Source organism: Schistocerca piceifrons, chromosome X (genome assembly GCF_021461385.2).
Source record: "Schistocerca piceifrons isolate TAMUIC-IGC-003096 chromosome X, iqSchPice1.1, whole genome shotgun sequence".
Lineage (NCBI taxonomy): Eukaryota > Metazoa > Arthropoda > Insecta > Orthoptera > Acrididae > Schistocerca > Schistocerca piceifrons.
In genome coordinates, this window is record NC_060149.1 from 734273062 (window position 1) to 734345150 (window position 72089).

Here is a 72089-nt window from a genome sequence, read left to right on the forward strand (position 1 = left end):
CCGGAAATGCCGCTTTCTCGTCGGGCCGCATCAAAGCCCTGCCCCTGGAGGCCACCCTGGCGAGGCCAGCACCTCCTGGGTGCTGCACGTTGTAAAATTCGACTTCCGGGTTAATGTGCTGCTGGATTCACGCCACCAGCTTCCCCATACAATACTTTGCCGGCAAAAATTATTTGCACTTAACGCCATGCAGTACATTCTCGTTACTCATCACTTAGCCACCTCTGTTACCATAGTGCGATGTAACGCAAATTTTTTGACATCAATGCTGCTACTTGTCACTACTGACCTAATTAATTTTTTCAAAAGATTTTCTACCTTGGGTGCCAAATATTGTCCAAATGACGCATTACATCGTCAAACTCCCAAGCTGGTTGGAGGGCCATGCGCATTATGCTCTAAACTTTGTCAACTGGCGAGAGATCTGACGATCTTTTTAGTCAATGTAGGGTTTGTCAAGCACGAAGAAAAGCGCATGGAACTCTCGCCGTGTGTGGACGGGCATTAACTTGCTGAAATGTAAGCCCTGGATGGTCTGCAATGAAGAGCAACAGAGCCTGGCGTAGAATATCGTCAGCTTACCGTTTTGCTATAAGGCTGCTATGGATGATATCCAATGGAGTCCTGCTACGAAAAGAAATGGCACCCCAGAACATCAGTCCTAGTTGTCAAGCTATTTGGCAAGCTACAGACAGGTTGGTATCCCACCATTGTCTGGGGTGTCTCCGCTTTTTGACCTGGAATCCCATTGACAGGAGAAGCACTGTCTTCCGTTACGAGACCCTCTTTGAATAGAGCCCCGAAGATAAGCGAAGATGCGTCTAGAGACGCCCCCGACAGGCGTGGGATACCAACCTATGGGTGTGGTCTGCCATTTCCTTTCATAGTGAGACACCTTTGGCTTTCAACCGTGTCACCCTCAGAGCACAATTGTATATCAACAATATTCAATACACTGTTTTGTTGCCTTTCATGGCAAGCCATCCTGTGCTCGCATTTCAGCAACATAATGGCCACCCACACACAGCAAGAGCTTCTACTGCTTGTCTTTGCGTTTGCCAAACACTACCTTGGCATGTTAGGTCGCTGGATCTACCCAAATTAGAATACTGTGAGCAGTATCCTCCATCCACTCCGAGATTTTGACGATCTATCATGTCAATTGGACAGAATTCTTTCCTGGTGCGTTTTTTTTCTTTTTTTTGTCTCAGTGTGTATGTCGAGGTCACCGATAAGATAAGCCTCTCCCTTATCCCCAGCATATGGCAAGGTTATCGAACCAAAGATGTGGTACTAGGACAGAGGGCAATTGTTTTCTTATGCCAGGGTCACTGGGCCAATGGTGATCAAAGGTCCTTTCCCCTCTTCTTTTTTTTTACTATCCCGGTTGTGTGACTTTCACCATTCATTCCAGTGAAAGGACGACCATGAAACGATAGCAGAGATCGAGTAATAAGAAGAGAGTAATCATTTGTCCATCCCATGTATTAGTATTACGAAAAATTATTAGTATTAGTATCCTATTTGTTAAACTTAACGTTTTCTTTTCTTGCTCCAACAGCGTAACATATCCCTAATGCAGTATTAGCGGAAATACTGGACCAAGACATGCAGGTATTTTTGACTTATTAAAATCTCTGCAACCACACGAATCCAAGAGCGATCTTATGGATTTATATGACAGTAACACCACCAGTTATTAAAATCTCTGCAACCAACCCACCCAAGAGCGATCTTATGGATTTATATGACTATCCATCCCTGTCACAGCCACAGTAACACCACCAGCAGCAGGAGCACCAGCAGCAGCAACCTTCGGAACAAGCTCAGTAAAGCAGTTCCAGAATATGGTTATTCGCCAATATCTACAATTTGACTGCTAGTGGATGTAAAAGGGTGATTGTACAACTAAGAGCTGATAGTGACTTTGACGTATTAGCTGAAGTGGAGAATGTCCAATGGCTCAGTACTAGAATACAGTATATGTTGTAGGAGTGGGACTACCTGTGGAATATGATGGAATACATGGAGAGAAAGATGATGATTGAGTATAGTGCATCACTTGTTCCTACTTATGTCCATATGTTTCGATGAACGGGGTCAATAGTCAATATGAATGGAGAAGCAATGCTAGAAATAAGTTTAGGAGACACACACACATATGCATTAAACACACAAGTGTCGTCAATTTCCATGAACTATACTGTGCATTAGCAATCGCGACAGATGGATTATGTCGCTGGCGCCCATACATCAGAACTGCATACAATTGACTTTATAGACTATTTACGCAATATTACTGTAAATGTGAAGCAGTTAGAACAATGTACAAATTCCTGTATTCCCCCCATGCCAACGACTACAATAGAGACGCAGTAAGTACAGAATCTGTACTGATGTGTATCGTCGGCCCTTAACATCTGAACGAGATTCAGGCTGTATTTAACGCGTATAGAAACCAATAATTTACAACAAAATGTAGAACAGAATGAATGGCATTTATATATACAGGTGAAAATAAAAGAATTTCCTAAAAAAGTGACCTTATTTTCCCCAAATTCATCTAATCAAATGTTTTATAGCTGAGTCTGTCCAAAGAAGGAGCATATTAAAGCAATTATTATACCAAGTGTTATTGTCAGCACTTCTATTGGGCCGTGCCGAGACACACACGCCAAGCATTGGTAGGTATTATTTGCCCTACTACTGCTGCTACTGACATCAACACCTGCAATGTGGTGGCAGGGAGACCACTCCTCCAACCTGCTAACCACTACGTTTACGCCTCTACAGCCTGCTAGCATCCAGTCCTGCATGTACTCTCTAGTACTTCCCGCCGCGGAAGTCGAACACGCGCCAGAACAAATGGACGTGGCCAGCCCACAGAGGGCTCCGCGTCCGCGGCTGTTCTTTCACGCAGCGGCTTTCGCGCAGCGAGGGCGCCACCACTACACCACGTGCAGACCGCGGCCAATAGCCGCTCCCTCCGGTTTCGTATATAGGGACCCGCTAGTCCAGTTAGTCTGGTACTCGCTCTGGATTGCGTCTCTATCTCGGCGGTACTGCGTTCTGGTCGTTGCTCGTTGTTGACATTGGCCTGGCTCTGCTTCCGAGTGGGTTTACTGCTAGTGTTTGGTGTTGTGGTTTCTACAAGCCTCCGTTGTTTATCTCTTCCTTGTTGTGTCTATCATAGTCGGTCGTTGTCGGTTGTCGTTGGTCTGTCGTCCGACTCGTCCTTGTGTTTACCCGGTGGTGCGTGCTTCAACGCCGGCGGCTTCCCCGCCTGGCGGCTCCGATTCCGCAGCCCAAGGCGTTCCCGCGGTTGGTTTTGGTTACTACATATTCCTTTGGATATCGATGGCTGTCAGTCCCAGCCACCACACCACTGCTGTTGCAGCCACCACCGTCGCCGCCGCTGCTGAGGCTGCAGCAGCTGGGAGATTTCCTTCACAACCTCCTTTGTCCACCCTACATTAGCAGTCAGTATTCGAACGTGAAGTAAGATAGAATACATAGTCACTGTAACTGTTTGGATAAGGTGCTTAATTCATAAACAGGATCCTAAGCTGTAACTATTGCACAAAAGAAAAATAAATTGTTAATATACAGTAGTCGACCATTCACTTATCCACATGTGAGAATTCTTGAAGGGTAAGGATGTGGAAACCTACAGCAGGACAGCTTTCATGTGAGGGCACGATGTCCGATTATTTAAGATGACTTACAGGCTTAATAGCAGCACTAGCAAACACATCGTTGTGGGAATAGTGTAGATTGATGAGTTCTATCCAGTGGTGGTCTTTGAAAATCCCCGATATAGTGAACCTAAAGTCACGTTCTCTGCAGATGAGTGCATGCATCTTCCAAGACATCAATGCAAATTGCCACCTTCTTCCAGGTAAATGCTTACTCTCCCCTACTGACTGGATGACCTACAACATCTGCAGGGGACTTTACACAAACAGTTAAGCGGTATAACAAGACAGTGCATCCATCTGTAAGAGGATACTTTTAAAATTGTATTGTACACCAGTTGCACAATTCAGCATGCTCTAGACCGTCAAATAAGCTGGTAGCTATACGTACATCGATTTTACGCGAGAATATGGAGCGATCTGTTGGAGTCAGCACACAAAACTCCTCATCTATCAGAAGAAACCATCGCTTCATATTCATATTGTGTGTCAACACAGGTTAATACGTGCAAAGCAACCATGCCAGACTAGGCACAGAACTACGCTAATGTTTAAGTATGTTCAAACACCCTGCTGTATTTGAAGTGCTCATAAATAAAGAAAAACTGTAAGATCCTCTGTATGCAAAAGTAACCACATAGCCATTCCCATGGCGAAGTGGACAAAACACCCTCGACTCAAGAGCCCCATAACAAGTGACTGGTCTTGCAATGAATCTGAAAAGAAGAAGAAGAATGGGTGTCTACTTCTCAATAATATAGTGCTATAATTATTGGTTCATTGAACAGGGGAAAGAACAATATCGACCTTTCACTGTTAACACATCCTGAGGCGATCCTCTTCGAGTATGTTTATCTATAGTCAAAACCATTATTTCAGCCCGAATACTGGCTGTTACTGTGCACGGCACTGACGGAGTAACATACTAGACTTTCAATGAAAGTGACAACGTTCTATCTCCTGAGAAAGTAAAGCTCAGCAGTGTTTTCACACTTGACGATCAGACACGGAAGTATTTTTGATTCGGATGCCATATGAAAGTCCATATGTTCTACATGAGTCAAATATATCTCAGTACGCTGAGGCAATAGGTGAGGGATAATGCGAACCTAGAATCACACTCAGTATGGATTTCAGGTCATTAACAAAATCAGAAAATTGAATGGCGGCCGATATAGACGGAATTTCGAGGAGATTCTGCTTGAAAGGCTGTGTACTACCGTGTAACAGTCTCCGTGCGCTGGCTAAATTAAGATTGGTGCAATGCACTAATTCCAAGGGGATACTGCATAGTCAAGAACTACTTCTTTATGTTGATAGAAATACTGAAGCAGTCAGCACAAGCTTAATGGAACTGGACACCATTACCAAGGCAGCAGATACAAAAGGCGAGTTGTATGAATCCAAGATGAAACAGCTGAATGACAGAATCCAGCGACATGAGCTATATATCGAGGGAAAAACTGAAGCAGTCAACTGAAATCTCAATTCACGATTAATGCAACAGGACTAGTTCAATATGATACCAATGAAAGTCGAGTTGTACGAATTCATGATGTGGTTTATAAGTGAACAAGTCCATCGACATGAATCTGAGATAGAAGAGACAAAGAGGAGATGAACCCAGCACCATAGCTAGTTTCGCAGTATGTAAATTGTATATCATCTCAGAATCTGTTTTGTATGCCGCAGTATATCGACAAAATTGAAAAACATCAAGGGGTCGAAGGTTATTTGCCAGAAATTACAACTGCTAAAATTGGGATAGTTGGAGCGTGATCATTCTCCCTCTGAAACATTTAAACCAATAACATAAGTACTAAAGAGCTCTCACACATAATTGATGGAGGTGGAAGAGGAAAAGCAGATGTTTAAATGTGTATGAATTCCTAAGGGACAAAACTGCTGAGGTCATCGGTCCCTAGACTTACACACTACTTAAACTAACTTAATCTAAATTATGCTAAGAACAACACACACACCCATGTCCGAGGGAGGACTCGAACCTCCGGCGGGAGGGGACACGCAATTAGTGACATGACGCCTCTAACCACGCGGCCACTCCGTGCGGCAGGAAAAGAAGGAAAAGAAGAAGATCATAGTACTAGCAAATGAGATGTGACATACGAGGTGAGATAGGACCAGCCATATTTGCTTGGACAGAATCCTATATGATTATCCAAACACATAATACATGTTACGGATAGGGAATTTGTACGAATATCTGGTTTAGTGGAACTAATATTCAAAAAAACATCCAGCACTGGCATATACTTCCCCTAAGAGATATAAGCATATGCCCAAATACTGTGTATTACTAATGTATACAGGCGAAACAACACTAAAAATGGATGTACGAAACGCTCAAACAGTAATAAACGAAGTAATTTAATTAGACCTGCATTAATTGATTAACATAGTGGAGGGCAACGCACTGACATTTAGCATTAAAGACTAAATAATCTACCTCTGAAGTACATTTAATATGATGACCCCCAACCAAATCAAAGACCGAGAATGCATGCTGACAGCATTAACTACCACATAGAATACATCTCACGCGAATGAAATAATATCAACAATCTTGAGCCCAGAGAACGATATTTTATTAAATAATAATTATGGAGACAGTGGTCAGGGAGTTACATATACCAGCTTACACAATATTTGCCTTCAGATGTGTCATATTTCATGATTTGGGTGATTTATGGCAGGCTGATCTCGTGGACACGTGAGATTATTCATGATCGAATAAAGGGTTCAAATTTCTGACGGAAAAAAAATCGGAACTCCGAGAAGGAGTTGTGCGACATATACTAAACTAGATAGGCGTTGTTCTAGATGTGAAAGATGATGTATGTTCAAATTTCGAGCCATTCGTATGAGAGTGGCGTTAGTAGCATAACTATGGGGATGCAAATCAGGCTTGATATAATTACATTCTTTGACGGTCGTGAACGTCAGTTACCTTTGAGATTTGAAGTGGTGAGTTGACAATAGTTAAGAATGCCCTCAAGGCGACAAAGACGCCATTATCGACACCGCACAGAGTGTCGACGAGGTCGTGCAACAGGGCTAATAGAAGCTGGATGTTCCTTCTGCGACACTGCAGAAATACTTGATAGGAATGTAGATACTACATGATTGCTGGCAGCAGTGCTCACAAGAATTCATAGTTGAAAGAAGACTGGACATTTGACGGCCACATGGTACTACTGAGAAGAAAGACCGTCGTTTTTGGCGTATGGCTCTGGCACATCATACTGCATCTGCAGCAGCAATTTGAGCAGCAGTTAGCACAGTGACACGTCGAACTGTTACAAATCGGCTACTTCAAGGACAGCTCCGAGCCATATACCCTGTAGCATGCTTTCCACTGACTGCAAACCATCACCGTTTGTGACTTCAGTGGTGTTGAGTGAGAAACATTAGAGGGCAGGATAGAGGTTTCTTGCATTCTCCTATGTAAGGCTGGTTCTGCCTCAGTGCCTGTGATGGGCAGGTATTGGTTAGAAGGTGGCCAGTTAAGGGCCTGCAGCCAATCTGTCTGTGTGCAGACACATTGGATCTGAACCTAGAGTTATGATCTTGGGTCCGATTTTGTATAACAGGAGCACTCTCATGGTTATCCCATGCACCCTGGCCGTAAATCTGTACGCACATCCGGTTATTATACCTGTTGTACTGCCATTCATGACGAGCATTCCAGGATGTATTTTCCAACAGGTTAACGCTCGCCCACATTCCACCTGTAACCCAACATGCTCTACTGGGTGTCGACATGTTGCCTTGGGCAGCTCTATCTGCAATCGAGCACATATGGGAGATCATCAGGCAACAACTCTAGCATCATTTCCATACAGCATTAACCGTCCCTGCATTGATCGACACAAGTGCTACAGGCATGGAACTCCATCCCTCAAACTGACATCCATCACCCTTACAACAAGATACATGCATATCTGCATGCTTACATGCACCAATCTAGCCATTACACTGGTTATTAATGTACCAGAATTTCACTTTTGCAATGGCTTATGTCGCACATACATTAACCTGTGCTCTTGCATTGTTAATCACTTAAATACGCTATCTAGACAAACGTATTCCCGAAATTTCATTACTCTCCATTTATTATTTATTGGTGTTGAGAGTTTTTTTGATCAGTGTGTATTTTAATGATCATAGATACATATGCCAAATTCGCCTGTGCCATGCTCTGAGCCGGCCGCTGTGACCGAGCGGTTCTAGGCGCTTCAGTCCGGAACCGCGCTGCTGCTACGGTCGCAGGTTCTCATCCTGCCTCGGGCGTCGATGTGTGTGATGTCCTAAGGTTAGTTAGGTTTAAGTAGTTCCAAGTTCTAGGGGACTGATGACCTCAGATGTTAAGTCCCATTGTGCTTAGAGCCATTTGAAGCCATCGTCTCAAGGTAATGACTGGGAGGGATCTTGCACAGGTGCTTGAGCAACTGCTGGGCTCAGAGATGAATCAGTGCCCTGATAACCAGCATATCGATCATGTGGGTGAATTTTACAGTAAGTTCTTCAAGTTAGTGATGGAGTGGTACAGAATAACCCAGCACTCAACATCCTCCCACCCGAAAGTGAGGATTGTGGAGGATCTGAATGGAACCTTTAAAACCAGTGTGTGGAAGCAGTTCAATCTCCATGCTTCGTGCACATGGCTAGGCATTCTCCAACAAATTATTGAGGAATTTAATCGAGTTGAGCATCGTTAAGACGCAATCTGTTGATGAACATAAGAATGGACTTCTAAATACAGCATAATATTTCATGAAAACGGTGGATCAAGGTAAGCAGAAGTTTAATGTAGGTGATGTAGTCCATATTTCAAAACAGGAAGCTGCTTTTGAGAAGTCTTACCTTCGTAACTGGTAGATAGAGATGTTTACAGTTTCCAAAACACAGAGGACAATCCCGGGAAGTTACATCTTAAAGGACAGTGTCTGTGAAGAAACTGCAGGGAGCTTTCAACTAGAGGTGTCGTGAGAACAAGTCTTAACTAAAATGGATGGCAAAACGTCTTGTCTCTCATCGAATTTTAACAGAGACGGCCAAGAAAATAGATTGGACATATACGTGGGACAACATACTGTGGCATTCGCAGGTGAGAAAGTGATGCACCCTATACTTAAATTGGCTACAGAGATAAAATTCCGACATGTCGTTGACCCGTCTAGGCATAAACACAGAAGAGAAATCTGTAGAATGTTTAAAATATTACAACCACTCAGCGGTGGCAGCGGCGAAAAGTGCCTTGAAGGAGAAAATAGGAAGAAGAAGAAGATGCGTTATAATGCCTAGGGTCCTATTCACTGCCTGAGACAACTTGTGGAATAATACTGTTGCTAATTCCAGTAATTATGGTCCTATGAGCAACTACTTCATTGGCAGGGGTGGAGGTGGGGGTGGCTGCTATTTTCACTTCAGCATGTGTATCCCACTCAAAATGTTTATGATTCCTTTGAGGATAATACAGGTGTCATTATGAACGTTAAACACGAACTAATACTTATTGAAAGTATTATTGCTAATAAAGTTTACATTCAGGAGGTGGAAGACACGAATAAAATTGTGTTGGATGCATGGGTGTGGAAAGTGTCTCATTGATGTGTGTCAAATGAGGAGCATGTGAATATTTTGTGTGTAATGAATACAGGTGTTCAATGGACATTCAGTATCCATTTATTATGAATTTATGAGCATCCAATTCTACTGAAGGCATCAACACTGAGTTAAGCGATTAAGACCTCATTTCAACGATACGCGGCTTGATTCATTATTCTGGAGCTGCAAACAGACAGGGGAGTGAATGTGAAGAAGTATTTTTTTTTAATTTTGTGCGAGTTTTTCTGTTTAAGGGGTTTAATCTCACGTTCTTGTAAATGTAAATTCACTCAGTCTGTAGAGCAATACTTTCTCACTGAACAGCTAGCTACATAGCTGATTAACGCAATTGCGTCCAGCGGTGACACATCAGGAGGGTAGCAAGCTGCATATTTAGGATTCTGTCTGTTTTTATAGTTTACCTCTTCAGTTAGTCATTTTGGAATGTGTGCATGCTAATTGCGGACGGAGGAGGAGCTGGCCACAATTCGCGAACAGCTGAATGCGCTTTTGGCTATGGTCAATCACCTTGGGGCTGCTGCCTCGGGGTGTGGCGGTGGCGGAGAATCTGGCGCGTCGCTTGGGACACCTCAGGTGTTGTTTGTGTTTCCCACAGGCTCTGCTTCCGAGTTACCTTCTAGTGTACCCGACGTTGTGAACCTGCCCTTACAGCAGGGTGATTGGCGGGTGGTAACGCGTCCGCGTTGCTCGAGGCGGAGGGCCAGCGTGGAGACTGGCAGCCTGGCCTCTCGCATAAATCCTGTGAACGAGTAAGTGGCCGCTCCTTCAGCAGGGTCCGAGCAGGCATACGGGGATAGGGGTTTACTAGTTATCAGGAGCTCTAATGTTAGGTGCGTTATGGGGCCCCTCAGGCAGATAGCGTTCATGACTGGAAAGAAAGTCAATACGCACTCTGTATGTCTGCCGAGGGACCTCATTCGAAATGTGAAGACAGCCTTGCCTGTGGCTATCGAGGGTACTGGGTGCAGTCGTCTACAAGTTGCGGCTCACGTCGCATCGACGACGCCTGTCACATGGGTTTTTTGGTCGTCCTCAGTTCATACTGGTGGCTGGCAGAGGTAGTGAGGGCTGCTGGCCTCAAACGTGGGGTGCAAGCGGAGCTCGCAGTTTACAGTATTGCACCCAGAGTTGATCAGGGTCTTTTTGTTTGAAGCCGAGTCGAGGGTTTCAGCCAAAGGCTTTGTCACCTCTGTGACGGTCTTGCCTGCAAATTTCTAGACTTGTGTTATCGTGTGGAACTCCCCTAGATAAGTCATGGGTGCACTACGCAAAGGAAGCAGCTACTCAGGTAGCAGAGTACTTCTGGCGTGCACATGAGTGTTTCTTAGGCCAGACGGTAGTTTGAGGCTCTCTGATGAATACTAGCCAGTCGATATGCAGCAAGGGAAGTCAGACTGCGTTAAGAGTAAAGACACTTCAACTGTCAAAATTTAATCAGCAAACAGTCGAAGTATTCGTAATAAAGTTCCCGAATATACTGCTTTCCAGGAAAGATCTCGCGCTTAAATCATTCTTGGGAGCGAGAGCTGGCTGAAACCCGAAGTGGAAACCTGTGAGATATTTAGTGCGCCATGGAATGTATATCGAAAGACACATCGGACGCCGCAGGAGGAGGAGTCTTCAATACAGTTGACAAAAATATTGTCTCTGTTGAGGCTACAGTTGAGTGTGACAGTGAAATTATCTGGTCGCGTATATGGAGTGTAGGTGAAAAGAAGTTAATGTTTAATTTTTTTACCAGCAACCCGATTCCACCGTGATAGTTCTAAAGTCATTCCAAGATAGTCTACGGTCAGTAGCACACAAATACCCAGAGTATGCAGTACTAGATGGAGGCGACTTTACCAAACGAGCACAGGCTGGGATGCCTATGAATTCATTGCGAGGGGGGGGGGGGGGGGGTACAGACAGGCAGTCGTGCGAAATACTTCTGAACACGTTTTTTGAGAACTGTCTTGAGCAGCTAGCACGGTAGCCCACACGTAGTGGAAGTATCTTAGACCTTGTAGCTACGAATAGGCCAGTATCAGTACAGAAACTGGGATTAGCGATGATGATGTCATTACAGCAACTATGATTACGAAAGTTAATAAATCAGTCGAGAACGCTAAGTGAGTGTTTGTGCCAGATAGAGCAGATAAGCAGTTGTTAGCATTTCCCTTACACAGTAAACTCACATCACTTAGTTCCAGTAAGACGGACGCGGGGAATTATGGGCAAAGTTTAAGCAGATTCTAAAGCGTGGTCTCTAGAATTATGCGAATAAAATCTTCCTGGTTTTCAAGCCGCGTCAATTTCAATACAATTCTAGAAAGAGTTACGTGCCCGGTAAGTGGATGAGGGATGAAAAAGACCCGCCATGATTTAAACACGAAATTCGATGATGCTGACGGAAAAGAAGCTGTTGAACTCACGCTTCAAAAGAGAACGCACAAATAAGAACAAGCAAAGGTTAGTTGAGCTCCGTGCCTCTGTGAAAAGATCTGTCAGTGAAGCATGCAGCAATTACCACCGCCATGCCTTAGCATAAGACCTGGCAGAGAACCCGAGAAAATTCTGGTCGTATGTAAAATCGCTAAGCGTGTCTAAGGCTTCCATTCAGTCCCTTGTTGACCAGTCTGGTGTGGCAGCTAAAGATAGCAAAACGAAAGAGGAAGTTTTAAATTTCGCATTCCAGAAATCTCTCACGGAGGAGAATCGTACAAACATACAGTCATTTGACCATCGGACGGATTCCCATATGTACAACATGGTAATAGGCACACCGGCTGTAGAGAAACAACTGAGATATTTGGAACCAAATAAATGACCAGTTCCGGATGGAATCCCTATTCCGTTTTCGAAAACGTATTCTACGGCATTGGCCTCTTACCTAACTTGCGTTTATCATGAGTCTCACATCCAACACAAAGTTCCAGGCGACTGGAAAAATAACGCAGGTCACTCTTGCATGTGAGAAGGGTAACAGAACGGACCCACAAAATTACAAACCAATAACCGTAAATTCGGTTTGTTGCACAATACTTTAACATATTCTCACTTCAAATATAAAGAACTTTCTTGAGTCTGAGAAGCTTACGTCCACTAAGAAGCACGGTTTTACAAAGCATCGCTCATGCGAAAATCGGCTTTCCCTATTCTCACACGATATACTGTTTCTATGGATGGAGGGCAACAGGCTGATTCCATATCTTCTATATTTCCGCATAGCATTTGACACGATCCCCCACTGCAGGCTATTAACGGAGATATGAGTGTATGGAATAAGTTCACAGATATGTGAGTGGTTCAAAGACTTCTTACGTAATAGTACCAAGTATGTTGCCCTCTACGGCGAGTGTTCATCAGAGACAAGAGTATCGTCAGGAGTGTCCCAGGGAAGTGTGATAGAACCGCTGTTGTTCTCTATGTACATAGATGATTTGGTGGAATTGGTGGGCAGCAATCAGAGGATGTTGGCTGATGACGCTGTGGCATACGGTAAGGTGTCGAATTTGAGTGACGTAGAAAGATACAAGACGACTTAGACAAAACATGTAGTTGGTGTGATGAATGGCAGCTAGCTCTAAATGTGCAATAATGTAAATTAATGCAGTTTGGTAGGAAGAACAAAGCTGTAACGCTCAGATACAGTGTCAGTAGTTTCCTACTTGACATAGTGAAGTCGTTTAAGTATCTGGGCGTAACGAGCATGTGAGAATTGAGGTACGGAAGGGGAATGGTCGACTTCGGTGTATTGGGACAATTTTAGGAATGTTTTGTTCACATGTAAAGGAGACGGCTTATAGGACGCTGGTGTGACATATTCTTGAGCACTGTTCGAGTGTTTGGGATCCGTACCAGCTCGGATCAAAGGAAGACATCGAAGCAATTCAGAGGCGGGCTGCTAGATATGATACCGGTAGTTTGGAACAAAACTTTATGCGTTACGGAGATGCTTCAGGAACTCAAATCGGAATCTTTGGAGAAAAGGCGACGTTCTTTTTGAGAACCGGCATTTGAAGCTGACTACCGAACGATTCTACTGTCGCCGATGTAAGTTGCGCTTAAGAATCGCGAAGATAACGTACGAGAAATTAGAGCTCATACGGAGGCATATACATTTTTTCCCTTGCTCTATTTGCGAGTGGAACAGGGGAGGGAATGACTAGCAGTGGCACATGGTAGCCTCCGCCACCCACCGTACAAAGGCTTGCGGAGTATCTGTGTGGATGTAGATGTATTCCAGTGTAGTCCACAACTGTAAACTTTCCAATGCAAAAGTGTTCTTGAATTCTGTATGCTAGCCATGTGATGATCTACAACATGATTGGGACAACAGCCATTATCAGTTTACCGTATGATACGTATGTTAGGCACCACTCTTCACAATATAATGATGATCCATTTGGATTCATGGCCGGCCGGGGTGGCCTAGCGGTTCTAGGCGCTACAGTCTGGAACCGCGCTACCGCTACGGCCGCAGGTTCGAAACCTGCCTGTGCATGGATGTGTGTTATGTCCTTAGGTTAGTTAGGTTTATGTAGTTCTAATTTATAGGGACTGATGACCTCAGAAGTTAAGTCCCATAGTGCTCAGAGACATCTGAACCATTTTTTTGGATTCATGTTCAACCAAAAGCAGTTTAAACATTTAGTGCCTCTTGTTGTGATCTACATCTACATCTACAACCATACTCCGCAGGCCACATGACGGCGTGTGGCGGAGGGTACCTTGAGTACCTCTATCGGTTCTCCCTTCTATTCCAGTCTCGTACTGTTCGTGGAGAGAAGGATTGTAGGTACGCCTCTGTGTGAGCTCTAATCTCTCTGATTTTATCCTCATGGTCTCTTCGCGAGGTATACGTAGGAGGGAGAAATATACTGCTTGACTCTTCTGTGAAGGTATTTTATCGAAAATTCAACAAAAGCCCGTACCGAGCTACTGAGCGTCTCTCCTGCAGAGTCTTCCACTGGAGTTTATCTATCATCTCCGTAACGCTTTCGCGATCACTAAATGATCCTGTAACGAAGCGCGCTGCTCTCCGTTAGATCTTCTCTATTCTTCTATCAACCCTATCTGGTACGGATCCCTCACTGCTGAGCAGTATTCAAGCAGTGGGCGAACAAGTGTACTGTAACCTACTTCCTTTGTTTTCGGATTGCATTTCCTTAGGATTCTTCCAATGAATCTCAGTCTGGCATCTGCTTTACCGACGATCAACTTTATATGATTATTCCATTTTGAATCACTCCTAATGCGTACCCCCAGATAATTTATGGGCTTAACTGCTTCCAGTTGCTGGCCCGCTATATTGTAGCTAAATGATAAGGGATATTTCTTTCTATGTATTCGCAACACATTACACCTGTCTACACTGAGATTCAATTGCCATTCCCTGCACCATGCGTCAATTCGCTGCAGATGCTCCTGCATTTCAGTACAATTGTCCTTTGTTACAACCTCTCTATATACCACAGTATCAGCCGCAAAAAGCCTCAGTGAACTTCCGATGTCATCCACAAGGTCATTTGTGTATATTGTGAATAGCAACGGTCCTACGACACTCCCATGCGGCACACCTGAAATCACTCTTACTTCGGAAGACTTCTCTCCATTGTGAATGACATGCTGCGTTCTGTTATCTAGGAACTCTTCAATCCAATCAGACAATTGGTCTGATAGTCCATATGCTCTTACTTTGTTCATTAACAACTGTGGGGAACTGTAGCCAACGCCTTGCGGAAGTCAAGAAACACGGCATCTACCTGGGAACCTGTGTCTATGGCCCTCTGAGTCTCGTGTACGATTAGCGCGAGCTGGGTTTCACCCGATCGTCTTTTCCGAAACCCATGCTGATTCCTAAAGAGTAGATTTCTAGTCTCCATAAAAGTCATTATACTCGAACATAATACGTGTTCCAAAATTCTGCAACTGACCGACGTTAGAGATATAGGTATATAGTTCTGCACATCTGTTCGACGTGCCTTCTTGAAAACGGGGATAACCTGTGCCCTTTTCCAATCCTTTGGAACGCTACGCTCTTCTAGAGACCTACGGTACACCGCCGCAAGAAGGGGGGCGAGTTCCTTCGCGTTCTCTGTGTAAAATCGAAATGGTATCCCATCAGGTCCAGCGGCCTTTCCTCTTTTAAGCGATTTTAATTGCTTCTCTATCCCTCTATCTTCTATTTCGATATCTACCATTTTGTCATGTGTGCGACAATCTAGAGAAGGAACTACAGTGCTGTCTTCCTCTGTGAAACAGCTTTGGAAAAAGACATTTAGTATTTCGGCATCTAGTCTGTCATCCTCTGTTTCAGTACCATTTTGGTCACAGAGTGTCTGGACATTTTGTTTTGATCCACCTACCGCTTTGACATAAGACCAAAATTTCTTAGGATTTTCTGCCAAGTCAGTAGATAGAACGTTACTTTCGAATTCATTGAACGCCTCTCGCATAGCCCTCCTCACACAAATTTTTGTTTGTCTGCAAGGCTTTGGCTATGTTTATGTTTGCTGTGAAGTTCCCTTCGCTTCCGCAGCAGTTTTCTAACTCGATTGTATTACCACGGTGGCTCTTTTCCTTCTCTTACGATCTCGCTTGGCACATTCTCATCTAACGCATATTGTACGATGGTTTTGAACTTTGGCCACTGATCCTCAACACTATCTGTACTTGAGACAAAACTTTTGTGTTGAGCCGTCAGGTACTCTGAAATCTGCTTTTTGTCACTTTTACTAAACAGAAAAATCTTCCTACCTTAGCCGGCCGTTGTGGCCAAGCGGTTCTAGGCACTTCAGACCGGAACCGCGCGACCGCTACGGTGGCAGGTTCGAATCCTTCCTCGGGCATGGATGTGTGTGGTGTCCTTAGGTTAGTTAGGTTTAAGTAGTTCTAAGTTCTAGGCGACTGATGACCACAGATGTTAAGTCCCATAGTGCTCAGAGCCATTTTCTTCCTACCTTTTTTAATATTTCTATTTACGGCTGAAATCATCGATGCAGTAACCGCTTTGTGATCGCTGATTCCCTGTTCAACATTAAGTGTTTTAAATAGTTCGGGTCTGTTTGTCACCAGAAGGTCTAATATGTTATCGCCACGAGTCGGTTCTCTGTTTAACTGATCAAGGTAGTTTTCAGATAAAGCATTTAAAAAAATTCACTGGTTTCTTTGTCCCTGCCACCCGTTATGAACGTTTGAGTCTCCCAGTCTATATCCGGCAAGTTAAAATCTCCACCCAGAACTATAACATAGTGGGGAAATCTACTCGAAATATTTTCCAAATTATCCTTCAGGTGCTCAGCAACAACAGCTGCTGAGTCAGGGGGCCTATAGAGACATCCAGTTACCATGTCTGAGCCTGCTTTAACCGTGACTTTCACCCAAATTATTTCACATTTCAGATTTCCATCAATTTCCTTCGGTACTATTGCACTTCTTATCGCTATAAACACGCCTCCCCCTTCACTGTCCAGCCTGTCTCTGCGGTATACATTCCAATCTGAGTTTAGTATTGCATTACTGTTTACATCTGATTTCAGCCAACTTTCCGTCCCTAGTACTATGTGGGCATGGTGACCGTTTATTAATGAGAGCAGTTCTGGAACCTTTCCATAGACGCCCCTGCAGTTTACTATTAACACATTAATATTGTTATTCCCTGTTGCATTTTGCCTACTCCTACCTTGCCGCGTCTCAAGAGGCGTCTTGTCGGGCCTAGGGAGGGAGTTCTCTAACCTAAAAAACCCCACATGTGCACTCCACACGTACTCCGCTACCCTTGTCGCCGCTTCCGGCGTGTAGTGCACGCCTGACCTATTCAGGGGGACCCTACATTTCTCCACCCGATAGCGGAAGTCGAGAAATTTGCACCCCAGATCCCCGCAGAATCGTCTGAGCCTCTAGTTTGAGCTTTCCACTCGGCTCCAAACCAGAGGACCGCGATAGGTTCTGGGAACGATACTACAAATAGTTAGCTCAGATTCCACCCCGCGAGCGAGGCTTTCCGCCTTCACCAACTCCGCCAACCGCCTGTATGAACTGAGGATGACCTCTGAACCAAGACGGCAGGAGTCATTGGTGCCGACATGAGCAACTATTTGCAGGAGACCCCCGGCAAACAGACAGAGTGAACACTGGCCTCTTTCCCCGACCTTTCCGCTGTTTCACTAAGGGGCTCCATCACCCGCCTAACGTTGGAGCTCCCAATCACTAATAAACCCCTCCCCCGTGTGCCTGCTCGGACCTTGCTGAAGGAGCGGCCACATGTCCACTTACAGGCAGAGCGGGCGATGCCACACGGCCAGCCTGCACATTGACCCTCCACCTCGTGCGCCGCGAACGCCGCTGAACCCGCCACTCCCCTTGGGGAGAGGGTCGCCCAACCGCGCCCAGTACTCGCGAAGATGTCTCGACAGCAGGGACAGTGGGTGAAGCATGTAACACCTGGAGTGTACCATGCGATGCAGCAGACTCCCCACTGCCGCTACACTCCGAGGCAGCAGCCTGAAGACGGCTGACCGCGGCCATCAACACGTTCAGCTGTTCGCGAACAGTGGCCAGCTAGTCCTGCGTCCGTACACAGCAGTCACACATCCTATCCATCCTAAGAAATCAATTTACTGTAAAGAGTCAATCAACTTTTAACTAGACTGCTAATTCGCTAAAGGCGGCTGACAGTTGACTGAACTGTGGTTACTAGACACTACTTGTAGAAAACAATGAAAATAGCACTACCTGTCTCTGGACTATATTCAAAACAAACGCAAGCACTACTTGCACTATGGCTGACTAAAGGGACTCTCTCTGACTGTATTCAAAACAAACACGAAATCTATGGAACACTATTACTAGCACTCGACAATTAAAGCTTCCGAAAAGCAAAAACACACGGAAGAAGAAGTGACAAGTAAGAGGAGGAGGAGGAGGAGATTAGTGTTTAACATCCCGTCGACAACGAGGTCATTAGAGACGGAGCGCAAGCTCGGGTGAGGGAAGGATGTGGAAGGAAATCGGCCGTGCCCTTTCGAAGGAACCATCCCGGCATTTGCCTGAAGCGATTTAGGGAAATCACGGAAAACCTAAATCAGGATGGCCGGAGACAGGATTGAACCGTCGTCCTCCCGAATGCGAGTCCAGTGTGCTAACCACTGCGCCACCTCGCTCGGTCTGACAAGTAAGAAAAATACAGTTAATACTTAAAATAACGTAGCTCGCTGCACAGCAGACGTGAAGCAGACGGCATTTACGACGACACTGACACTACCCATACCCATATGAAAACTAGAGTATTAAATTAGGCGCTGAGGATATTCATATTGAATATGAATCACCAAACAATGCAGGCAGTATTGACAATTTTTTCAGCTCTCGTCACTTCGTCCAGACCATTTAGAACAGTATGTAATGGCAGGACTCGACGGACAGCTGCTGGTTAACACGTTTTCATCATGAAAAATCGTGGGACGATGTTGGAATGGCATACGAAAATATGGCAACATCGCACTGAAACGTTGATCATACAGAGAGAGCTCCGCTTGCGTCAAAATCTGTGGAAAAGCGTCACGGCTTCATGACGTTTTCAATAGTGCGTCAATAAGGAAATCTGAAGACTATAACCGTCCAGACGTTCAAAGACTGAGGAAAAAGTATAGTGGCCAAGTGATTATACATGTGCTTCAAACAACTTGCAAATACTTCGAATTAGGATTATCAATAATTATTGTTATTGCCTTTTTTTCTAAAAAAAGCGTTTTTTATTTATTCACATCGTCCACTTATACCTCTAGCAGGGCTAAAGCAAGCATACATTGTAATCTGCGTATGCTGAGGACTGGAGTTATAATTTTGGTACATTTTCTGGAACGTCACCTGTCCGTAGGGGCCTGTTGCCATGGACCTACCTGCGATGGCCTGTATGTGGCAACGTCCGAATGAATTAATATACTAACTGAGGTACGTACCTCAACATGGGAAGTGTACCATCTTCACGACCGATACTGCTATCTTATAAGTGCCCCTTCGATTCGAAGGACCATTATATCTAATCCAGCCATACAATATACACTGCTGTCATCACCATTAGTGCGCACAGCATCCTCACTATAGCAAGAGACAGTACCGCGTGTGGGAGGTAGCAGGACGGCCTCACCTCCAGGCAAATCTGTGGCGCTTGTTTGCGTAATGATAGAGGCGCGCCCTCTGTTGCGAGGTCAGCCTGTGCTGGCAGCAGACCTCTGTGGCCTGTGTACAGCACAAGGGTGGCTGGAGACGTGACAGACCTGCTGCTTCGTAGGTCCCTATGTCCTACCGCTTTGCGGCACAGATATGCCTGGAGGTGAAGCCGTCCTTCTACCTCCCACACGCGGTACAGTCTCTTGCAATCGTGAGGCATGGATTAGATATAATAGTCCTTCGAATCTTGGGGACACTTACAAGATAGCAGTATCGATTCATCAGTCACCTGCCAAAACCCTACGTCATCATATGGTGACTTAGAACTGAGGCCCCATATGTGGAAGAGAAAAAATAAGATGATTGTATTCTTTCATCAGTGCCGTCACAAACTATGTGGCACTGTGGAAGGAGTGATAAGATGGCAGCCTCATTACCTGTCACTTCAATTCCCAAGTTTGACACCTTGTAGTGTGGTCCATACATAACCAACGTTTTTGTCTGGAGACATCACTTGGTCACAGTCCACACCAAGGTAACATCTTAAAAGACGAAACGTAGTGCCGCAAAGGACTGTGATGTGCCAGACAAGCTTTCCCATTGTCAGGATGTCCCGTTACACTCATTAATCTAAACTGAATGAGAAGAGCTACTACGTCTACTTGGCACATCTCCAGAAACATTAACAGGCGAATTTTGTGAACATCTGTCTTTCGATCGATCTCTCTCTCTCTCTCTCTCTCTCTCTCTCTCTCTCTCTCTTCCCTATTAATTGTGTTTGTGTTTATAATAACAAGAAATATAGTAATAATATGGTTGTTACACACTGTAATGCTTTTGTTTCTTGGAAAGTTCTTCAGTGAGATCGCCGCCATGGGGCTGGAGGATGTACACATAACTTCACCTCCAGAGTGGGTGCATGACACACCAGCTCACAATGAGATCGACATTTATGCCAAGCTGGATGGAATATTAGAATCCATTAGTCCAAATGATGTTCCACTTGCTCACAATGAGGTTGATAATAACACCGAGCTGGATGCAATGCTGTAAGCCATGAAGCGGAATTATACCTTATCCTGTCCCAATGAAATCCATATTGATCATGAACTGGATGCAGTACTGGAAGTCATTACGAAGAATGGTACCACACCCACTCACAATAAGATGGATATTGATACCAACCAGGCTGCAATATTAAAAGTCAATTATATGATCACTGTTGAGTATGATGATGGGCTGAAATACGTATATGGCTACACCATCGTCTAAATGTACTGGAAATTATTACTGACATATGCATATGTCCCTTACATGATACTTATCGATATCACCTCTTCCTTTGTAAAGGCGATGGAAGTTTCTGAAGGAGGGATTGTATCAGCATCACTGCAGTAGTGTGAGAGGTCCCATTTACGATGTATTCACTGTGCCCTACAACGCCACCACCACTGCCACTACCGACAATGCCAGTAATACTAGCAGCCCCGTCATACTGCGTACGTATCGACAACACCAGTAGTGCCTGCAGTCCCATCGACAAGATGATCACCACACCTGTCGATTATGTCACTACGACCAGGTCTGGCAACATCATCATCATCATCACAATGATCCCGGTATGCACTGACGACATCGGCGTGTCTTCTGAAGTGTGTCCCACGCTCCCTGCGCCATGGACCTTCTCGATGCCATCGTCTTAGACCTAGCAGAACAACAAAATCCTGCCCTGTAAATGATCACCTGGTGATTCACATGCCCACATTGGACTATGCTGTGATTTCTGGCACTTCTGAGGAATGTATCTCGCATGCTCGGATAGAAAATTCTAATCCAGGCTACCGGTACCCTAATATTTTCCTTAACACATACCTTCCTGTGTTGGAAAGTGAGGTTCCCAGAATCGCCAACGAACCAAATCATCCATCCGTTAAGTACAGTGCATTTCTAGGCTGTAATCTCACGCGCATTCAGAAAGAAGTTAGTAATGGTGTTGAGGAAAAGTCCATTTTGTACATTGGGGGGATAATGGAGCGTTATTACGGATCGTGTCGACTGCAGATTGGTTCAGAATATTTACCAACACTGTCATACTGGGCCATTTTTCCGGAATACAAGTAAGCAGACACTCGCAAGGGAACATTTCCAACTGTAAAAGAGTGATCTTGACGAAAATTAGTGGGTAGGTAGAGGGGTCTAATTAATGTAATAAATATATATTTGTTTTTGCCCAATTTTTCTTTCAAGGGGTAAAACATACCCTTAAACGTAATTTGGAATATTTATTATAGTTTAGAGGGGATATCTTCGAAATCATGATATATAAAATATGTTTCATATAAAACTTAAAAAGTAAATAACGTTCTTGGAAACTGAATATTCAGCTTCTGTAATAATTTGAAGTTTTGCAAAACATTTAAAATAATTTTTGAAAAATGGGTACTTATGTCACAACATAAATTAAAGAAACTTTCTGGTCACATAAATCAATGTGTAATGAAGCTGATTTGTGAAATCTTATTTTTGAAAAAAAAGCTTTACACAGCCTTGTGTTGGGCCATTCCCAACATACCCAGCTAAAATATTGAAATGTTCATTGTTACTCTAATTATTTATCTCACATATTTTAGTTCTATGTTTTAATTTCTCATTGTAGGTTCTATATTAACGTTTTTCTGCCTTTCAGTTTACATCTTCTCAAGGGTACTTTATTAACTGAAAACGGTAAGTAACTCATTATTACAATAGAATTATTGCAATAATAATAAACCCTAAAGAAATGTTTGAAATATATTTTGTATACCATGCACATAAAATGAACGAAATTTATTCAAGTAATACACATAACTATGATACAAAATAACTATGATACAAAATATAGCGAAATTCTCATATTGTGGCGGATGATACTCCAACATCCTGATCTGTACAAGGCATATTTCAGTACAGTGGGAAACCTTGATGAAGAGAACAGGTTATGTACTAGTGACTGCAGCTTGGTTATATTGTTTCTCAAAACTAGCAAAGTTAGAAATTATTACGAAAGTTGATTATATTTCTTCAAGGATGTTATTTACTTTCAACTTTCACATAAAACACGTTTTTATGTATATCAAGGCTTCGAAGATACTCTCTCTAAACATAATATGACAAATTACTTATTAAGCTGCGTTTTACTCCTTAAAAGCGAAACTGAGCAGAAACGAAAAAAAATATGTATAGCATTATTTTGACGCCTCAACGTACTCATCAAGTTTCATCAAAGCTGTTTATTTGCACTTGGGAAATTCACCTTGTCAGTTGTGTACTCTGAATCGATTTGTACTCACATGCCTTCGATCTAGTACTTGGGAAGGGGGGGGGGATCCATTTTATCCATCTTCCAAAAGATAGTGCCACTAAACAGACATGTATTAATGTCGAAAATACTGCTAAGGGGTAAGTTCCGTTTCACTTGGTCGCTCCTAGCTTGCGATAGAAATTAACCGACATATGCGGAGCGTATGACTACATGCATAACGTCTAATGTCTGTAGGTATTGTAACTTAACTGGTATCTCATTCTTCATTAAACTCGAGGATCTGATAACATCTGAGAGTCTTAATGCAGACTATTCAGTTCATGTTGCTATTCTCTGAGGGCATCACAGAACAGTACGTCTGGATCAAAATCATATCTCCACTATTATTTACCCAAATGAATGAAAACGGTGACAAACGCCATTTTTGGCAAAGATCTCTAAACTTGGGTACTACAAGTGAGTATTTATAATGGTATCTAATTGATTACATTAGCCAGGGACCAATATGTGTGGATACCTGAACTCGCATACTAAGAATGAGTACTTAGAATGGCATCTAATGGGAGTGAGTATTTAGAATGGCATATAATTCCTTGCTAGCCAGAAACCAAGGTGTGTAGACATGCCTTCTGAGGCAAACAAGTATTTAGAGTTTTAGAATGCCCACCAGCAGGAGTACTGCCTTTAATTAGTTTATACAGAGTTCGTGGGCCTACTAGCTCCGACGGTGAGTTGTGAACGTGATCCCACTGCCTCTCATACGACGTTCATAGAACGACTCATACACTATACAGCGAAATATCCAGTTGTACGCTCATGTGACTCCAGTCTTAACCAGCTGGAATCATGCATCAGGGGTAATCCTGTGAGATGGCTGCCTTGTGAGCTCAAATAACTTGCAAAGGGTGTTGATGACACACATATACACTCCTGGAAATTGAAATAAGAACACTGTGAATTCATTGTCCCAGGAAGGGGAAACTTTATTGACACATTCCTGGGGTCAGATACATCACATGATCACACTGACAGAACCACAGGCACATAGACACAGGCAACAGAGCATGCACAATGTCGGCACTAGTACAGTGTATATCCACCTTTCGCAGCAATGCAGGCTGCTATTCTCCCATGGAGACGATCGTAGAGATGCTGGATGTAGTCCTGTGGAACGGCTTGCCATGCCATTTCCACCTGGCGCCTCAGTTGGACCAGCGTTCGTGCTGGACGTGCAGACCGCGTGAGACGACGCTTCATCCAGTCCCAAACATGCTCTATGGGGGACAGATCCGGAGATCTTGCTGGCCAGGGTAGTTGACTTACACCTTCTAGAGCACGTTGGGTGGCACGGGATACATGCGGACGTGCATTGTCCTGTTGGAACAGCAAGTTCCCTTGCCGGTCTAGGAATGGTAGAACGATGGGTTCGATGACGGTTTGGATGTACCGTGCACTATTCAGTGTCCCCTCGACGATCACCAGTGGTGTACGGCCAGTGTAGGAGATCGCTCCCCACACCATGATGCCGGGTGTTGGCCCTGTGTGCCTCGGTCGTATGCAGTCCTGATTGTGGCGCTCACCTGCACGGCGCCAAACACGCATACGACCATCGTTGGCACCAAGGCAGAAGCGACTCTCATCGCTGAAGACGACACGCCTCCATTCGTCCCTCCATTCACGCCTGTCGCGACACCACTGGAGGCGGGCTGCACGATGTTGGGGCGTGAGCGGAAGACGGCCTAACGGTGTGCGGGACCGTAGCCCAGCTTCATGGAGACGGTTGCGAATGGTCCTCGCCGATACCCCAGGAGCAACAGTGTCCCTAATTTGCTGGGAAGTGGCGGTGCGGTCCCCTACGGCTCTGCGTAGGATCCTACGGTCTTGCGTGCGTCGCTGCGGTCCGGTCCCAGGTCGACGGGCACGTGCACCTTCCGCCGACCACTGGCGACAACATCGATGTACTGTGGAGACCTCACGCCCCACGTGTTGAGCAATTCGGCGGTACGTCCACCCGGCCTCCCGCATGCCCACTATACGCCCTCGCTCAAAGTCCGTCAACTGCACATACGGTTCACGTCCACGCTGTCGCGGCATGCTACCAGTGTTAAAGACTGCGTTGGAGCTCCGTATGCCACGGCAAACTGGCTGACACTGACGGCGGCGGTGCACAAATGCTGTGCAGCTAGCGCCATTCGACGGCCAACACCGCGGTTCCTGGTGTGTCCGCTGTGCCGTGCGTGTGATCATTGCTTGTACAGCCCTCTCGCAGTGTCCGGAGCAAGTATGGTGGGTCTGACACACCGGTGTCAATGTGTTCTTTTTTCCATTTCCAGGAGTGTATATAGCAACAACAGTATCATGACCATCTATCAGGCAAACTATGCCTTATACGAAACAAGCAGTTTTATGTCATATCTGTGGGCTGCCATTAGATAGAAAAGCGGAAACATCACACTGAGAGCAGTGTCATCTGTCTGGGAATTCCACGGCACAGTACACACTACATGGAAATTTAGTTACTAACTACCGTGACAAATACCCGTTGTCTTTCACAATGTGAGTTACTATAACTATAGCTTTCTTTTTGAGCACTTGAGTGATTTCGGTTATAGAGGCGGTAAGGTTAGTGCTCTACCTGATAACGTTAAAAAATACATCTCCTTCTCGAAACGAATGATGCTACAAATATCGCTCCTATTCTTGGATTCATTACGTTTCACTCACGCACCTCTTCAGAAAGTTACTGAGACAATGTGTCAGGAGGACATGCACATGGATTGACAGCTCCTCCTGATGACGCAAAATTTCAGCTTGTGATGAAATATATCTGGGTGAGGGGACTCGACAAAACAACATTTCCTTGCATAGCCGCATTCACCACTAAACCTACAGACACTTCCATACTGGATGTGGAGTAAGGCCATGGGGTGAATGTTTGGCAGGAGTTAAACATCCCTACATCAGGAGGTGATGCCCGACTATACAGGGGCACAGAAATGCGAGAACTTTCAGAGTATGTGCATGGACACATACACTCTGGATCCTGCCTTTTATTACATCACTTTCGTGTGACGAAACGTTAAGACAGAGAAATTTCGATATCGAACTGTTGACTCATGTTGGCATTCCGCTTTTTTTCCAACACAGGATTTGCGGGGGGCTTTGCCAGTGTGTGCATAGGTATACCAACTCATATAAAACGTGAATGAGAGAAAAGGAGTGCAAAGATTTGACTCACATCCTCTATGTCTATGGAGACTTCCGATGGTTGTCCTACAAGGCAACTGTCACATCAGGTAAGGCAGAAGATGTGGCTGCGGACTCTGGTCAGAGTTACGTCGTTGCAACAGAATTGGCATGCCCCATCCACTGTCTTGATGCTTACAACGACTTGCCATTGCGTGCGGAGCGACTAGTGCAGTGGTTCTGTCCCCGAGTTGATGACAACACAGGAAACATACAGAGATACATTATGCCCAACAGAAACCTCCAGCTGTGCCTCAATTTGAAAATGGATCTTATTAAAGTTACCCATGCTATCACCTACAAACAGTCATGCTGTCAATACATAAAAGAGGTTTCACACGACATATGATTTAAAAAAGAATTTTATTAAATTAATGAACAGTTCGGTTTCCGGAAAAACTAGAGAATACGTGAGAAAGCGTCGCGAAATTCATTTACTTTACCGTTGGGATGGATGTTACGGCTCTAGGTATTACATTGCCAGGCGCAGTTTCAAGCAGGTCACAATGTTCTATCAATGATTAGTGGGTCTGGAGATGTCTAAGCTTGTTGTGGAGTTCACAGACCCCATCAGCGTGTGTACTGGGCCTTTCCAGACTTCTCATGTATCACTCCCACCATGAGTTTGCGATACCAAATTTTGCCAGTCCAAAGATACTTCATATGGACACAGAGAGTTTGATATATTGGGTGAAATACTACACTCCACATGCAGTATTAAGGTAGCATCCTGAAGCATTTGGCATATCCATATATGCAGCTGATAATCCTCGTAGCATTACATCTCAAAAGAATTGTGGAGTTTGTGGGGCTCAGATCGAAAATGTATGCGTACTGTGTGTGTGTGTGTGTGTGTGTGTGTGTGAGAGAGAGAGAGAGAGAGAGAGAGAGAGAGAGAGAGAGAGAGAGAGAGGACCGTTTGTCATTGATGTGTATACAGGGTGTTACAAAAAGGTACGGCATAACTTTCAGGAAACATTCCTCACACACAAAGAAAGAAAATTTGTTATGTGGACATGTGTCCGGAAACGCTTACTTTCCATGTTAGAGCTCATTTTATTACTTCTCTTCAAATCACATTAACCATGGAATGGAAACACACAGCAACAGAACGTACCAGTGTGACTTCAAACACTTTATTACAGGAAATGTTCAAAATGTCCTCTGTTAGCGAGGATACATGCATCCACCCTCCGTCGCATGGAATCCCTGATGCGCTCATGCAGCCCTGGAGAATGGCGTATTGTATCACAGCCGTCCATAATACGAGCACGAGGAGTCTCTACATTTGGTACCGGGGTTGCGTAGACAAGAGCTTTCAAATGCCCCCATAAATGAACGTCAAGAGGGTTGAGGTCAGGAGAGCGTGGAGGCCATGAAATTGGTCCGCCTCTACCAATCTATCGGTCACCGAATCTGTTGTTGAGAAGCGTACGAACACTTCGACTGAAATGTGCAGCAGCTCCATCGTGCATGAACCACATGTTATGTCGTACTTGTAAAGGCACATGTTCTAGCAGCACAGGTAGAGTATCCCGTATGAAATCATGATAACGTGCTCCATTGAGCGTAGGTGGAACGAAACTAAAATGAGCTCTAACATGGAAATTAAGCGTTTCCGGACACATGTCCACATAACATCTTTTCTTTTTTTGTGTGTGATTTCCTGAAAGTTTGGCCATACCTTTTTGTAACACCCTGTTTATGCATGTGAATACAGTGTGCTGAGAAACTTGTAAGGATATCGCATGGAAGGTTGTGATGGGCAATAATTGTTTTTAGTAAAAAACTGCGCCGTTTTAGATTAATTAGTACTAAAGTTTTTCAGTGAGGCCGTTGCATGTGCAAAATCAAGCAGACCGACAGAGATGGTGTCGGCAAACGTGATCTGTTTTTGGTTTCCTAAAACTGAACAATAGAGCGATACAAAATAGGACATGGGACGGTAGTAACGATCGACCCTAAGTTAAAGGCTGAGCAGTGTCTTGCACTATCGCCTACGCTCCAACACAACTGACGCTAATTGTATCTAGCAGGGCGCCTGAAATTGCATACGAAACGGCCTCACTGGCTAATATCAGAGCTAATTAACTCGGAAACGGCGCACCGTACAGAATTTTTTTCTTAACAGTTATTTCTCAGCGCAATATACCCTGAAACACCCTTACAAAATTTTCAGACTGATTCTGACCAACCCGTATACTGAGAGCTATGTACAGTCGTGGACAAAACGAGCGAGACCCCTAGCCTTTTCGTTATGCTGATCCGCACAGCTTTAAAGTCTGCTACACAACATAACAGGCAAGGCGACGAAATGCTACCAACATATTATGCGCAGGCTTGGAATTGATAAACTACCCGTACTTTACAATGAAATGAATACTTTCACTTGCATACAGGCGTTGATATAAGTCAACGGGGACAGTTGAATATGTGTGCCCCAACCGGATCTCGAACCCCGGATCTCCTGCATGCATGGCAGACGCTCTATCCATCTTTTTTTTCGTTTTGTTCGATATAGTTCGTTGCGTTTGGTCTGGGCGGACGTCACAAGACATCCGCTCAAGTTGATCATTGATTCCTTGACTCAGTTTTCTTTATTACAAAGACCACGCATCCCTCTGACCGATCACGCTGAGTTATCGTGCCTGCAAATAGTGAATGAGACATGTCCGAAGAACAGATACCATCTTCATATATGCTTAGTTACGGTTCTCCGGACATGTGACCATCTTCTTCTGTGCAGATGCACAAACAGTGCCATCACTCTTACGGGAATCGGCAGTAAAGCCGCGAGTAATGAGTATAATGGGCAAGAGCACTACGAATATAGTGTGGGATATTAAGTTATGAATGTGGGTCTCACGGGAGGCGTGGCAGAGATAAGTCCCTGCAGTCGTACTATTCTCTGTGTTCTCGGTGGCTCGGATGTATAGAGCGTCTACCATGTAACCATGAGATCCCGGGTTCGAGTACTGGGCACACATTTTCAACTGTTCCCGTTGACTTATATCAACATCTGTACACAGCTAAGGATATTCATTTCATTGTAATTTCATTCTAACGAGGCACATGGTCACCGATGGTATCTGTTCTTTCGGACATGTCCGAAACAACAGATACTATCTTCATGTATGTTTCCATACTTTGTCACACTGTTTTCAATAATGTGTAAGACTATATTAAATGCTGATTAGTGTGTAAACACGACACGTAAATATAAGATGTAAATGAAAGAAGAAACGTTAATTAGTATGAACTGTACTAATAAATATGAATTTTAGCTTATCAAGGTAACATAACTATTTTAGTAAGACAGAGCACCCCAAATCGTTACGAACTAGCAAAATAATATGCGCATTCGGCCGCGAAACGGTCTGTGTCAACGTTCAGACGAGTCATACTGGATTACCGTTGCTGACCTACCATGAAATTGTGCAAATTTAGCAAATGAAGATTCACAACGAAATTCAGTTAATCATTTAGTGCCACATGTAAGTCAATTCAATTATTGACAGAAGCGGAAAACGTAGGCAGTAACAAGTAAGAAATTCTACAAGATTTTCATATTTACATCCGCAGGGCGCCAAGCATAATAAAGGTAGCAATAAATCGTACTGGGGGCACGAGAATTTCTTGAAATTGCTTTACTGATAGTTTATCTGCCTTCATCAAGATTAGAACCGAAAACAAACCAGTCCTACCTGGCAGTAGCAAACACCTTTCACTACGCTAGCAGACAACACAGGAAAACAGCCCTCTATTAGTACCCCACACATGAATAAGGCGGCAATTTCGCAATGAAAATGGCAAAATGATCCGCAGTTTCCGTTGCAAACAGCTTTCTGGACACAAAAACATGAATTTTCTACCTTTATGTCACCGCTTATATGACAATCATTCAGGATGTTTATCGAAAGAACAAAATACTGTTATTAGCGAGTAAATTTAGTAGCCTGCCGGCGCAGGTTAGCCGTGCGTTCAAATGGTTCAAATGGCTCTGAGCACTATGGGACTTAAAATCTGTGGTCATCAGTCCCCTAGAACTTAGAACTACTTAAACCTAACTAACCTAAGGACATCACACACATCCATGCCCGAGGCAGGATTCGAACCTGCGGCCGTAGCAGTCCCTCGGTTCCGGACTGAGCGCCTAGAACCACTAGACCACCGCGGCCGGCAGCCGTGCGTTCAACAGCGTCATATTGTGGACCGCGCGGCTGCTTGCGCCATGAGTTCGAATCCTTCCCCGGGCATGGATGTGTGTTAGGTTAGGTAGGTTTTAGTATTTCTAGGTATAGGGGACTGATGACCTAAGTAATTTGGTGGCATAGTTCTTAGAGCCATATTTTGACCTTCCGCGTAAATTTTCTTTACATAAACGTCCGAATCCTAAGATTGCGTTGACATAGAAGCTCACTTTTTTTACACCACCAAGGGACCGTATACCGCAGGAAGTGCGATACATTTCCGCTTATTATGTCCACCCGTACTCGAGGTAAACGGGTTTTAAGGATTGGGTAGACCGATAGTCGGTCAAGAAAGTGAGACTAGTAGGGTTCTATTTTTACCGATTTAGGTGACGAAATCCTAACGACGAAAATAGCTACGACAGTTACTCAAGATGAGGGCCGCATAAATAATTCTCCCTACACTTTATTTGAAATGTTATAGATGCAGTCGATACATCAGCATATTACTCGTAGCTACCCTTTCGATCCAAATCACGTTTACAGGAATGCAAATAAAATCCATTTACCTATCCACGTGGTAATTCAGATCCCAGTATTAATGCCATTGCGTGTTAATAGTGCGAGCATTCCCATTGCTAGCTAGCTTACGAAACACTTCGGCTAATGAAGGTTTTCTGGCTGCTGCGAGTCTAATCGAGAATTCTAAATATTGTAGAATACGTTTGGCAGCTATGTAGCCGTTTATTTCCTGGGGTGGTGCAGAATTATCCAACTAAATTTACTCGCTAATAACAGTATTTTGCTATGTCGATAAACATACCGAATGATTGTCACATAAGCGGTGACATAATGGTAGAAAATTCATGTATTGAGTCCAGAAAGCTCTATGCAACGGAAACTGCAGATAATCTTGCCATTTTCATTGCGAAATTGCCGGCTTATTCATGTCTGGTGTAATAATAGAGGGCTGTTTTCCTGTGTTGTCTGCTAGCGTAGTGAAAGGTGTTTGCTGCTGCACGGGAGGTCTGGTTTGTTTTCGGTTCTAATCTTGATGGAGGCAGATAGACTATCAGTAAAGCAATTTTAAGAAATTCTCGCGCCCCCAGTACGTTTTATTGCTACCTATGTTCAGTACCGGTGCCTTGTGGATGTAAATATGAAAATTTTGTAGAATTTCATACTTGTTTCTGCCTACTTTTACCGCTTCTATCAATAATTGAACTGACTTAAATATGGCACTGTATGGTTTTTAACTGAATTTCGTTGTGAATCTTCACGCACTGCTAAATTTGCACACTCTCATGGGAGGTCAGCAACGGTAATCCAGTATGACTCGTCTGAACGTTGACACAGACCGTTTCGCGGCCGAATGTGCATAATATTTTGCTAATTCGTAACGATCTGGGGTACGCTGTCTTACTAAAATAGTTATGGTATCTTGATAAGCTAAAATTCATATTTATTAGTACAGTTCATACTGATTAGCGTTTCTTCTTTCATTTATATCTTATATTTACGTGTTGTGTTTAACACGCTAATCGCATTAATATAGTCTTACACATGATTGAAAACAATGAGACAAAGTTCGGATAGTTTTTCAATTTCACTCCTGCGCGTAGTATGTTGGCAGCACTTCGTCGCCTCGCCTCTTATGCTGTGTAGCAGAATTTAAAGCTCTGTGGATAAGCATAACGAAAAGGCGAGGGGTCTCGCCCGTTTTGTCCATGACTGTAAATGTCTGTGTGTTGTGGAGTTTTTCTTCACCTGCTACTAGCTGTAACAATTAACCCTGCTGTTCGCATGTACTGTATGTATTGAATAGAAGCATATAAATAACCGGTATTACCATATATCCTCATGATTTTGTTGCCCCGTACTGAAGCAACTGAGTATCGGTTTTATCTCTACTTACCTTAAAGTGCGCTTTAATTAAAGTGGAGCTCATCATCAAATATTGGCTCTGTGGAGTACTGACTACGACTTTGACGTGTTACCTCTGTTTTATGTTTTCACGAATAAAATGACTAATAATCAGCGACATAATGCGCAGGCTTCCTGAATATATACATGCATCGAGCAGATCTTGTCGTACTTAATTTCAACTGTATCTCCACGTCGCTTCTGTTTGATGTCCTATTTCATGATACACAACCAGTTCTCTAAACGAAAAGTACGTTAACAGTTAATTTTTTTCTTAAGAAATATACTTTTCCGAGATGCACTCTGAGATTGGTGTGTCACGTGTGTGTAGGTAACAGGAGCCGAACAAAACGTAAACGCATAATTTATTAGTCTGAGATACATGAGAAGTAGCAGGAAGGTCGATACGCAGCACCACGCTGTGTCGTAGCGAGCTGGTTTGGGGAGAAGATTGTTTTGGGAGTACCGAGTGTGCCACTGAGGGTTATAGCCGACGCTGCTGCGTGCTAGTCTCGAGCCAGCTATATATGTAAACATACCATCTGCTGAAAGGCTCACACAATTCCTCATCTACGTGCAGTGTTTTAATTACGAACTTATGATTTTCAGCTGTGTGTTTATCAGTTTATATAGAATGTGGTGGTAAAAGTACGGAAAGAGCTTTCTGTTACTGTCCCCAACTATATCGAACAAGCCCATTTTACAGCAAATGAGGAGACTTACAAGGAATCCCTGGAGTACGAGGTCGCAAGTTCAGTCTCTCGTAATACTCATTTTAAAGTGTTGTGTTAACAGTTGTCTCAGGAAAAATTTTAGCTGATAATGACTCTCCGTGTGCATCAGGAGGGCAACAGAAAATGAGTGTCCGGGAGGTGCTGAGATCTACCTTGGGACGTGTGTATTACACTACACAATACGGATACCGTCGACATTCGACAAATGTTCAAAACAGACCATTAACTCGCACCATGAACACCGAATGAAAAATGGTGGTCCACAGTGATCACAATGAAAAATGGGGCTACACAGTGTTCGCAAAGGTTCGCACCATCACGATCGAAGGCGAGCTCCTTCAGAGTAACAAAACGTGCTGCACGTTCAGCTAGGTATCTACTCTTATAGAAGGCATATAGAATCATATTGATGTAGCGAAGTGATGAGAACTGATGGAATGTGATAGCATGCCAATAAATGCAGAACAGTCTGTCGTGGAGCTTATCATAGATCTGGCCATCCTTCGAGGCGTAGCCGCATTTAGTGCAAGAGAATTATTTATAGGCTCGAAATAAACGAAGAAGCGGAGGCTGAATTTGTCCAGTTGTTCCAGATGGTATGGAATTCAATGTCACAAACTTTTCAGGAGGGATATCTTGCTCTAAAGGTGTGATTTTTATACGCAAAGCTGGCCGCTGTGGCCGAGCGGCTCTAGGTGCTTCAGTCCGGAACCACGCGGCTGCTACGGTCACAGGTTCGAATCCTGCATAGGTCTAAGTAATTCTAAGTCTAGGGGACTGATGACTTCAGATGTTAAGTCCCATAGTGCTTACAGCCATTTGAACCACTTTATACGCAAACCAGGAATGAAGCAAGAGGAAGTTACGAATACTTTGACCAGCTATTGGCTCATACCATAGTTACAGTTCTCTTATGCGCTTTTTCCCACTCTTGCTCGCTGTGACGTAAATATTCCCTACTGCCTTGCAAGATCACGCACATGAGAATCACAGCGGGCAGAGCACCTCCAACTTCTCGTAGCACAATAAATAACTTTCCAACCAATTTACCATCCAGATTAACAGTCGGCATAATTGTTTACGAACGCGTTAAGGCATTGATGTTAGTTGATCTTTATAAAACTCTTTTGGTAACCCTAATTTCCATGTTTTCTTTCACATGCATTTCTTCTTCAAATCGCGATTGGTCGAAGTCGAAAACACATTTGTTACTCGACGATGGGATAAGTTTTTTTCATCCCATCTACAAATCTGAGGGATGACTCCGCAGTTAGTTTTGCATCGTCAAGTTGACGCTTTGTTTAGACTTTCGTTATTTTGCGGCTTCCAATTCTATAGTTCTGTTTTGAACTTATGCAACCATGCACTGCTTTCCCTTGAAGTCACTGTCGCACTCAATGTGACGTGCATAACGTGATAGGTCACTATCTTGAACATCCTGTAAACTAAATCGAGCATCCATGAAACGCCCAAACAGCAGTTTTTGTAACGAGTCCGTCTTGTACTCCCTTGAATATCCGTAGTTTTTCTTATGTACTACACGGTAATATTGCTGCGGACTTATTCGAAATCTGTTCGTAACTCTTTTTTCGCTGTGCTGCGGATGAAAACCCACGTACACAATTATATTTAGTACCCGCTCCTTGGACGAGGATTGTCCTTTACTATGTCCCACTGGAGACGGGATTTGTGGCCCCCTGTGCAAGAAGGATGTTGACCTACATGGCTCGACACGTGTTTCAATTTCACTTTCACTTGTTAAGCATCTTCACCTTCATTGTACTCTTCACGTACATTACCTGCACAGTCGAGCCGGCCGTTGTGTCCGAGCGGTTCTAGACGCTTCAGTCTGGAAACGCGCGACCGCTACGGTCGGAGGTTCGAATCCTGCCTCGGGCATGGATGTGTGTGATGTCCTTAGGTTAGTCAGGTTTAAGTAGTTCTAAGTTCTAGGGGACTGAGGACCTCAGATGTGGAGTCCCATAGTGCTCAGAGCCATTTGGCAACACTCTAGGACTCGGAAGTGTCTGGAGGACGTGTTGTCTTCCGCTCGAGCGATGCAGTGATGTATTTGCTAGTGGGCTACGTTTGCCTGCCATGGTCGTCGTGTGAGGATGTGTAGTGCTTACGTCGTAGCTACGCGGAGGAGGTCGAGCGAGACAGCCGCGCGGGATTAGCCGAGCGGTCTAGGGCGCTGCAGTCATGGACTGTGCAGCTGTTCCCGGCGGCGGTTCGAGTCCTCCCTCGGGCATGTGTGTGTGATGCCCTTAGGTTAGTTAGGTTTAAGTAGTTCTAAGTTCTAGGGGAATGATGACCACAGCAGTTAAGTCCCATAGTGCTCAGAGCCATTTGAACCATTAATGATGAACGTCGCTCTTGACGGTACATGATTCAAAATATTATCAGTTCAGAATACATTCATAGTAACTGAATATGACGCCTTGCAAGGTCGTAGCAAATGACGTAGCTAAGGCCTATGCTAAGCTGTCGTCTCTGCAAATGAGAGCGTATGTAGACAGTGAACCATCGCTAGCAAAGTCGGCTGTGCAACTGGGGCGAGCGCTAGGGAGTCTCTTTAGACCAGACCTGCCGTGTGGCGGCTCTCGGTCTGCAGTCATTGATAGTGGCGACACGCGGGTCCGACGTATACTAACGGACCACGGCCTATTTAAAGGCTACCACCTAGCAAATGTGGTGTCTGGCGGTGACACCACAGGACAGACAGGTGTATAATGGTCGATTTGTCCATTATGTAAAAGACCCTGACGGATGTTGAAATACGTGCGTTTAATCCATTTAAAATTGCAAAAAAATTGTTCCTATATGTAATAGCAGCTGTCGATGTCTGTACACATTATTTTAAGTTCTACAGCAGAACAAAAATGTTCATAGTACAAACCTGGTGTCCTATGTGCCATGCAATAAGCGACGTCAAAACGGTAATTGTTATCAGGCGCCAAAAAACATTAGTGCGTGTAACTGTAAAATGAACAAATAAAACGCAGTAACACATCAGTGTGCGTAAGCACTGTATCTCCATATGAAGCTTGTAGACCTTAAACTGCTGAATAAAAAACTCAGCTATCGTTGGGCTTGTGCTGGAAAGCATTTGTGCAGAAATATTCTAGGAACGGACCAGTGTCCAATGGTCCATTTCTCCATTACATAACACACGGTGGAGTAATATATTTGAGTATGTGCCCTTGCGATCCTGGGCCTAGCACATAAAAATTTATACGAGTATATTACAGGATCTGTCAGTGTGAAGAAAAAAATACATTTGAAGTGCTAAGTCAGTGCTACGTATGTGGGAGTGAAGATATTATCTGCATCGTAATCGGGATAAACCAGACGACTACCGGTATTAGGGATACTGTATCAAAAATGAATAGCTTATCTACAGACAAAAGTTCAGCATGAGTGAATATACAAACTTAAACGGCGTGCCTCCCCTGCTGACTCACAGCGCTCAGCTGCCTACCTGCCATATTGCATTATCATTGGGTGACACTGGTTTGCAGTGTAGCATCGAGCATATAACATTATCTTTATGTAATGCAGTGTGTGTGTGTGTGTGTGTGTGTGTGTGTGTGCATGCACTTTTACATTGACTTACACTATATAGCTTCGGCGTTTTGATAAGGGAATCCCGATAAGGTGCACACAAACACACTGCAATGGATGACGGCAGTATATGCTCAATGCAACAATGCAAGCTAATGTCACCCCACGACATTGTGATATGGTGGACAGACAGCTGAGCATGGTGGGTCAGCAGGGCAGGCAGGGCGTTTAAGTTTTAAGTTCATTCATGCCAAACTCTGGTCTGTAGATAAATCTATGTATGCAAAGTAAGGGTATTTGCTTTTGACACTCTACCCGTGATGCAGTTAGCCATCTCGTTGTCATGATCATGAAGCAGATAATGTGATAGCTCCCATATATATGGTACTGGCTTGGCGCTTTATATGCATTGTTTTCGTCACACTGACAGGTCCTGTAATATACTGATATAAATATTAACGTGCTAGTCCCAGGATGGCTAGAGGCACGTACTCTAATACTTTACTTCTTGTTGCTTTATATAGTAGTAAAATGATCCGTTGTACACTGCTCCGTTCATAGTGTATTTCTGCACAAATGTTTTAAAGCACAATCTCAGGGATGCTGAGTTCTGTAAAAAGCAACGTAAGGTCAACAAGCTGCGTAAAGACATACAGTGGTTACACATACTCATATGTTAATGAGAGTAGTTTTGTTTGTTCATTTTATAGTCGCATGCCGTAATATGTTTGGGTCCTGGCAACATACACCGTTTATGACCCTGTTTGTTGTTTGGCACATAGGGCACTAGTTTTGTTATGTGACCATTTTTGTACTTCCACACTAGTTAGGTATATTACTCATATTTCATATACAATGCACGCTTATCGTAATCAAAGCAGTTTATGCATGTTGTAAGATCTTATTCCTGTCAGTTAATAACAGTCAAAAGAATATGTACGGATTGCGATGTCGTCGTAAGACACCGTTCTTGCGTTGGCCGTCAAAAGCTCGCAGATGTGAACGTCAGTATCTGCCAACTCCAACAGGTGGAGCCAGTGTGGCAGTAGACGCAAATCAGGCGCCTCATCTTCCCTCTCAGGGAAGATTACGTGACACCTGCGCTCTCTCCGGCGCCGGCGTAAATGACGCCGTCGACAGTGCTAGGGGGCCAGTTCGTCAGTGCAGACCATCTCCTCATTACGACAGCTTTGCTGTGTGGGACAGCTGCCGTCGAGTTAGGTCTGCGAGAACCAGCCCAGCTAAAAAGATAGTTTACTGTTGAGTTGATCATGACTTTATTCAGAGATTGAAAATGCTTGTTACATTCTACACGATTGCTTCTCAAAAAGAAGTCAATGTGTTTCATTATTCGATTGTAGGTCAAAAAATTGCAGAATTAACATAGCAATTGTAGCATTGTCTATTGATATTCTGTAGTGTGCCCAGCTACGTTGGTCTGTCTCCTATTTCCTGGCCTAAGAATTACTGTTGCGATCACCCGACATACAACACACACATCGACAGTCAACAGTTTATTTATTTAATCGTATGGCTGGGGGCCCCCGTCGGGCGGACCGTTCGCCGGGTGCCGGTCTTTCAATGACGCCACTTCGGCGACCTGCAGTCGATGAGGATGATAGGATTATGATGAGGACAGCACAAACCCAGTCCCTGGGAGGAGAAAATTCCCCGACCCAACCGGGAATCGAAACCGGGCCCAGAGGACTGACAATCCGTCATGCTGGCCATTCAGCTGCTGGATGCGGACACAGTTAACAGCTCATATAGAGCAAAGATGTTGGTGATTTTAAATGTGTTAAAAGCAAATACTTCATCACCTGTCAGGATACTGTACATGGTGGACAAACCGAACATTGTACACCTGTTTACCGCTCGTGTAGTCTGCTTTAAATGTTTTACCGCACAAGTCCAGGTATGCTGGTTTTTGTAAACAGTAACTTAAGATTAACAGGTTGCATACAAAGATACAATGGTTATGTGAGTTGATATTTCGGTCCGACTACTTTTAAGTTTTCATGGTGTTGTTACACTCCCTAACATGGTTTGGGTCCTCGTAACGATGTGACTAAGGAAGAAGGGATTGATAACCTTGCAGTTAAGTCCGTTTAATCATCAAACTAACCAACCAACCTTTTAGCGACTACCGTTCTTCGAAGTTGCTTGCTTTTCAGGACATGTGCACTACCTCTGTAATGGAATCATTTTGCACTTACACATTAATCATTTTATGTGTATCTTAGATTGATTGCACGCTTATTATTACCAGTGTCTTCTTATTTCGTGTTTCGTTATGTTATTGCTATTAGTTAGTAACAGTGAGAGAACAATGTACATACATCATCAGGTGCCATAGCACATATGGCACTGACAATTCCGATTTAGATTGTTTTAAAAAGTAGAATGTTGATGACAGGTAGAAGCTTCTGACATGCAGGTCTGACATGGCTATTCTTAGTTTGACGTGTTTTTAAAGTCCAGTCCCTAAAGCAGGTTTGGCACCCTCACAGTAGATAAATAGATAAATCATTACGTATTGCCCGAAGTATGAAACAAAATTTCGTGATGAGAGCGCTTTGTGGTTCACATAATATCACTTGAATATGATTTGTAGTATATGAGCTTATCCAACTAGAAATTAACTCAGATCATGATATTAAAATATCGAAACGTGTCATAATTTATGAGCAGACACTGTGTTGAAAAGGGTTTTGATCACGTACTATGGTTGACCAGAACAGCATGATTATTATATTTATGTAAAATCCCAAAGTAATGTATTCCTGTGTTTTGCCCTTTGTAGTAAACCACAGTAGTTTTCGCGAAATTTATGCACAACTAAAATGAGTATAAGACATGGCGATTATAATTTGGTCGCGCATGGAAATATGTTTGTAATAATTCAGTGCTGCGATGTGCTGTTTCTGTTACGGCTGTGTCAGTGTCACTTGTAATAATTTATTGGTAAGATGAACATTGGCAACGGCCTTGCCGCAGTGGATACACCGGTTCCCGTCAGATCACCGAAGTTAAGCGCTGTCGGGCGGGGCCGGCAATTGGATGGGTCACCATCCGGGCCGCCATGAGCTGTTGCCATTTTTCGGGGTGCACTCAGCCTCGTGATGCCAACTGAGGAGCTACTCGACCGAATAGTAGCGGCTCCGGTCACAGAAAACCATCACAACGAACGGGAGAGCGGTGTGCTGACCACACGTCCCTCCTATCCCCATCCTCATCTGGGGATGATACGGCGGTCGGATGGTCCCGATGGGCCACTTGTGGCCTGAAGACGGAGTGTCTTTTTAAGACGAACATTAATCATTGTTTTTCAAATGATTCTAGATAGGTAAATGTTTTGAAGATAGCCATTAATATGCGCGACCTAACAATTTGTGTTTGTATAACAATTTTATGTTTTGTTGTTGTCATTCATTATATTGACTGAAACGCTTTATAAAGTTGCTTTGATACTCTTTTACTTAAAGAGCGACGCTCCCATTGCGTGCGGACGCCCTCGTAAATATGAAGTTTGACACTAGCTTCCTCGAACATTCCCTGTTACTACAGTTGGCTATGTTTGCCTTCAGTTGAAGTTTGACTTGTATAGTGAGCATATGTATATTGTGACATATATCTACCACCACTGAGGGATGCATGTATTGCCAATTTCAGGTACTTGTCATAAGTTCAGGCACTTGAAGTGCAGGTACATCTTAATCAGACAGGTAATTACCGTTCATATTTGTAATTTCATTTGTGTATCTTACTCTTCACTTACATATTTTTAATATCGTAGCCTCAGTAATTCAGACTTGATAATGAACCAGTTGGTTCGAAAGTAGTTACCTAAATACTTGTACCGCAACTGTGACGGATTTGTAAGAAACACTTCAGGAAAATTACTGTTTATAACAAATTACTCCCGCTATGGTGCACAGCACTAGAATGCAGCCACCCACTCAAGCGCTCTGCTTATAAAATTCGGAGAGGAGGAGGAGGAGGAGGAGGAGGAGGAGAGGGATATTGAATCCTAGTGATCCAGAGAGTGACCTTCATTTTCCCACTAGGAGACCACGTAACCAGCTCCTGCAAGTCCTTAACAGTGGGTAGAACTTGTTCAAGTCAGTACACCTATTTCGTGTACCACACACTTGTGCATGGGCAGGGCCCCCTGACGTCCATGTCAACGAAACTTCATACTCATAGTCAAGGTAATCAAGTATGCCCAATTGCATTATCTGTAAAATGATACCGGAACTCCATATTAGTGGATTAAACTGTGTATATTCAATCCTGTGCTGGTACCAGCAATGCCTCAGGTGCATGGGCAGGCCTGGGGGGCAGAGGGATTACCTAGTATATACCTCACCCAACTGTAGAACCTGATACCACCTCCTAAGGTGACGGTCATCTAGTGTACCCAACGCTGGAAGGGTTATCTGATAACCATAAATGATGCATCGTCTAACGTTTCCTGGTCCAGAACGTAAACTGCTCTCCTACCTATCCACTGCGGAAAATTACTGAAACCTTGGACAATGTGTAGAAATGCCGTTATTTTACCACAGTGGATGTACAATGTCGGTGTCACGAAGGGATTATTGATCCAAAACAGAGTTTTCGGCTCTATTTGGTGCCCAGCAATATCATCGCTTGCCATTCGTTTTGTGATATAAATCGCTGAGTTCCCAACGCTGAAGCCGCTGCCTAGACGATACCACTGTATTCTCCGAGGACAGCCAGGAACACCTGTTGCATTTTTGACTATCCACAAGAAATGCCCCTGTAGGCGCTTTTGTACCACGACACTCGGGTTGGAATCCATTGCCCTCTGCCAGCTGTCCGCCTACTGCAGGCACATTGCTCTATGCTTGTTTATGACTGTTAATAAAGGGCGTTAGCAACAAATTGGCTGCCCAAATCATATGTACCTCTACCCACCTTCAGCGGACAACCGTCCGCCCACCCTTTCCTATCGACACCAATTACAAAACCTATGGGGAGAGTTGTAGGCAGAAAGTAAAGTTCTGCCAAGACCTACGAGCATCTGACAGAATGAGTTCTGGCTGTTCTGATAGCTCATGGTGCAACGGAGGCTATTCTTGGTATTAAGAGATGAAATAACCATGTGACTAGCGAATGTTTATGATTGAGATAGGCTGTACAAACATGGTGATTCCAGCATTAAGTTCAGAGCTTTCATATTACTATGAAAACATTATTCCAGCCTATCTCTCTCAGAGTAACTGATAATTTCTCCTGCGACGTTTCCTGTAATACCAGCTACATTCTGCTTATCTTATTGTCCTAAATTATTCAATAATGTATGAGTGATCAACGACAGCATTAACTGATAGCGAATAGTGTGAAGAATTTATAAATGGAAAGTACAGTACTGTGGTTGTTGTGCAGTATGTGGAATATACACAACAATGCGCCTTTCACTTACAATTATGAATTTGTTCTACGAAGAAGCGACGGAAGAATTTATTAAGATGATTAAGCATTTAATTAGGGCAGTGATCGCTGTCACAGTCAGTGAGTCACCAACTGCCTATAGATGATGGTCTGGCGTTACTGCTCTCTAACATACAGAACTGGGTCCCGCGGGAAAGTCTGCTTGCACAATAGCACACAGCAATTGGGGGCACGTGGTATCACTCTTCAAGATTTATTTTCTTAGTAACGTAATTTGTCACTCGAAAAGGGCTAATATGAAGAATGTTAGGTTTACTCTCTAAATGCTGTGGCAATCAAACGGTGTAGTGAGAGAGGGGCTATGTCTCAAAACTTGAAGAACTGAGTTTTTGTCATTTCTAGTACACTCCTGACCTCTGTCATCTGTCATGGGAAGTAGAACAACGTGGCATTCTTCCAAGTTTTCTGCAGTAGAGTCTCTAAGTTCGAAAATACGTCCTCGTCATCATTTTCAGTGAGAGGAGGAGCTACGTCATTCAGTGATGTTGTCTGCTATGTCGTTGGCACAGTTATCGACATAGGAATGCTATGAGTTGTTACATAAAATTTATGTACGAGAAAGGTACGTTTTATGTAATGTTTGATGTTACATCTCTCTTCTTATATGCCCACTTCTCCTAAATTGTTATTTTGACCCACTTTGAACTGTGTATGTTACGTCAGTATTTTAATAATTGAAGTGATGTTTCTAGTAGCCCTGATATACAAATTTCAGAGGAACATAGATGTTTGTGTACCAGAGAATGTTGAAAGTGGTTGCAAAAAAAGTATTTCTAATCGAGGACAATGGGGCAGAGAAAATGTAAAGAAGAAAAGAAACAGTCAACATATATATGTGAGTGATAAACCAATAAAAAGTGTCCGGTAAACATCGGAGACCTGGGTGTGACTGAAAAAACAAATCAGATAGTTCTAACCTCAATTGGTGTAGCTATTCATGCTAGATGAATATCCCAAAAACATTAATTTGTGAATTTTACAAGCTGCAAAACTACACCATTCAACCCGCATAGCTCACTGGTATCAGTGAGCGTAAGGACTGTAGTTGGAGCTATGCTAAATAACGTAATGATGTTGCAGTGTGTAGAAGAAAGAACTCTTATACTGGTCACGTGATAACGGATACTGGTGATAAGCTTGGAATATTAATGAAAGCCTTTTTGTGATATATTGGCTCTTTCTCGGAAAAAGAGTGTCAACAGCTAGAGGAGACAGGGAAGCGCGTCGCTGGTGAAGGTGCAAACGCTGATGAAACACGAGAATCATATTCGCATTAGAAAATACTACTAAAATTTAGTTGCGCTACGCATAGGGGACAATGAAAATTTGTGTACTGGCCGGGTCTCGAACCCAGTTATTTCCCTTGACATGCATGTACATCTGAAGGACATTGGTCTAAATAGCATTGCAAAGTACGTTAGAATTACACACTGCAATACAGTATTTCACGCCTAATAACTGGGCCTCGACTTTAATCACACGCCTCTTCCTGCACGGGACTCACAGTATCAGTGAGTGTATAGGATGTAGACGAAAGCGTTGGCATAGGGATACTTGGGTCGATACGGGGAGCGTGCTCGGGTGGCCGGGGCGGTCAAGGCGACGGCTAGCGTCAGGAGTAAGATTGAGGTTCGAGTCCCGGCCCGTGTACAAATTTTCATTGTCGCCAATGCACAGTGCAGCCTAAGTTTAGCAATATTTGCAAACGTAAATATTATCCTCGTGTTTCATCACTGTTTACATCTTCACCGCCCGCCGGGGTGGCCGAGCGGTTCTAGGCGCTACAGTCTGTAAGCGTGCGACCGCTACCGTCGCAGGTTCGAATCCTGCCTCGGGCATGGATGTGTGTGATGTCCTTAGGTTAGTTATGTTTAAGTAGTTGTAAGTTCTAGGGGACTGATCACCTCAGATGTTAAGTCCCATAGTGCTCAGAGTCATTTGAACGTCTTCACCAATCACACACTTCCCTGTCTTCTCTAGCTGATGACACACTTTTCCAAGGAAGTGCCAATACATCGATCACTGGAGTGATTGTTCCTTTAGACGTGCATGGATGTCTTAAGGACCCTGCGAAGTACATAGAACAACACAGGCACTGCAATGTAACATAACAGTGATGAAGTTACCAATGAATTTAATACAACCCAACTTGGAATGACTCATGCAGATAGACGTGGAATACGTGGCAATGTTAACCATAAAATCAGTAAACTCGCATTGGACATTATCAAAAAGTTCCGCGATACAGAAGTTATTTATCACGGAAAGACCGTAGATAAAAAGTATACAAGGTAAGTGTTAAAACAATGGCTGAAATCTATCATCTGTATGAAAAAGAATGCCGAGGCTCAGGAGTTTTATCCGTAAAATATGAAAAGTGTGCTGAAGTTTTCAATACTGATTTTAAGAAAGTTACCACACACAACAACGCGTGGAATTTCCGATGAGTGTGCTGCTTCTACGATAGATAAGTTTCTTTTTAATGTTTTACCACACCAACTTAATCCTGAAAAAGCACACTCTCTCTTGAATGAATACACGAATTCTTTTCCCCAGGATGATTTCGACTACTGTGTAATCCCCTATGATTTAAAACAGCCACTGCCAACTCAAAAAATTCCAACAGAGACATTGTCCTACCTAAGACAGTTGTGGGTATATAACCTTGGCTTCCACATATATAGTTAAAGTACAGGTATTATGTGTATATGGGCAAAACATACTCTCTTAATGGGTTGCTAAGATACTGCAGGCTGCATCGTGGAAGTTCTCATTGATCCTTATGCTACATATTCACCCAGTTTTTCATAGTGTTTACAAAACCTAAATACCACTGAAACCTTGGACAGTGAAGATACATCAAAGGGGATATGAATTTCTGTTGTGTTTTGATATGTAAGTCTCGTAACACGATTTACACTCAGAAATAAGAATTTAAGCCTGGATCAAACTATGTGAAATACCAGTATCAAATGTTGGTTTTCCATACAAAAAGTTTACCACAGTTTTTGTAGATGTTCATAATAAATGTTTTTGTTTACATTGACAATTATACAGGGTGCCCCACCTAACCCTGCCACTTCGTACGTTTCCGCTAGGAAATAAAATGTGAAAACTGCAGTTGGCCAGGGATGCACATAGGTTAGGTGCTCAAAGAATGGGAAGCAATGCATAACTCATAAAGATTAAGAAACACCACCTTCACCACAAAGTTAGGCTTTTTTAAGCGGCACGTGTACATTTTTCCTACAGAAATGAAAAACAGAGGTACTGTTAATGATGGGAGACTTAGTTTCATTGTTCTAAACCTCATACATTCTGAAATGTTAGACTTTGAAGGATGGCTATGCGCCGCGGTTTCTGCAGTAATGCGGAGAGCAAGGGTTGGCTGCACTGCCCTGCAGCGAGCTGTAAACAGACCACAATCAGAGCACACATTCTACGTACAATGCTCAGTCTACTAGTGTCTCCTGCTCGGTCCTGCTGTGCTGCTGTCCGTGTCAAACAGAAAAATACACCACGACGCATTTCATACACGTTTCGGACAGTGCTCTCCCTGTTTTGGTGTGGCTTGTGACATTAGTAGCCGTCTCGTCGATATGCCGATCTTAAGCTCATATATGATGTTAATCTACGTTACATGTCAGAGAAATGCGACCACAGCTGCAGCAGTGTACACTGAACGCGATCCATATCGACGGAGACATTCACGTCGTACCTTTTCCAACATATGCACAAGTCTCATGGAAACAGGCAGATGGGCACGCAAAATGCGTCACGTACAAACACAGTAACTAACAATGACAAAGAAATTACTGTGGCTACTGAAGCACCCAATCCCGAGGTGAGAGTACGACAGATGACACGCTGTTATAGAATAAGCCGTAGCAGTGTGAGGAGAATTTTGCATAGCCATACTTTCCATCTGTATCATATCTCACTCCACCAAGAACTGTACAGGAATGACTTTGAATCCCGCAATGAATTCCGTCGTTTTGCACTTCACCGGTTGAAAGGTCATCCTAACTTCCGATGTGATACGTTGTCTACCGATGAAGCTTGTTCACAAATCATGGTCATGTCAGTTTGCGAAAACGTACTACTGGTCTGTGCAAAAGCGCCACTTGCTTCACGCATCTGCTCATCAACGATAGTCGGGTGTCAATGTTTGGTTCGGCATCATTGGTACCCCCATTGTAGGTCTGTGGTTGTATTGGGGAACGTCACCGAACTTCACTAATTCCCACTATACCTAACTTTAAACTATCGATTTCCCTTTTTCAATTTTCTACCCTAGCTGCCTGATTAAGGGATCTGACATTCCACGCTGCGATGCGTGGTATGCCAGTTTTCTTTCTCCTGATAACGACGTCCTCCTGAGTAGTCCCCGCCAGGAGATCCGAATGGGTGACTATTTTACCTCCTGAATATTTTACCCAAGAGGACGCTATTATCATTTAACCATACAGTAAAGCTGCATGCCCTCGGGACAAATTACGGCTGTAGTTTCCCCTTGCTTTCAGCCGTTCGAAGCACAGCAAGGCCGTTTTGGTTAATGTTACAAGGCCAGATCAGTCAATTGTCCAGACTGTTGGCCCTGCAACTACTGAAAAGGCTGCTGCCCCTATTCAGGAACAACACGTTTGTCTGGCCTCTGAACGGATACCCCTCCAGTGTGGTTGCACCTACAGTACGGCTATCTTTAACGGTGAGGCACGCAAGCCTCCCCACCAACGGCAAGGCTCATGGTTCATTGGGTGAAGGGGGGGGGGCGGTGGGATGGAGCGTTTGTATATAATTTCTAAATATGGAGCTATTGTAACAGCATATGCTGAAAGGAACTTGACTGGTATACAATCTGGACCGAAGGCCTTGCCTTTGTTAAGTGATTTAAGCTTCTTTGCCACACCGAGGATATCTACTTCTATGTTTCTCATCTTGGCAGTTGTTCTTGATTGGAATTCAGGAATATTTATTTCACCTTCTTTGGTGAAGTAGTTTCGAAAAACCATGTTTAATAACTCTGTTTTAGTGTCACTGTCATCAGTGGCTTCACCGTTGTTATCGCGCAGTGAATGTATTGACTGCATTTTGCCACTAATGTGCTATATGTATGACCAGAATCTCTTTGGGTTTTCTGCCAGATTATTAAAAGCATCTGGCATTGAAGTACGCGCTATATTTCTAACTTCTGCAAAATCGTGGGGATTCTTCGCTCGTTTAAATTTAGCGTGCTTTTTTCGTGGCTTCTGCAACAGCTATCTGACCCGTTTTGTGTACCTTGGGGGATCAGTAACATGACTTATTAATTTATGCGGTATACAAGGTGGTTCGTAAGCTCAAAGGGGGACATCAAATGATACTACACGTGACCTGCAGCCCCGCCATCTTGGATGGGGCGGGGGGCAACTTTTAAATCTTAAATATAAACATCCATATTTTATTGCAGATTCTGTCGTTCCATAAAAAAGTAATCAAGTTTTGTCTGAAACATTTTTAAACCATCGACAGATGTCGCTGAAATCGAGAAAAAAGCAAAATTGGGGAAGAACTCTGATTTATTTAGAATTATCCGAGAAAGACGCATCGATTAAAAATGTGCACCAATTCTTTCGTTACGCCAAATTAAGCTATTTTTGTACAAAATGTACTGAATCCTACTTTTAGCGTTACGCAGGACCAACGATATGGACGTAGTAGAATGATGTTCGCATGGGGTGCTTCATTAGTGTGAGTCCAAAAATGGTTCAAATGTCTCTGAGCACTATGGGACTTAACTTCTGAGGTCATCAGTCCCCTAGAACTTAGAACTACTTAAACCTAACTAACCTATGGACATCACACACATCCATGCCCGAGGCAGGATTCGAACCTGCAACAGTAACAGCGGCGCGGTTCTGGACGGAAGCGCCTAGAACCGCTCGTCCACAGTGGCCAGCAGTGTGAGTCACTCTGCCTCTCACATGTTGGGGTGCTTCATTACTGTGAGCCCCCTTGCCCTTCACAATTATGGTGCTTAATTAATTAAATTATCCACGAAGAAATTGTTCAAAATTATCCCCATTTGCTTCAATTCATAAAGTCAATCGTCTGCGAAAGTTGTCCACAGTTTTGAGCAGCACATCCCGTGGTATGGCTGCACACGCGCTTCGAGTGCGTTGCTCCGTATCGTTTCTGGTTGTGGGCTATCCTTCATACGCAATATTTTTTAAATAACCCTACAAGAAAAAATCAGGTGATGTTAGGTCTTGTGAACGTATACGTCACTAAATTGATCCGCCGCGTCCTATCCACCGACCAGGGCACAGTAAATTTAAAATGTTCCGCACATTTTTAGCAAAATGGGGAGCTGCTCCGTCCTGTTGGAACCACATTCATTGCCTAGTTTCTAAATCAACATCTTCCATTAGTTCCAAAAAATCATCACAGAGAAGTTGTAAATAAGTTTCCCTAGTAACATTTCGGTCAAAAAAATACGGTCCTGTCAAGTAACCGTTTAAAATTCCACACCAGACCATTAACGGCAATTCGTGTTGATTTTCAACGGGTCTGTGCCAGAGTGGATTGACAGGGGACGAGTAATGACAATCATAACGATTTAATTCGCCATTGTTTTTGAATAAGGCTTTATCGGTGAACATAACGTATCTAAAAATCATTGTCACCTCTTATCATCTCCAAGACTCATTGGCAGAAATAGTCGCCTATTTGCATATTTTTCGGCGTTAATGCCTGTGTCAGTTTGATATGATACGCATGATATTTATGTGCCTTCAAAATCCTCAAAACAGTTGATTTCGGTATTCCAGTTTGTCTCTGAATCGCACGACTACTAATTTAGGGATCAAGTTGAACACAGGCGAGAACGGTACGAGCGTCATTTTCATTGTACTGGCGATGACGAGGTGGACGGTGCATGTATCCATTTCGAGCTCGTTGAGAGCAATTTCGAATTATGTCTTCACTTGAATGTTGTCTGTTTGGGAAACGATCCGCATAAAACTGCACAACTGCATTGTAATTGTTACAGCATTCACCTAAAATTAATATCATATCAACAATCTCTGTACCGAGCGAGGTGGCGCAGTGGTTAGCACACTGGACTCGCATTCGGGAGGACGGCGGTTCAATCCCGCGTCCGGCCATCCTGATTTAGGTTTTCCGTGATTTCCCTAAATCGCTCCAGGCAAATGCCGGGATGGTTCCTTTGAAAGGGCACGGCCGACTTCCTTCCCCGTCTTTCCCTAAACCGATGAGACCGATGACCTCGCAGTTTGGTCTCTTCCCCCAAAACAACCCAACCCAACAATCTCTGTAGGAGGTTAGTGAGCCATGTTTCGTGAGAGAATTATTTACTTTCGTCAGTTGATGTTCACGGTTCACAATCTGAAAGTGAAGTGACGTCTGATAACATTGCACCGACCTTGCACCACTGAGCCATAGTTCGCAGTTTGGCCACGGTAGCGCTACAGTCGGGTGAGTAATGCAATTGTGAAGAGTTCCGTAACGAGATTTTAATACCATTCCGCCTCCCTCCATCAAAAACTGTGGCGGGTAGGACACATTTTGTAAAAATATAGCTTAATTTTGCGTAATGAAAGAATTGATGTACATTTAGTATCGATTTCATGCGTCCTGCTCGTGTCATTCTAAATAAATCGGAGTTCTTCCCCAATTTTAGTTTTTCTTGATTTCAGCGCCATCTGTCAATAGTTTAAAAACATGTTTCAGAGAAAACTTGATTTTTTTTATGGAGAATACGAATCTGCAATAAAAATGGGTGTTTCCATTTAAGATTTAAAAGCTACCCCACACCACACACAAGGGGGCGGGGGCTGGTGGTTAGGTGTAGTACCATTTGATGCCCCCTTTGAGCTTACGAACTTGTCTTACCCACTATTTTTACCTGATGTGTAGTTTTCGAGATAATCTCATCCGAAACTTCAGATGGACCACTCTGTATATCTCTCAATTGCCGTCGATATTATTTCTCTGAAATCATTCCCCATCTATTCTACGTTTACATGATAAGATCGGAAGGAGTGAAGACTGACTTATAATTTTTCGAGCATATCGAGGATAGATTGAAGTCACCTCTGACTGTAATTGTATGTGTGGGGTACCTATTTGAAAATAAGTTCTCTGCTGCACCGTCATGGAATTTAGGATCGATGAACCCCGAGAAGGTGAGTGTTGTGGTGTCGTTGCGAAATATAAAATGTACCTACGAGCTCGGGCGGCTGCTGAGGCGGCGAGATTTGCGGGAGCCCTCTCTCGTGCAACAGGTTGGCGTGACAGTGCAGGCCACGGACTAACTTTATCAAGTTTTACGCCCCAGGGACTCCCCATTCGGCCCGCTTTGAACGCTGCTACAGGAAATTATATTACCAATTTTCACTTTCCCGTCTCCCCTATAAGATACGATCAAAGTCGCGGCCTAACTGTCTGGCATCAGAATCTGTAACAGAACTGAATGGTAGGTATGGGATGCGTTTCTCAGACGATTTCCTAGAGAAGGATAGCAATGACAGTTTCTCGGCCTGGCAGTGTAAGATACGTAATTTCGATCCAAAAAGCGTTTATTTTTGTCCTGACATACCTACCTACTGCTACCATAATACCATTTATTTTACTTTCAGTCATAAATTGCACTGAAAGTGGAAATGAGTGGAAGGTATGGAGTTCTATGTATGCTAGAATCGATAAATGTTTCAACGATTCCTGCTTAAAATATCTCAGTTTTGGTACTGAAAATGCAACTTTGACTGTAATTGCACTGTTCTGAAAAAAGACAACTTTTTCGGCTATAGCCTAAGCCTACTTTCATGTAGTTTTTCATCCAGTTGGTGGTAAAGCCTTGTATAGAACTATTATTGTTTCGCCCTTCATTGTTACAAGTGCGAATAATATCATTTGCGTTACAAAAAACGACGGCCATAACCCTTTGTTAAAGGTGAAATGAACTTCGCTGCTTTGATGTGTGCGCACCCGCTCCAACCGACTAATCTGGTTTCTATTTCGCAACGAGAGTGAATTGGTGGTCACGTGTACCATGTATATTAACAAATCGTATTAAAAATGATTTTGTTCATTAGAGAAGGTTCAACCATCACAGAGAAAATAACTGTCCTATTTGCTTTTGGTCGGGGTTCTTCAAAGGCGGCATCCTTATCGCACAAAGCTATCCTCTCTTACACCCATTCAAAATGTAACGTACTCTTTCTTCTGATAGTACTTCTTCACTATTCTCTATCAAAAGGAAGAGCACGAAACATTTTGCAAGATTTTCACTCAGAAAAACAATAAAAGGTGTTACAAGAGAAAGACGTTCCACATTAGCAATCACAGACCAGAAATTCGGGAATATGCAAAACACTGTATCGGACGATCAACGATTACATGTACAGTCATGCTAAAAAGCATCCGAACGACCTGAATTGCATTTCGCCTTATTCACATGCAACCAGCCTACCGCAGCTGTCTATCAGGTCCTCTAATCGCTCCTTGGTACAGTCATTTGACTATTTAAAATGGTTCCAACAAGTCACCACTAGAAAACACTGCTCTGTATCGCAATAACCCAAGATGTAAAGTAATACCATGATACTAGAAATATCAGGGAACACCTTATCACAGATAAGACTGTCATTGAGGCTTGTAAGCTCACATTTACTGCAATAAATGACATACCTAAAATGTTACCACTCTCATTATTACGTCAGATAGGTAATGCACGTAGTAAGTTCGTCATATTCATGTTTTCCTCTTCAAAGTAACATACCGTACTTGTTATTTAACACAAAATAACATTTCAAATTATAGTTATTCATGAGCAGCTAGTTGAGAGTATGTATGAACTTCAAATGACACGACGAACCGTCTCGTTCTGTATATGGATTCAAACCCAGGTATACAGACTAAGATTTCGTGACTGACGGAAACTAACAGTCATTCCTGACTAGGCACACACAGAGTGAAGTACCTCGATTTAAAACAGTATCAGTTACCAAATATCACCTATAAATTACATAACGTAAACATTTTTAACTGACGTGAATTCCTACACAGCATCTATTGTCCTTGTTAACGAACTACGAGAGATGTTAAATATTGCTTCTTCACAAGTAACTTACTTGAAATGCCGTGAGGTAAAGCATTGTGTTGGATAGTGATTCGAACCCAGAACCTAATCGGATTGTTATCGAAGTACAATCAACTTTCACATATCCCATTTTCTCGACAGTAGCTAGATGTTTAACTGAAATGACGGGACGAAACATTAATGTTTTTCTTCCCAGGACTCCAACCCGGCACCTAACGCTGTTATATTCTAGAGAAAACGAACGTTAAAAATGGGTTTGTTACACGAGCAGCTACATGTGAGCATGTTTGAACTATAAATAATATGAGGAACAGTTCAGTGCTGACTGGGAGTCGAACCACACACATGGGAAGCGTTGTGCACTGTAGATAAAGTGTCGTGAGTTCGTGTACACTCTCTGCTACTTTTTTAAATCGCAATTCTGCTGTCTGCTGAAGTTATCAATCTAATGGAACTTTGAACATAATTCCTTTCACTTCTCAACCCAAAATATTCGCATGTGGAAAGAGGGCTAACTGCTGCAACACTTTGTTCTTTTCAGGTTTAATAGACGGCCAGGCAGCAGATGCATCTCGAAGCTTTTATATTATGTATGGGGAGAGCAGATCGTGCCAAAATAGAAAAGTATTTTCTACGATAGGTGTCTTTTGGTAGTAGCATTTCATTCTTCTTCAAACCTTGTTTGACAGCTTTAACTCAGAACAAGTTTTCTACGTGCATGTAATCAATAAATTGCATGTGCATTGTCAGACTGTTATAGATAATATCAGACAATTTGCATATATCATTGATGATTAATTTCTCTCTCATGTTAGTATTGTTTGAACAACACTAAAAGAAACCTTACGAAAATTGTGCACTGTATTATAAGAAATGAAATGAAACTATTCGCGATAACCTTACGACGAAAGTCTGTTTTAATAAAACTGAGTATCTGCACACAAGCGTCCCTCTATCAGCACGAGTTTGTAAAATACTACTCACTTTGATTTCGATTGCGACTGTGTTTAATTGGTATGCTGTGTCATGCTCAACAGGTATGCAAATGTGACATTTCATAAAGAAAGTTATGTATTGGTAGAAACCCAAAATTTGCTTGTCAGCAGCGGAAAGAGTCATTACCTGTTGTGCAGCATTCTAAGCTTTTCACTATTGCACAATGATCTGAAAGTATGTTCTTGCGATTTGTTTATCGATGTTTGATCTGACTGCTTATAGCTCTTTCACAGAAGGGATAAAAACATTACAGTCAGCGAGAATGGAACCGCGAACCATAACAGACGTTTTTCCACAGGTTAGCACGTCATCACAGAGCTAGCGAAGAAGTATGTGTCATGCCTTCCTCTTACAAGGTCAATAGTGGCTAGAACTCGTAAGCTGCTATTTAAAGGACGAGATTAGTCGCGATTTCCACGTGCAACTACTTTCCTGGGCTGAAGACCGTAAATTTACAATCTTCTGTTACACCTCAAGCGATCATAATTAAGATTATTCAATGGAAATAACAGTAAAAATCAAGTGAACTTTGAGGCTTAATCCCATGCACACCAGGAAGTAACTCGTCGATCACAGTGTTGCCAAAAATACCTTGCCTTGTTGCCAAATCTCAGTTACAGTACCAGCAGGAAGAAGACGAACCGACGTGATCCTACAGCAGGGTGGGAAGTGACCATAGCTGGCGTCTCAAAGACCCAGCTGCTACGGTCTGGAATACGTAATGCGTCTTATTCGCATTTCTGCAACAAGGTTTATGGGCTGGAGCGTAGATACCAATAATACTCTGAACTGACTGCTAACTAAGCATCATAAATCAGTAACTCTCATAGTTGTTTTTATATTTCTTTCGTAACTGTACTCAAAACTAAGAAACTCGATCACGGTCGTTTTCGTGCCTCGCCGATAGTGTGTGTGTGTGTGTGTGTGTGTGTGTGTGTGTGTGTGAGAGAGAGAGAGAGAGAGAGAGAGAGAGAGAGAGAGAGGAGAGAGAGAGAGAGAGAGAGAGAGAGACAGAGATAAAAATAAAAAAGAATGAGAGAGAGGGTAAAAAATTGTTGTAAAGATATTGAATATTGGTACCTAAAGAAATCTTTCATTAAAATGACACGTTCCACATCATTATGAAATGTCGTATTCATAATCTATGGAACAAGTATTAATCTAATCTAATCATATCGTATTGCTGACTAGTCATGAAGAGTCATGAATTACCGAAATTTTCGCCGATATCATTAACCAAATCTAAACTTGAAAATAAAAGACGACAGTTTTTGTAATAAACCGGGACTCCTACAAGACCCTTTCATCCCTGTTAACTAACCACGAAAGATGTCTGATATACCTCAATTCAGAAGTAGCGAAGTGTGTATCCATTTAAAGATGAAGGGCATGATGTGAAGTTCTGTGACGGAGATACGAACCCAACACGTAATCGGATTGTTAACTAAGTAAAAAAAATGGTTCAAATGGCTCTGAGCACTATGGGACTTAACATCTGAGGTCATCAGTCCCACACATCCATGCCCGAGGCAGGATTCGTACCTGCGACCGTAGCGGTCGCGCGGTTCCAGACTGAAGCGCCTAGAACCGCTCGGCCACTCCGGCAGGCTAACTAAGTAAAATCAAATGTTACGTATCGGTTTTTCTTGCCAGGTCCTAGGTGTTTGAATCTAAAATAAGGATGCAAATTTTTGTGCCTGAGCGACAATCGAATCGCACTCCTATCGCTCTTCTTTAAAGTCCACGAATATAGCTTAAGTATCAGTTGCTTTCTCACCAACAGTAAGATGTGTGCGTGTTTGACCAGAAATTGTTGGCAACACGTGAACAGACATTAAAAATGCATGTTAATTTTCACCAGCAAGCCGGTGTGCACGTGATAGGGCTTGAAATGAAATTACGAATATTTTTATACTGGATCAGGATTCAGACCCACATATTTACCTTTGGAGGAGACCTTGAGAAGACTGCAGTCTTGGTAAAAGGAACGAAATAATTGAATTATACTGTTCCGAGAGATTCAGATCCTCGAAATAGGAGATACGAATTCGAATCACAGCCCAGCAGCAGATTTTTCAACGTCTCTAGTTCAATCAAGTACAACTAAAATAAGAGTCCTTTTCCTTTAAATGGCTATCGGTTCATCAAATAAAATAAAATTTTCTATAGTAAGTAAGGTTACTGGCGACAGTATTTCTGTTTACCATGACCTCCACCTATGTCATTTCCCAACGTAAACCGGCTCTGCCCAGTTGGGAATGAAGGAACGTGGTGTTTAATGAGGATTCTGGATAATAACAACTTTCTCTTGATGTTACAAGAGGTAAAGTAAATCTGTTTGTGCCTCTTAAAAGTGAATTCCTGAACCCACGCATTGCATTTGTGACAGTTCGTTCCACCAGACCAATGAGACCACATTTTCCGGCGCCAGGGGTGTGCTGTAGCGGATGATGTGCTTAGCTTACAAAATTAGTTACGTTGGAAAAAATGCGAGTCTATTAAATTGTTCAGTAGAAGCAGCTTCTGTACTGGAGATTATGCTATTCTCATGTCAGCAGAATGTAAAGACTCTTCTGGGCATCATAGCCTCGACGTGAAGCCACTTTGAAATTTTCACTAATTCAGGAAATTTCTTATTTCGAGAAAATCCACTGTGAAGTGTGAAGTTATCGGATAATTCGATTATTACCGTCATTATTACTATCATTTTCTTTATACCGCTGCTGGAACACATGTGCTTGAAGATCATTTAAGCCTTTTGGTCATTACAGAAGTAGTTGCCCAAGAACAGGTTCTTTCCCTGTCTACGGAATCCTTTTCATGTTAATATCAAACATCAGCAATTACTTGTAGATCACATTAAAACTAAAGTAATTGATGAAGACGTTACTTGATAACAAAAACGCGCTGCCTTTCTTCATTTACTTGCGCCTGGAAGGAACTGTCGAATACTGTCAAACCAAAAGCCAAGGGATCTTACTGCATTTCGATATGCGTCTCTGTCAGTTCTTCCATATGATTTGTTCGACGTGACCTGTTTCAAGTTCTGTATGACAGAGAATGTTTTAGAAAATCATTTGTTTTCCTGTGCAATAAAAAGAAAGATTTTCATTCTAAGTTATCCAAGTCCATAATTTTCGCATTATTAGTTCAAATTTAATATTCGCTTCTACAGGTTGTTACAAAAAGGTACCGCCAAACTTTCAGGAAACATTCCTCACACACAAATAAAGAAAAGATGTTATGTGGACTTGTGTCCGGAAACGCGTACGTTCCATGTTATAGCTCATTTTAGTTTCTTCAGTATGTACTGTACTTCCTCGATTCACCGCCAGTTGGCCCAGTTGAAAGAATGTAATGATGACTTCGGTGCTTTTGTTGATATGCGACTCATTGCTCTACTGTACTAGCATCAAGCACGTCAGTACGTAACATCAACAGGTTAGTGTTCATCACGAACGTGGTTTTGCAGTCAGTGCAATGTTTACAAATGCGGAGTTGGCAGATGCCCAGTTGATGTATGGATTAGCATGGGGCAATAGCCGTGGCGCGGTACGTTTGTATCGAGACAGATTTCCAGAAAGAAGGTGTCCCGACAGGAAGACGTTCGAAGCAATTGATCGGCGTCTTAGGGAGCACGGAACATTCCAGCCTATGACTCGCGACTGGGGAAGACCTAGAACGACGAGGACACCTGCAATGGACGAGGCAATTCTTCGTGCTGTTGACGATAACCCCAATGTCAGCGTCAGAGAAGTTGCTGCTGTACAAGGTAACGTTGACCACGTCATTGTATGGAGAGTGCTACGGGAGAACCAGTTGTTTCCGTACCATGTACAGCGTGTGCAGGCACTATCAGCAGCTGATTGGCCTCCACGGGTACACTTCTGCGAATTGTTCATCCAACAATCCTCATTTCAGTGCAAATGTTCTCTTTACGGATGAGGCTTCATTCCAACTTGATCAAATTGTACATTTTCACAATCAACATGTGTGGGCTGACGAGAATCCGCACGCAATTGTGCAATCACGTCATCAACACAGATTTTCTGTGAACGTTTGGGCAGGCATTGTTGGTGATGTCTTGATTGGGCCCCATGTTCTTCCACCCACGCTCAATGGAGCACGTTATCATGATTTCGTACGGGAGACTCTACCTGTGCTGCTAGAACATGTGCCTTTACAAGTACGACACAACATGTGGTTCATGCACGATGGAGCTCCTGCACATTTCAGTCGAAGTGTTCGTACGCTTCTCAACAACAGATTCGGTGACCGATAGATTGGTAGAGTCGGACCAATTTCATGGCCTCCACGCTCCCCTGACCTCAACGCTCTTGACTTTCATTTATGGTGGCATTTGAAAGCTCTTGTTTACGCACACCGGTACCAAATGTAGAGACTCTTCGTGCTCGTATTGTGGACGGCTGTGATACAATACGCCGTTCTCCAGGGCTGCATAAGGGATTCCATGCGACGGAGGGAAGATGCATGTATCCTCGCTAACGGAGGACATTTTCAACATTTGCTGTAACAAAGTGTTTGAAGTCATGCGGGTACGTTGTGTTGCTGTGTGTTTCCATTCCATGATTGTGATTTGAAGAGAAGTATGAAAATTAGCTCTAAAATGGAAAGTAAGCGTTTCCGGACACATGTCCACACAAAATATTTTCTTTCTTTGTGTGTGAGGAATGTTTCCTTAAAGTTTGGCCGTACCTTTTTGTAACGCCCTGTATAATGTAGGGAAGTATTTCACAGTTGCAAAACCCGCATACGACGCATTGTCCTGACACTTAGCATCTGACCATAAATTCTAGCTCAGAGTGAGGCCAGTTTAAGTAACCTAATGTAGCGAAGTCTGTTTGCCAGTACTCTTTCTCACCGGAAAATATGCAATTCACTCTTTGGGCTCCATAAGTACACTGTAACAGTAATTTCTGTGTGTATGCAATGCATACAGATTGTAGAATTTAGTGTTACTCTCTCTTCCACTTCTGTATACAATATGCCTGAACTAAACGGGCCCTTTATCATTACAGGCCCAGGACGGTACAACATCATATTGACAACAGTAATGTGCTTATACTGACAACCTCACTGTTGGTTTTACCTGATTTTGTAATCATTCAAATAAAACAACATGACCTTCCAGTGGGAGACATTTCGTCCCCCTTTTCCTTGTGTGAAATTTTTTAGTAAGCTTTTTGCCTTCCAACCAGCGAAATGGGGCAGAGTACAGCCGGTAAACGATTCACAAACCACGATTTGGTGCCGTTAGGACGATTTCTTTAAACATTGGCGTAGCTGAAGGAATTTAGTTTCTTCTTAAATCGTCTTATGCAGCAACGTTCACAGATATATCAAATAGGAAAAGCTCTTTATCCAGGTACGAAGGTTGTAAAACAAACTTCCCACAGTTTGTGTTACGTTGATCTTTCCGTCTGATTCCATTGCGTAAGTATTTTGTGTAAGAGATATCACAAGTAGTGTTCCTGGAGCTGTGGGAATCATTGGTTGAAAACCAGTTTAACACAAATGGGTACAGTACTGCTAAATATTCAAAATCATTATCAGCCTAAGTCTGCGTTCATCCACAAGCTGAGGCGTATTTGTAATATTGAAGGTAGACTGTGTATCCTTGTCTCCCTTGAGTGTGCATTGGAAGGCGTTTACACAAACGTATACGAGGGTAATCCCAAAGGTAAGGTCTCCTAAGGGATACGCAAGTGCCAACGCAGGCACAAACGAGAGATCCTAGTTTTAATGCCAAGCAGAAACCACAGTGTTGGCTGCATGTTGGCAAGGTGATAAAGAGCAAGACTACGGATACGAAGCTCTGAGGTTCGATCCCTCAACAGTCGCACAATTTTTATGTGACATTTTACACTCATTTCCAGTCGGGCAGTGTTTTTTGATGTGAAAAATGCCGAGTTGCACTGTGGTTCGAAAGACACGTTAAACTGTAGGTTCCCCTATTAACTGGCAAGGGAGTCAACTAAAAAGGTCGGAGGAAAGCAACGGCATACCACCTCCAACAAGACCGTGCCTATTAAAGCACTGTGGTGTTCAAAACACTCTTCCTACTGATGACTGCTTTACTTTCTATGGGTTCTAAAGTTAATGATCTTCGGGTTATTAACATTTTTGTGCTTTCATGCTGTAGCTTTGATACCAGTAAACGTAAGTAACCGGCCGAGCACTGTCACCGATCGAGTTGTCAAGGTGGTAGACGACGATGCTGTTGACCCCAGTTACAATTTTGGTCATAGCTATGTTTCAGTCGAATACCTCTATGGGCCTTTCTGCATATTTCAAGATATACTTTTAAACACTTGGTATGCATCAAAAACGATATCTGATAGAGCTGCATTTAGCAACATGAATCAGATATGTTATCCATGCAAAGTATCGGACAACACGGCAGTGCAGCGAGATTTCGTTTGTGTGTTGCACATGGTGCAAGAAATATCTGTGTTTTGGTTGCTTTTTTGGTAGGTTTCATCCCACTGAATGCGAGCAAGCTCACGAATAGACTGTCAATAACTGGATTTACGCAATAATACACTTAAAAGTTGTATTTTTGCACTACGTATCCCAATGAAAATAACTGTAAACAGGTTATATGCCTACTTGCTTATTATTCGCGCTTCTCGATGCTTTCCTCAAAAAGTAAAAATAAAAATAAAAAGAGAGAGAGAGAGAGAGAGAGAGAGAGAGAGAGAGACAGAGGGAGAAAACAGAAATGTAGTTCAAGTATCAGCTCAGTGACGCCATGTTCGTCTCGTGATGTAAAGCAAGGATAGTTGATAGGTAATATCTCGTTGTACTAGCGATTATGTATGGCTACAGGGCTCTCTCTTTTCTCTCTACAAACAACCAGAACATAATTCAGTAACATATTGCTAAGAACACCTATGCAGTGCGCCAATTAAACACTCAGCATTTCTTGGTTGTTTTGTTAATCGTCTGTAATGCAGTAAACATCCTTGATTATTGATTTGTTATTACTAACATTGTTACTGTTATTCGTCACCTCACAACAGCTTTCCTATTACTCATTGCCGCCGATGCACGTAACGAATGGATCAGGATGAATGGAATGTGGGGTGTTTCGTCACGCAGAATATACACATTTATCTCGGATTCTTGTGTTCAGGGTAATATGGAAATCTCAATAAGAGGAGACGACAACGGGATGCCGGTGATGCAGGCAAATAACACCCAACTATTTCTGTCGACTTAACACCATGATGACAGACAAATTGGCGTCTCACTGTATTTTGATTATAATTCGTTAGCCTTCTTGCCACCTCGTTTTAATACCTCGTGGAAGCAGGCATAAAATTTTGCTTTTTGAACACCGAACAATATCACACAATGATAGTAGATGGAAGGATACAAAGGAACAATCAAACTCATGGGTGTGGATGCAGTTCATCATTAGAATACTAAACAAGAGGGAAACATTACAAAAGCAATGAATACGCTGGTTAGTATACATTATTTGTGTATATCTGAAGATGAAAAAGCGCAGATCTGCACAGTGCCCACATCTGCACTTTAGTTTCTGTCTTAATGGGCATAATTTTCAGTTTCTTCTCTTCTGAATTTTCAAATGAATTGATTATTACGTGGTACAGAATAATTAGTTAACTGTGTTTCTTACAGCTTCCATTCGCACCAAAATTTTTCTACACTCTCGTGCAATTCATGAAATTCTGCTTGTATGAGCACAAGACTGCACATAGATGCAATCGATTTCGAGGTACAAAGTGTTAGTTGTCATACTTTTCGTGACAGGTGGGCAAAGTTGATTTACAAAGACGTTTTATCGTACTGAAATAATCTTTTGTCAGAAAGTAACAAGGTAAGTGTTTTATGCGTATATATTTTGTGAGAAACTGTAATCGTGATGGAACATTACACACCTGAATGTTTGACACAACTGGTGGGAGAAAACGCTGCATATTAACCAAACCCCGCGCCTCCTGTCCGTATCCTCCTATGACACGAGCACGAGATTCTCCTCCTATAACGCCACAGAGCTGTTCCTAGCACAGATGAGAATTGGCAACATAGTCACAAACATTTGGCAACACTGTGACAGTGCAATCACTTCCACGTATGGTACTGCACAATTTTCGTAAGGTTTCTTTTAGTGTTGTTAAAACAATACTAACATGAGGGAGAAATTAATCATCAATGATATACGCGAATTCTCTGATGTCATCTATAACAGTCTGACAATGCACATGCAATTTATTGATTACATGCACGTAGAAAATTTGTTCTGAGTTAAAGCTGTCAAACAAGGTTTGAAGAAGAATAAAATGCCACTACCACAGGACAGCTAACGTAGAAAATACTTCTCTATTTTGGCCCCATACATAATATAAAAGCTTCGAGATGCATCTGCTGCCTGGCCGTCTATTAAACCTGAAAAGAACAAAATGTTGAAGCAGTTGTCCCTTTTTCCACATGCGACTATTTTGGGTTGAGAATTGAAAGGAATTATGTTCAAAGTTCCATTAGATTGATAACTTCAGGAGACAGCAGAATTGCATTTTAAAAAAATGTGGCAGAGAATGTACACCATCTCACGACACTTTATCTACAGTCCACAACACTTCCCATCAGGCTACAAGCTACCACATGGGTACAGCACCTCCAGAAGTCAACAACAATTCCTCTAGAACTTCCGCTTTCCACAGTGCTGTGAGATAATGAATATGGCCAGATCTATACTTCTGAGAGACTGACAGTTAGAGATTTTCTTTGCACTGCACGACGTTTTCAACCGACAGATAAGGCAATAGAATAGCTCAAGTGGAAAGGAACACTTCTTATTTAAATTTCTGCATCCTACACTGTCGGCAGTTCTATGTAGTTGGCAGTTACGTGATTTTACTTCGGTGATTACAAAACAAAGTTGCATGTATGTATTGGGTGGGTAGCCGAGGCAGCTAGTTATGACTATTCGGTCAACCAAGTAAATGAATGTACTGAACATGCTGCAAACCACTATAAAGAGCCTGTGTGTCAGAAGTCTCATCCAGTGTGGTGCAACAGCCTTATGATAGGAAAATGAGTCAACAAGAAGAGGATTTGGTGGTCTGTTGGTTTGATGATAGTTTCATATCCTTATGGTCTGGGTTCGATTCCATCTTCTGCCCATGAATTTTGATAGGGAGAGACAGATTCTATTCTCTTTTGGCTACGCCAAATGAAGAAGGTATAGTAGCATTGTGTTCTGAAATTCACATTAAACTTGATACTCCTTCTCTACCAAGTAGACGTCAGGTTGAACCACAATAAAGTCAGGAGTGGCGACATGTAGAAACTCTATCATTTCTTATACTAGTTATTTATTTCTAGTGACGAAACAAACGTTATGTAGGGTCACAGGACACTTATTCCATCTTTTATTTGAGCTTCTGGATGCCAATAAAATAGGTTTTGAACAGAGAATGCAACTCACACCGCCCTTAACACGGAATTTGATCCCTTCGTGCCAATACTGCTCCACCACAAGTTGTTTTTTGTTCAAAACTGCAGCTTCCTCAACATTTCCACATATTGTGCGTGAATGAGTTCGAATCCTGGCCCGGCCCTAAGGTTATCATTATGAATTATCAAGCTCTAGCATGAGAGCACGTATCTGCTGGTGGATAATAATTTTGATTTTTAATGCATTTTCATTCGTTGTCCACACAAACGATATCTGACTTTTTTGACTCCCAGTGAGTCATGTAACTATTTGCGAGATCACTGTAAGTTCAAGGATGTTATTCCGAGCTGATGGTGGAGAAAAATTCGCTAGCTGACGTCTGTTTGTGTGTAGAAACGATATGTGTGTGGTTCGACTCCCAGTCAGCACTGAACTCTTCCTCATATTATTTCTATTTCAAACATGCTCACATGTCGCTGCTGGTGTAGCAAACCTACATTTAACGTTAGTTTTCTCTAGAATATAACAGCGATAGGTGCCGAGTTAAAGTCCTGGGAAGGAAAAAATTAATGTTTCGTCTCGTCCTTTCAGTTAAATCATCTAGCTACTGCCGAGAAAATTAGGTATGTCACAGTTGATTGTGCTTCGATAAGAATCCGATTAGGTTCTGGGTTCGAATCCCTGTCCAACACAAAGCTTTACCTCACGGCATTTCATGTAAGTTACTCATGAAGAATCAATATTTAACATCTCTCGTAGTTCGTAAACAGGGAGAATAGATGCTGGGTAGGAGTTCGCGTCCGTTAAAAATGTTTACTTTATGTAATTTAAAGTCGATATTTGCTAACTGATACTGTCTAAAATCGAGGTACTTCACTCTGTGTGCGCCTAGTCAGGAATGACTGTTAGTTTCCGTCAGTCACGAAATCTTAGTCTGTATGACCTGGGTTTGAATCCATATGCAGAACGAGACGGTTCGTCGTGTCATTTGAAGTTCATACATACTCTCAACTAGCTGCTCGTGATTAACTAAAATTTGTAATGTCATTTTGTGTTAAATAACAAGTATGGTATGTTACTTTGAAGAGGAAATCATGAATACGACGAACTTACTACGTGCATTACCTATCTGACGTAATAATGACAGTGGTAACATTTCAGGTATGTCATTTATTGCAATAAATGTGAGCTTACGAGCCTTAATGACAGTCTTATCTGTGATAAGGTGTTCCCTGATATTTCTAGTATCATGGTATTACTTTACATCTTGAGTTATTGCGATACAGAGCAGTGTTTTCTAGTGGTGACTTGTTGGAACCATTTTCAATAGTCAAATGACTGTACCAAGGAGCGATTAGAGGACCTGCTACACAGCTGCGGTAGGCTGGTTGCATGTGAATAAGGCCAAATGCAATTCAGGTCGTTCGGATACTTTTGAGTACGACCGTACATACATAGTTGCCAATTGCAACGTGTTTCATGTATAACATCTCCAAAATTTTTCTATATAAAAATGACGGAAATGTAACGTACCCTTTCTTTTGACAATCCTGAAGCGTCATCCCTTTCATACACATGTAATCGCTTATCATTGTTGTGGGTTTTCAGGATTTTGTCGTATAAAGTTTTAAAATAGGAACGTTTTTCATTTAGAACACCCTTAAAAGATACTGCTAAGTGAGGATTCCACCATCTGTTTCCCTACTATTTAAAAGGAAGAATACTACGAGTTATAAGCTTTCATCAATCAAGTATGAATTGCCGTAGGCCATAAACCGTCCGAAGTATAGAATTTTACGTTGATCGTCACGAGCGTCACTACTACATTAAAAAGCTGAATAAATAAATCTTCTTTACGTATGAAGTTATGCAAGAGATTTCACTTATAAAAACTAAATTCAACTGATATCAATGCCAGCTGATGTTTACATCTTACCATTTAATGTTCCCTAGTTGCCTAAGAACGCAACGTTCAACTCGTTTAGAATTTTAAACCACGCTTCATGGAAGGATTTTGAGATCCTTCTGTTAAAATTCAACTTACATGGAAAGTCAACAAATGAAGGTCAAGAAATGAAGCCGTTTAGATCTACGGATGAGTCTGGTTACCTTTGTATAGGATTAGAATATAAAATTCAACATCTGCGACACATGCTACCTTATTAAATTTGACTATGCGCATAGGGGTCGTTGCGTTAATTTTTAGATCTGATTATGGCTGCAAAGGCAAAATCGATTATCAGTTTTAGTAAAGAAACGTGTGACCAATATAGTGACATTTATAACCCAACGCAGTGCTCGTTTATGAATGTATTGCGTTTCATTACTTGCTGTGAAAGTAACTTTATCTGCGGGAAACTTGTGCTTGGGCTATACGAGTCTCACGAAATTAATTACCGCAACAACTTGAGAACACACTACGTGAAACGACATTATTTCTGGATGCAGAGCGTCTTTCCACCTCTCGCTGTAGTAGGGTACCTTTTTGCCAGCAGGAACATTGCCAAAATTGATCGTTTTGGTGGTCAAAGTGTTGTAGTGTGCGAGGCATAATGTTGCATGGTCGTACTGATCTCCAAATCCTTGAACATCGTACACTCAGCCGTCGACATTATTGTGGCACTGAACTTCTTCCCCATATGTGCCTTTTCAGTGGTGCATTCATCCCTGATTTCATTTTTATAGATGACAACGCACAACCGCATCGAATCACGCATGGGAAGGAACTCTTGGAACAAGAGAATATTCAGAGCACTGACTCGTCTACCCATTCCCCAACTTATGAGGGCTGCCCAGAACGTAATGCACCGCATTTTTTTCTCCAACAGTTCTTTATTGAACATAATGATAATTATACACACGAGACAATGGTGTTTTATCTACATACCCTATTTTTCCACGTAATCTCCATCCTATTCTATGGCCTACCTCCAGCTTGAAACAAGGGCGTTTATGCCCTGTCGGTACCAATCCTTGTCCTGGTGGCGGACCACACTTCCGTTGCTGATTGACAGATGTAGCGCGAACTGCCGAGTCATAAGGCGTCTGTCCTCGCGAATGACAACAGAAGCTCGCTACAAGTCAGGTGTGAGAGGCGTGGATGGTCTCCCCGACCGCTGAAAATCGTGGTGCTCCGCAGAACCGCCTACTGATCATCCCTCCCTTCGTGCCCAGCGACTAACTGTACTCCTGTCGACAGCAGATGCTCCATAGATTTTGCACAAGCGATAGTGAATATTACCCACAGATTCTTTCCCTGCAGTGAGAAATTTACTGACGGCACGTTTCTTGTAACGTACATCACCTACAGACGCCATTTTGAAACTGTCCTGCAGCTACGCTGTCTACCGGAAGTGACGAAAAGTTGGCGCGCTCGCTCAGGAGACTTCAAGTAATACATACGTAACGTTCCGCTTTCGTAGCATTGTTTTCGGCTGGGGAAAAAATGCGGTGCATTACTTTCTGGGAAACCCTCGCAGATTCCATTTAACACGTATTGGACGCGTTTGGGAGGCGTATTACAGAACATCAACATATACCAACCTCCCTCCAGCAGTTGTCAACTCCGTTGGTGGAAGAATGAGAAGCCTCGGCACAAAAACTGCTTACCGACCTTGAGACAGTATGAGGGCATGTTCCAGAGCATGCATTGCTGTCCGTGGTGATCACACACCCTATTAATAAACATTTCCCACCTTCTGTCTACTGTCCAGGGGGTCGTCATGAATCCCAGTTGCTTCTTTGTAGTTATTGTTTCTGAATAAAGATGTCACTTCTGTTCGTCTCATTTCCTATTTCTTTGAATTACCTTTTGTACTATGTCGTAGCAGTTCATTCCTTGTATGGTCCAAGTTTCATCGAGCAACCATGCTTGGCAGTGGCACATCATTCGAAAGTTACTTTCGTACTCAAGTTTTGCACATCAGTGTAGCGTGGTCCACTCGGAAGCAAAGAATAAACTACTTCCATCGCTTCCTAGGAATAGGACACAAAGTGGCTATACTGACGGAGAGTAATTGGGACGGAACGTCACCTTATGCAGGAGACAGTTTATTTATTTTCGATTTACCAATCAAATGGCTCTGAGCACAATGGGACGTAACATCTGATGTCATCAGTCCCCTAGACTTAGAACTACTTAAACCTAACCAACCTAAGGACATCACACACATCCATGCCCGAGGCAGGATTCGAACCTGCGACCGTAGCAGCAGCGCAGTTCTGATTTACCAACAATGTTCGGCAAGTGCAGTGCTATCTTCAATGGGCTCCTGGAAAATACTCTGTTTCTAAACTATTTTGACGGGGGAAAATCTTGAAGGTTTATATGAATTTCGATATTAAGCTATTTATATCTTCAAAGGAGCGACAAATACGAGTTAATGCATGGATGTATAACACGGGTCGTTTGGACCAAGTAACATTTCATCAATAAACTGTCTTAAAAGCTGCCTGTTTTAGGTAATGTTCTGTGTAATGCTTGTACATAAAACTGAATTTCTTTAAGAAAAGCAGTATTTGCTTCATGTTGAATTAATTATTGTTCTTTATTAGCTTCGTTATCCTACCCGTCTAATGTATGACAGGACTCTTTTGAACCCCTAAGTGTACATTCCCTATTTCGAATAGTTTACTTATTTTTGGTCTGAGTTGCACATTATGTTGGCAAAATTATAAACAACAATTTCCGAACAGCTACACTCATCGCTGAAAACTGTGAAGTGCTGTGGAATCTCGATTAACCGTCATCTTCGGGACCGTGGTCGTGGCGGTTGAGCGAATAGACGGATAACAGAAACACTGTATTCCTCCAAAACATAACCTCAATCAATTATTTTATGTATAGACACATATCACTCTCACAGTAATATAATAATATTTCGGAGAGAAAACAAATTAAACACGATTGTAATAGCAAATAAAACTATTTATTACATGATAAAAACATCCGTACAGTAGCTACAAAAGTTGCAAAATACGTAATGTACAGTACTGTACTGTACTACAAACTTACAGGTGAAATAGTTTATCTAGCTTGGAAATGGTCAATTTCTTTTGCCTTTTTGATATTCGAGCTTTCACCGCGGCAATATTTCGTATTTTTCGGAGCAGTAGTGCCTGCATTGCACTAGCTTCTTCTTGACTTTCAAACCATTCTATACACTTGGACAGCATTGTTTCGGCCTCTGAATGGCTAATAGTTTGTTTTTCTTCATGGTTTGAAGACTCGTCTTCATCAGCCCTTTCTTCTTCTTCTTCTTCTTCTTCTTCTTCTTTGGTGGCACTTACGCTGGCAACAATTTCGTCATCACTCAAAATTTGAAAACCCCCGTCCACTTTGTCACACTCTAACCACTCTGATACTTCATCTGACGTTAAATTTGTGCTGATTTATAAATTATTGCACAAATTGGCCATCTCTTCAACTGTCACACACTCAGGTTCCTCCGATTCTTCACCTCTAGGTTGAGGCCGAAGTTTACTCCAGCCGTTCTTGAGATTTGACACTGACAAATCACTCCATGCACTGGCAACATTGAAAATGGCATCTTTAATACTGTAAGACTTCCAAAACTGTTTTACAGATGTTGATTCATCAGATGAGAGCAAACTTTCGATAAATATTTTTCTATAACGACGTTTCATGTTTTCGATGATTTCCTGATCCATGGGCTGTATAAGTGAAGTTGTGTTTGCTGGAAGGAAGAGACATATTATGTTGCCGTCATAATTTTTCATTTCACAAGTAGGGTGCATTGGGGCATTGTCTAATAGCAATAGCGCTTTCTGTGGCAACTATTTTTCAGCCAAATGTGCTCTAACTTGAGGTACAAATTGTTTGTGAAATTGTAGCACGTCAACTGAAGGTCATATTTTATGTACCATTCTACGGCGGGCGGGTACATTCACTTCCCACTAAAACAGAGTAAATAAACAAAGCGAACGCGTCACTGCACCTTAGAGCATTCTGTTATTACAGTATTATTATGTTGTTACAGCAGTGACGGTTAATCGAGTTTTTACTGTACTTTGGAATCTGTAACTGAGTAAACTTCGCTAGGTAAGTATTTCTTTTCGCAAAATTTGTTTCATATCTGTATAAATTTAGTTTTCCAAACATAATAATCATGCATGATAATTTCATAATTTCTTGCAGCATGAATTCCATATTATCTGTTAGGAGAGAATCATCTGTACTCAGCACACGTGATAAAAATTTTGAATAAACAATTTCTGCATCACTGATGAGGAAGATGACAGTGATGCTGACACTGGTGATCCCCAGGATGTTGAATATGCGTCTTCTAGCATCATAAATAAAGAATCACAGGAGGCCGACAACAGAAGTGCTGATTTATTAACCGGTCGTGATGGAAAACAGTTGAGTAAAATATCGTCACCATCCAGTAAAATTCAAGTAAGTTATATGAAAATTCCTTCTAGTCCTGTAAGTGATGCTGCAATTCTCTCTTTTACGATCGTATGAGACTATTTTATCCTGGAAAGTATGTTAGAGGAGCGGGGAAAGACAGCTCGTTGCCAATGTCAAGAGAAAGAGAGATAGTTACGCCTAAGGAAATGAATGCATTTTTTGGACTCGTGATTATTCTGGAGTGGGTAGAAACTGGGATGTTCGAATCAAAGAGCTCCTCACGATACCTTCGCCAATCCCACGTACTTTGCTGTATTTTCAGTTAACAGATTGAAAGATATACGAAGAACCTTAAGATTCGACCGCAAACGGGCTAGAGAAGTCAGGTGGCCAGAAGCTCCATTATATTTGTTGTTTACATTCAATAATAACTTTATCAAGAACAACGTCTATACATAGATACATATGAGTTATGCTTTCATCATCATTTTGTTAACGTGCTTAGTGGTTCAGTTGTGTTTTCAGCAAAATGTATTTGGGGCATGGTTTGTTGCATAGTTTATGGATGCAGTCCTCCTTGCGGTAGTGATATGATCCCTTCTGGCAGGTCTTCCAGTAGAAACCATGGGCGGCAAAATGGGTGTACGGGCGGTGTAGTTGGAAGTTCTGTCCTTTCAAGGTATCTGAATGCATTGCTTCTGAGGCCATGATTTCCTCCTGTACCTCCCTGGCTTTGTTCTGTCTCCTCTCCATGACCGTTTTGTATGCTTGCCTCTCTGATCTATCGGAGCATTGCCTAACATCGTCTATGAAGAAACATTCCTGCGTTTTTATGTAAATGTAGTTAAATCTTGTGAATTTTGACACCGACTGAGCTCTTTTCAGGAATCTGGATTTCGCGTTCTCTACTTTCTGGAGGTTTTTCCCCGTCAAACAGATCCATATTAGTTGAATTCCGTATGTAGCACCTGTCACAATTTTGAGCTTGAACATCATTGTCGCAGTTGTCAGGGATAAATTTTGTAGCTTAGGGATGTCGCAAATTACTTTTGTTGTGGCTGCCACTCGCTCTTGTATAAGCAGATAGAAAGTGGTTTCAGTTGTTTGTAGCGTTACTCATCCGTGTTTAAGGCTGGACACGAATTCTAGTGTTAATTCACCACACATGAGATAGCCTCTCTTTGATATTCTTCCTCCTCGTCAGAATTTCGTAGCCTTCGTTTCTGAGCTGTTTATTTCCATTAAGTTTTCTAGTGACCACTTTTGATGGTCTCCATGGCTGCTTATAGGTCTTCCGGGTTCCTACAGGGGATGACCATGGCATCTGCTCACATAATCAGTTTTACGTTTCTTGTGTGTCCGATGTCCGCTGTCATTACGTTAAGGAGTACTGGACGTATCGGATCTCCTTGTAGGACCCCTCCTGTTTTAATGAAGTCCTTTGACATCGATATGCCATCGTATACTGCTACATGGTTTGCGTCTAGAACTGACTTGATTATTTCTAGTTCATCGCTTGATTTACCTAGTACAATCTCTAAGTTCTGGATGTGTATCTTCCTGTTAATACTGTCAAATGCTTTAAAGTAGTCTATAAAGGCCGCATACATTGGATTAGTGGGTTGCGCTTAAGTCGTTGCTATTTCTTGAATGTCTTCTTGAACAGCCTGCGGTGGTGATTTGCCTGGAGTGAAGCCATTTTGATCTATGCAGATATTAGCACGTAGTCTTTGTTGAATGTGCCATAAAGGAAGTTCAGGGGAGAATTGGAACGTAACGCTCTCCAGAGCGATTCCTCTACAGGCATTTTTATAATCTTTCCTGCCTTTTCCTTCTTAGAGCACAATTATGTCTTCCTGCAACGTTGTGAGACTGTTCTGTTTTTGAGACATTCGTTAAATAGACACACCACAGGTTCTCCACGATCTCGGATTGTATCCTTCAAATATTCCATGGATATCCCATCCGCCCTAGCCGACTTCTTGTTTTTTCCGTTCGTTGTAAGATAGATGATTTGTAACTTCTTCGGCTCTGATTAGGTCCATGTATTCCCTGAGTCGTGTGTTTGCCGAGTGCAGTGTGAGGCAGTTTGACGTTTTGTCCTGCTCTGCCATTGTAGTTCCCATTGCTCCATGCTTAAAAAGCGAGGTCGACTTCAACTTCTGGGAGGACCTTAGGATTTGTAAGGTTTCATTTCAGTCTCAGCAATTAATTTCTTTTCAGTTAGGAGGTCATATGTTATCTTATTTTCTTTGAGTAGGCGTTTGTACTTCCGATGTTCTTCAGCGTTATCCATTAGTGCGTCATTCCCATGTTTCCTGGTAGCATGGATGAGCTGTAGTGTCCTTTGTCTCAAAAAGTATCATAATTTGTCGAACAATGGCTTCACGATGCGTTTGAATCTGACTACTACAGTGCTGTGATCCTCATCATGTGCTTTATTGTTGGTAGCTGTGTTCACTAGCCCACTTTTGTCGTGTATGTGCCTTTAAACTTGTCGCTTAAGGTTTTGGGCTGCTTGCTCGTATGTTGCTGTGCTAACTGGACTTTATAACTACTGGAAGGTGTTTCTTGACTCCGACCTCGTCTACGTCCACCGAGGCATGACCTCGAGCGTTCGTGAAGACCAGGCCGACTGTAATCCTCCCAGTTGGTGCTGTGTACGTGTATTCCTCCTGCCGATTTAACGGACTCAGCCGTTAGTCCATGATAAAGTCTGTGACTATTTATGTTCTTCAGTTCCATTTGTCGATGCGGTAATTTAGATACTCTACCTAAGAGACTGGCTTGCCATTTTATGTATCCTCCACTGTCTTCCCTTGCTCGTCGGTGATGCACTGGGGTTCGCTATTGGGTGTGAAGTACGCGCCAGTTATATTCATTTTATCTGTCACAACAGTTAGGGTATTACCTGTATGACCGATTAAGATGAGGGGCTGCAGGTGCGGTTTTATTCCAATACCTTAGATCCCTTGAGGGGTTTCCTCAGTATCCTTTCTGGCTGGAGAGTGAATGCCGCAGAAGTTCTCTACATTTGGGGACTTTTCATAGAAATCTCCGACAAAGGACGCAACCTGATGGAATTTTTACAATCGATGAGCAACTTGTCGACTTCAGTGGCCTTTGGGTGTTTATTCAGTATACTCCTAGAAAACCAGTAAATACGTAATCAAAGAATTTTGTTCTTCCAATTCATTGACTCCATACGCCAGACATTGTTGACTTTGTAGTGGAA

The 72089-nt window shown here is 42.7% G+C and overlaps 1 pseudogene; it reads left to right on the forward strand.

The window, feature by feature from the left end:
- The first annotated feature begins 39435 nt into the window (after positions 1–39435).
- On the forward strand, positions 39436–39553 carry LOC124723718 (annotated as a pseudogene).
- The last annotated feature ends 32536 nt before the right edge of the window (positions 39554–72089 follow it).